The sequence below is a fragment of the Setaria viridis genome, chromosome 9 (assembly GCF_005286985.2).
Source record: "Setaria viridis chromosome 9, Setaria_viridis_v4.0, whole genome shotgun sequence".
NCBI classification, from domain to species: Eukaryota; Viridiplantae; Streptophyta; class Magnoliopsida; order Poales; family Poaceae; genus Setaria; species Setaria viridis.
Window position 1 is genome coordinate 43,024,753 of NC_048271.2, and position 70,061 is coordinate 43,094,813.

Consider the following 70,061-nt stretch of genomic DNA (forward strand, 5'->3'; position numbering starts at 1 on the left):
ATGACAACATTTTATAGTCACAATAATAATAAAATAAAAGACATTGCGCGCGCGAAAGGAAACTGCTGGAGCAATTTAGTACCGGGCAAGGGCTCTAACCGGTACTAAATGCCCCAGTTTTCTGCTCTCACCATTTTAGACCATTTAGCACCTGTTAGAAGCCTTACCCGGTACTAAATGAAGCAATTTAGTACCGGACAAAGGCTATAACCGGTACTAAATCTCCCACCTACAAATACTTCATCTTGTCCAAACACTTAGCAATTTCCAACAAGCCGCAATTATTCCTCCCTCCGTCCCCGGCTCCGTCGCCGTCACCCTCATTCCCGTCGCCGTCGCCCCATCCCCGACCGCCGCCACCCCATCCCCGGTCGCCATCCCCATCGCCGCACCTTTCCCTACCCCACCTCCCCCACAGGTCGCCGCCACGCCTCTCCCTCCCCTGCCTCCCCCGCACGCCGCCACGCCTCCCCCGCGCGCCCTCTCCGGTTAGTTTTTCTTTTTTTATAATTTTGATTTTGATGCATTAAAATAATTTTACTACGTGTATTGGATTAAAATGGCTATGATTTTGCTTCAATTGGATACCAATTTGTATTGGATGCTAAGTAATTATTTTTTTTGATACAATTATGGTATAAAGCTATATCTCTTAGAGGACATGTAGATATTCACGGGTAGCATTGTGATAGAATTGTGGATGGCTATGAAATGATGGTCTAGATTTATTTTAATGTATATGATGTGCGTATACGACAATGTATTGTTGGTGGCAAAGTTGACTAGTTAAGAAAAATGGTGGCAAATTATCTTATCACAATTTTATTTGGACAGTTTAGGCTAAGTATGGCAAGTGGAAGTTCTTCTCGCCATGGCGGTGGAGGCCATGGAGGTGGCCGCCGTGGACACTACATTTTTGAGGAGCCATCGTTGGCTCGTTCTCCAAGAATTCACTTCCCTAATCGCGGCATTGACTTGCCAAAAGGCGATCGAAGCACAGAAGCAATTCCCAGCATAATAATATTCTTTCCTTCTTGTATTTGGTTTTTTTTACTACACATTACTTACATACAATGTAGCTTATTGACAATATAGATGGCTGAAAGATGTTGTCGAAGTTCTAGGTGGTACTTCTCCTCTAGTGCTATCCGAGATAGTTGGTCCACGGAATTTTAAAAGAGTAAAAATCTCTTTTCAAGTACCTGTTCGAAAAACACAGGCCAACTGGATGAGAGTACCAGGACAGCCCATCCCAATTGTTTCAATTGCTGCATGGGGTCAATTAGCACCAAATAGGGTAACTTTTGAAATGACCGTCGTGGAGGCCTGCCTACAACAGCGTAAGTATCATGGGTACTTTGTGCCAGACTTCTCATATTTTCGAATAAAGGCGCTCGAGAAGGGAGAAAGCAATGTGACTAAGACTACTGAGAGGCTTTGTCAGCTGAATCAACATGACACAGTATGGAACATATCTAATCCTCCTTTTATCTTTAATTATGTTACATCTTTTAAATTTCATCACATTATTCTCTTCTTTTAGGATGTCTTTGGTCAAACCTTGGCAACAATGAGCTTTCATGCGATTCTGGCTCAAGTCTTGGATGTGTTGAATTATAGTTACACCGATGAAAACCCGATACGCACCAGAGATTTCAAGCTCCAGGCTCATCTCACTTTCTTCAGGTCATTTCAGTTGATGTCGTCTCCATTGTTTGAGATTTATGGTAGTGCATGTGACCGTCCTTGTGAAGCGCTAGAGAGTGCACTAATTCATGCTCTAGCTTATATTGATGAAGTTCTAGGCTTTGCAATTGGAGACTTAAGCTATGTGGCATATCTACGTAAGCGAAACGAATTATTAAATATGTAGCACGTATGGATGTACTCCTGTCGTACCCTTTTCTTAGGATTTAAACTTGTTCTCTCTAAGACCTTAAGTATTGATATACGAACTATTGAGTGTTAATGATTTGAATGGGTACTTGGATTTAAATGGGTTGATATATTAACGTAATATTATTAGTAAAAGCTCTGTCAGATACGAATACGAATTAAAATAAAAGGGTAAAACAAAGAATAAATTTTAATACAGGCTAGTAAAACTAATTGGACGTGTGTCGTAATTTAGACCGGTACTGAATGACATGGTATTTAGTACGGACGTCCGGTACTAAACGCATTACCGACCGGTAGTCGATCATGCAGTAGTGTACATGCGATCGCATCGACCGATGTGCATGTACTCGTATGTTAGTCGTGGTGGGCGGGCCCACGGGAAGACCAGCTCCACGATCGATCGGCCATCGACAACAAATCCATCGCCCTCTTTGACTAATTAACCCGCAGTTAATTATTAATTAGTGGTTAAATAAAGGATGCCCGGCCGTCTAGATTCTAGAACCCGGGGCGTGGCCATCCCCCTGGTCCTGATTAAAGTAAGCCTGTGATTAGTGGCCTAGTTTGTTGGCTACTCCATTGTTTAATTAGTCCTTGGCTTCTCCAGTGAGCTACTCCTGGTAGGAGTAGTAAATTTCTCCGAGTTGGTGTGGACAAACCGCAGGAGTGGTTGGGGAGGTTGCCATCGATCTTCTCCCCGGAGTCCACCAAAGTCCAGATTAGCATTAGGATATTGGTATAGTGCTAATTGTTGCAGTATAAAATTGCATCGCGATCGCATATGTGGTAGTTGAAACCATCTCGTTTTCATCGCGTACTAGTCAGTGACTTCATCCAAGTCACTTTTGGCCAAATGACAGAGCACTAGCTAGCACATACTGATCGAATAGAGGATTTTGATATACTAGCTTACGACAATTTGTTTTCGGCGTGTTGTGGTTTTGGCCTCGTAACCTAAAATGGAAGGGTAATGCTGCTAGCATAGGGCCGGTAGGAGGGAGTGGTATGGTTGCCATGCGCTAGCTTAAGTAGCTGGCTTTTGGAGCTACTGTCACGAGCAGTCCGGATTTGCATTGGCCTTGTAAAAAAAATACGCAACTAATTTAACATTTCAGTTTGGTTGCATACTATATACTGATCTGTCGTACCTATGAATATATATTTTGTTTACAGAGCAAATAATGGCGGAATTAATCCTAATTTTGTAGATGGTGCCAGTTAAAATAGGCACTCGCTGATTCCGCACGCACACACCAGTGTAGTGTGAGATGGAGCTCGATCGTCTCGCCTGCACATATGCATTAATTGTAGGCGGCGTGTGAAGTTTTCGCCACATATTCCCGTGGAGGAGGAGAACCGGCCGTTTTCACGTGAAATTCCTACGTTCCAACTGCACGTCCAAAATTTTATTTGCTTCCGAGGTACGGCCGGTGAGGAACAAGATTCCGTGCATTATTGACTTGTCGTCGGCTCGTCGCGCTACTCATACAGTCCAGACTCCGGACACCACAGGCTTTGTGCGTGGTCGGACTCGGACCCCACACCACACACGTACAGCAGCAACACAGCGCACAGGCTGGTGGAATTATGCAGCTCATCTGCCGATTCATATCGGTCGGTCGGGCGCGTCGGAGATTCCCGGCCCGGCAGGAAATCAACGTGCGTGTGCGCAATGATCTGTCTCGATCGATCGCCATGCATTCGCCCGGGAAGGGGGGTTAGCTTAGCTGCATCGATCGGAAGGATCGGAATCCGCAGCACATCCACGCCGCGCGGTCTTCTTCTTGCCTGCATGCATCTTTGCCTTGGTCGTCGTCTCGTACTGCTAGCTCCTCTGCCATATGATTAGTTATAGATTTTGGAGCATTATTGGGGGTCGAAAATCACGTGAGCGAACTGCAGATCGGTGCCCGTCCTCACATGCGCTTTGCATGCAGGCCCCATCGAGGGAGGAATAATCAGTAGCTACGGTGCTAGCTGCCCACCCGTCCCGCACCATTTTTACCGTCTCTAACTCTAAGCGTTCAACGTGTTTATGATGATGACCTATATATACTCCCGCATAGCCACATGCATATGAGGAGCTTTGCTTTAGTTTGCCTTTTTCTTTTGATCAATGAATATAATGAAGACACTAAAAGCTAGCTATGGAAGAAGCAAGAACCTGCTAATGTCATAGATGAGGCACCCACCACTGATACTGCTGCTTCGATCGGCTCACTTTTATTTCCTGTTCCTGATCGATTTGCCGTACGCGATGACGACCGATCATGAGTAGCAACGCAACGGCGGCGTTTTTTCGCTACTACCAGCTGCCGTATGGCCGGCCGGCCGGCCGGCCGCCATGATGCCAGCCGGTGGACGGCCAAGCTCGGTACCCAGCCTGACCAGCTCGCTAGCTACCTTGCCTTTTCTCCGGGCCGGGGGTATACCCAACCGGCCAACGCCCAAACCCCCAGCAGCTTCTTCTTTGCCGTGCGCTTTATTTGGCCTTTTCCTTTCTCATCGGGATGCTGTGAAAGACATCTCTGCACAATTGACCTGTCAGCGGAGCAGAGCATCTAGCATCGTCCATCGCTTGCGACTGCGACCCCGACATTGACCGCACCCTCAGCTTTCCTTCCTTCCTCCATCGCTCATCCCCCCGCTAGATCCTGCATGGAAAGCACCATCGACTCGGGCATCTCGGTCGCCACCGCCTCCGCCGGTAAAGCCACCGTTACCAGAGCAACGGCGACGATCGCATTGCGCTGCATGGAAAGCGTGTGCGTGGCAGGATGACACTACGAGGAGGGAATAGTTTTTTTCCCCAGAAAAACAACCTCAATGGGTGCCTGGTATTTAATGGGCTCCGCTCTCCACTCGCGCCCAACCATTTTGGGTCCACCAGGCGGGCGGGCGGGACACGTCTCGCTTCCCAGCATTCAACCCGGCCGGTCCCTGACTTGAGCCCAAGTCAGACACATCACCCTGTGCGCGCCATAAAAACATCAGGAAGGCCCAGCAGCCTGCCGCCCTCCTTTTCAATGCGCGGAATGTTCATGCCAGGAATGCGCGAATAGAAAAAGACCCGTCCACGTCTGCTGCCCGCTTTGTACGCGTGACACATCAGCAGCAGGCAGCAGCTGCCTCGTGCCATCCTGATCCCGGTGCAAGTGCAACCCGGGAGTAATGGTCGGCAGGGACAATTAGGTGGCAGGCACACCTGCACGCACGCATTTATAAAGCCAAATACGAGGTGAAGAATGACCCTCCCTCCGTCCCTCTAATATTCCTAAGCACTGCTGCCTTCTTTCAAATTAAATCATTCTTGAGAGTTAAAACATCTCAAGTTTGACCAAATTTATACAATAAAATACTAACATTCATGAGTAAATTTTATTGTAGATCCTTCAACTATTTTTCAGATCTCATCTAGGTCCATGTACTTTTAAAGTGGTCATCTAGATCCATGATCCAATAAAGAGTGATTGTAGAGGTGCATGAGCTTCCACAGAGGCACCTTTTGCTTACGTGGCAATGCCAGCGTGGCAACAAGTTGAAAAAAGACCCCTCCATCTTTTATTTCTCATTCTCTCTCGTCCTCATCCTCACATCCAATACGCCGGCCGCCGCCGCGCAAGGGTATGTGTCGTCGTGCGCCGGCCTCGCACCGCGCCTTGCCTTGGTGGGCGTGCTCCCGCCTCGCTCTGCACTGGGTCCGGGTTCCGTGCTGGGTCGGGGGCTCGGAGGTCGGGCTGCGGTGCAGATAGGCGTGGCGCAGGCCGTCGGTAAGGTCGTGCGCGCGCGCTGGCCCATGGCTCACCGCTCCACCTGTCGCCGGCGAGCATGGCCCCCCATCGGTGGCATCCGGCCGCACACCATCCTGGCGCTCGGGTAAGCAGAGGGTGAGGAGCAGTGCGGCCGCAGCCACCAAGAAACAAGCAACGACCAATCGATTAGCACGCAAATCAAACGATTCATCCAAATTTCCACTTATGCAGGACCACGATCCCTTTGTGGGCGCCGCGCTTGCGCTTGAGTGGCTCAGTGCTGGTGGGGGAGTGGGCTGCTGCTGCATTCGCCCTCGTGGACTTTCACGATCATTGTTTATTAGATCGTGAATCTAGATGGCTACTTTAAAAGTTCATGGATCTAGATGAGATCTTAGGAATAGTTTAAGGACCTACAGTAAAATTCACTCAACATTTATGATACCAAGTAAGTACCATTAGTTTTTTATTAAATATATTTTTATAGTATATCTATTCGGTGCTATAAACCTTTGTGATCCTCTCTATAATTTTGGTCAAATATAAAATGGTTTGACTCTCCGAGAAAGTCGGAATGACTTATAATTTGGAACGGAGGGAGTACATTTAAGTCTATTTGAACTATGCACAAGAGTTAAGATGAGGATACAATGATCTTGTTCTTGTATTACACTAGACTTAAGATTAGGTACAAGCTAATCGCGTTGAACATGGTACACTTGCAGAGTCCTAAAACTCGGGGGGTTCTCAAAGCTTTCTCATTCCCATGTCTTGAATATCAACTTTTATTACTGCCGGTAAACTCCGGTATTGCCAAGATAATTTTGACATTCATATTGGACAAAGGTCCAAATATCACGGATCAATGGATAGATAATGCTCTTCTTGGGACCATGCCTTTGTTTTCTTGCCAATTACTATGGCTTACCTGCCCGTTGACATCAGCTGTAGCCGCCCGCCGCGCTCGGATGTAACGCCATTGGTATTGTTTCATTTGATCCATCAACAGTGCCCAGGCAATATAATGCCACCACCAACGTCCCACCCCAACTATTGCAACTTATTGGGACGGTCATGGCTGGGGACTTGACTTGAGTAACGGGATGATCATACTGGAGCTACCCATTATTGTAGACAGCTATCAGCGAGTACGTACTAGCTATTTTTTTTAAATGACGGCAATAGAATTTACCACAACTTTTATCAGAGCATCTCCAGCCGTCACTCTTTCCCCAATCCAACTACCATATTGCGAGAGTTGATAAAAAAATAGTATACCAGCAGTCTCACTTTACCTTTCCCTTTTTCGCCTCAACTCTTCCTAAATAAAGGAGGAGTTGTGACTTTCCCAATACGGTAATTGGACTGGGATGAGATTACTGGGATACTGCAAAAGCAACTCTCCCAATAGTAATGAAACTGATATTAGGACATCCCAATTAACTTGCAAGATTGTTGGAGATGCTCTTAGACGATAGAAAAGAAAAAAAAGTACAAGCAACAACCGATTTTTTTTTCTAAAACCGGGTTTATATTACATTGCAGCTCCCAACGAGGACGACCGGGAGGATACGCAACAACCAGCTGCGCCATCAAAATTTCAGACGTTCGACCAGCAGCCCAATAGAAACTTAGCAGGAGTTTATGTTATCCAAAAATGTTATTCTAGATTAATGGGCCTGATCTGCCTGGTTATCAGCAGCCCAATAGGAGGAAAACATAATAGGAGTTCTATTGGGCTGGACCCTATTGGAGCCCCTTCGGTTGTCCAAAATATGTTGTTGTTGTGTGGTGGGTATCGTCTGCAGTTTTAGCCCATTTAATAGCAGAAGCAGCCCATCCAAGAGACCAGCAGAAGCATTCCACAATTTACAATAGCAGCAGAAGCAGCCCACTTAAGAGAGAACTATTCGTACCGGCCAGCACACTCAGGCCTGTTTGTCAGGGCTTATCTTGGCTTCAGCTTCACCTATTTGGCGTAAAACGAGCTACTGTAGCATGTAGCGTGAAGTCGTTTTGTAAGCCGAGGTTAAAATAAACTAGAAGCTGGATGAAACCACTATTTTTAGCTTCACTGACTTTGGTTTCACCGGTATTTTTAGCTTCACTAACTTTGACTTCACCGGTGAAGCTGTTTTGAGAGAAATCCTCCCAAACGGGGCCTCAGTCAGACCAACGGAAGCAGAAGCAGCTCTCTATTCTCCTTTCCTGCCATTTTGGCCCATTTTAGAACGAACTGTTTTAATGGGTTGGTTATCATAATAATCCCTCTAATCCCGAATACTCTATGTATACTTTAGTCCATCCTTCCATTTTTATCCCTAGTTAAATGCATATTGATCAATAAAATACACTTGCTACCCATCCTAGCACCAGCAATGATATAGAGGTAATATAGTCTTTATACTCCTCGCCTTAATTCTTGTGTGGGATCCAAATTAAATACCGTCCCCTAGCATTTTTCCCTTCCCATTCTCTGTCTTATGGGAGGGAAGGTATTGCCATGTGGCACATTCCACAATGTTTCCAACTTTAAGAATTTTGCCTCGCCTACTTATATCTATAAACTCTACATTCTTCCCTATTTTGTCATGATGAACCATGGTAGCTGTATAGTTTCTTGCCGTCTTGAGAGAATCAGAGTCTTCTACAAAGCCTCCCACAAGTACGCATTGCTTCTCTTTATCAAAAAAAAAAGTACGCATTGCTTCCGGTCATGGTCATGACAGATCCATGAGCTCATGTGTATATTGCATTATTTACACATCATGCACACACGCGTGGACTACTAGCTAGCTACTACTACCCACTACGTACCTACAAGCTAAGAATGGGCTATATACGCGTGTGCATGCATGCGATTACTGGCAAAAGACAAGTGTCACTGCTTTGGTATGATCGATGAGACAACTAACCTACACGTGTAGGCTGCGGACCAGGCTAAATCCTTGGTGCATCTCCGCCTCTCTGGCGCCAGAGATCATATCGACAGCCCTGGCCCTGTCCGGACGTGTGATGAATAGCATAATGCCGAATGCATATGTCGAGCACCCGGGCCAGCCCTTTTGATCGATGTGAGAGTGAGAAGGTCAATTGCACGTTTCCAACCCATGCCCCGTTCTCTGTTACCCTACTCGATGTCTCGGTCCGTACTCTGTGCTGTGATCAACTCTTTCGGTTTCCTCTCGTTTTCTCAGGGAAAAGTCAACTCTGTCATCCTCATCAATCATTTGCGTGATCGTCGATCGTAGCTCTATATGCAGATCAGAGAGCAGAGATGTGCATATATTCATTTCGTTTCGGTCCTGTACTGGTGTCTAGTCTAGCTGTTTCATTAATTTAGGCGCGAGATCGTCATTAGTTACGTTCTCTGTCAACAGGAGCCTAGCTACAGAATGGTCGATGGACGTCGGTTTCGTCGTGAACGGAACTAGTAGCCCCTCCAGTCATGAAAAAAAAAATGACGGAACCTCGTTGCGAAATGTCACAAGTTTTCTCTTGGATGGATGCGATGCATCTCACTGTTTAAACTTCAAACGTATTTTAATTTGTATCCTTTTCATAAGAGAAATTAAATCTGTACGTACGTCTTCGCTTTGCAACAAGTAGTGATGCTGCGAACGCAACAGATCATAGCGCTCGGCGGCAGGGACACTATACTACTACAGCGTACGACTAGCAAGCAAGCTTGGTCACGTTGATTCATTCGTAGGGCCGGGATCCACGCAGCGTGCGTGCATGGGGACGTCTAGAATACATACGACGCGGACGATTGGACGAACGTATACGAGCTGCAGCCGCACGCGTGACGATGGACAGACGACTACGCTGCTCCATTATTCCCATAAAGGCCGGCGGGTCCGGCCCGCGCGCATCAACTAATGGCGCCTGGTCGACGGAGCATGGGCCGCTCATCGCCTGCGCCACCGCTGGCCGGCCGACCCAGGCGGCCAGACCCCGGCCCGTCGACTTTCCTCTACACACACGCTTATGCTATGCATCATGCATGGCCATGGCCCTAGGCTTGCTAGTTTGCGAAAAGGACCCGTCAGTGATGATTGTGAATAGGATAGGTCGACCCGCACCATATCTATGCTGCCGTCCATCATCGATCGAATGAATGCTATTTGCCTATAGAAAAGTAGTTAAGCATGCGTCTACATACATCATACATATATGGAAACCAAATATCTTCCATGGAAGAAATGCAAACTATATATATAATATGCAACTGAAATCAACGAAGCTAACCTTTATTCTAGCCCTACTCCTAGTTAGCTTCATTCCCGGTAAGCTATGCACTCATGATGAGGCCGGGCACTCTATACGTGGGGCGTCGTCCGTCGCGCCCGTTGCGTGCGCAAGGTCGATCGGCTCCTGCGCATGCCCGCACGCCAAGTGCACTTGGTACATCCCGGCCGGCCGGCCGGCGGCGACCCCACGGCGGACGCGCCCGTCGCACCAGCCGCCGCCGCTAGCTGCATGCCATCCCTCCCCGGCCCAGTCCCTAGCTAGCTTCATTAGTGACCATCGATCCGTGCAGCAAGAGCATCAGGGCAGCTCGGAGTCGTGTACGTGTTTCCAGCTGTGTTTAGCTAGTTGATCGATCATATAGCTCCACCGGCAAGGAATTGGTGCCCGTAGTGTAGTCTAAGAGGGGGAAGGGTGAATTAAGCTAACTTAAAATCTTAACATATGGTTTCCACTACTTTTACATAAAACATAAACTAGATCATGCTATCAAGATGTGCAATTAAGGTTGATCTAGTGTGAAACCCTCGTCCAAAACAAGTTTTGCAACCTAGAACCAATCCTAGCAAAATACAAGTAAAACACACAAGTTGCAAGTATATAAAATGCGAAAACATAAGAGGTGAGGATGAGGGGAAGCAAACTCTTGACACGATGATTTATTCCGTGGTATCGGTAGGCACTAAGCCACCACTAGTCCACGTTATTGAAGCACTCACATAAAAGTATTGCTTCCCGATCATCAAGTCTCTTCCGGGACACCCCTTGACTTGCCACAAAGGCTCGGCCACTAAGGCTCACGCCAAGTTCCTCGGTCACCTTAATGCCGTCTCCACTAAGGAGCTTCTCCACGAAGGAAGGGGTCTTCACGTCCCCCGCACACGGTCGTCGACGCCACTCCACACCAAGTTGGAGGGTTGAAAACTTGCCAGCGAGCCACCAAAGCTCCAAGACACCGGCACACCTTGTACAGCTGTGGTTCACTCCTTGAACCGATCACAAGGTACGCACACCTTGCACTCTCTTTTCTCTAGGCCTATCTTAGCACTAAACACTCTTCTAAATTTGTGCTAAGCCTTTGAATAATCACTTAAGCACTTTTGGTGGTTTGGATGTCTTCTTGATGAGTCTTGATCTCCAATGGACTTCTGCATGCTTCAGCTTCATCCAGCAACTCCAAATGGGCGAGTGGAGGGGGTATAAATAGCCTAAGGCATCAAAAATCCGTTGCTCCAACGGCTAGTTAAAGTGTACCATCGGATGTTCCGATGGTATGCTTTTGGGTAGCATCGGAACATCCGGTGCTACTAGCCGTTGCCTCCCCACGCCCAGATTCCTCAAAGATTCCTCACGGACTCAATCCACCGATTGATCCGGTGCTTCATCTAGTGCCCATCGGATGAATCGGTGGGTGCTGTCCGTGCCCAAAACCTCTCTGGAAGTCTCTAAAATAAATATGCTTGCTCCAATGCTTCATCGACACAAATCATCGGAACATCCGGTGTTGCGCTTCATTTCTTCTTCATTATAGCCAGCGATTGGTCCAACGCTTGTAGAAACCAAGGCATCGGATCATCCGATGGTCAGCTTTGATTTGGCCTCCGCACAGTTGTACCAATTGCTCCGATGGAAGCTCCGATGCTTCCTCGCGAGCCATCGGATCATCCAATGGTGTCTTTTTTTTTTCTGTGCATCCCTAGCACCGACTGATTCGGTGGCTAGGTCTTTGGCTCACTGAATGAGTCGGTGACCAATACCTATTCACACTTTGCCAGGTCACCGATTGATGCGGTGGACCCTCCAATTGTGTCGGTGCAAATGCGTCGGTGACTGATTTCTTCATTTCTTCGCTTGTCTTTGATTGTGGTTGCTTCCTTAGGATCTAGAATACCTTCAAGATATGTTCTCAATACTTTGTAGTCCTAATGATCGTGTTGTCATATTAATCATCAAAATCACAAACTAATAGCCTACCGGGGCCACGTTCGCTACACCATTTCTAGAGAGAGCTATTAGCTGCTAGCTGCAAAAACCTACGACTTACACAGCAGGATCGGAGGCAGCAGCGTCCAGGACTTGGCCATGTGAGGGGTGGTTGCACTGTATCCCGGACGGCGACCGGGACAGCCCCACGGTTAGGGGTACTTCATTCGTCGATCGCTGACTATGGAAGAGATGACGACCTGGCTCTAGCTCCGGCTCTCCGGCCGGTCTGGTCCGCTCTACGGTGAGCTACTAATAACTTTCTTGTTCGTAGACCTGGCCAGTCGAAACTACGGGAACCTGTGCTATCCTGATGAGCCACATCACAGGTTTTATTTATTTTATTTCCATCAGCTGCTGTACATTGTACATATTGTGCATTAAAATTGTGTTATGGTACCTCCCCGGATCGGAGGAGTTATCTTAACGAAAGACAATCTAGTTACGTGTAATTGGAAGGGCAGTAACCAGTATTACTTTTGTTATAAGGATGAGATGGTTCAACGTCCATTCTTTGAGTGTCGGTTGGCTCGATATGGTCTGGGCAATTGTCACAGCCTCGCAGCGTGTGGCAAACGTGTGTTGGCATATGGCTGTTTCTTGGAGCAACAGCTGCACATGTTGGTCTTTGTGCTTGATATTTGAAAACAAACAAATTTCCTTTTTGGAGGCCATCTTGTCAATTACACATCGGTTCAGTATAGAAACCTATTTCTCAGGTTCTTGTTGTGGCAGCATCTCAGTATTAGCGATAGAGATATAATCTCTTATGTAAATTCTCAGGTTGTTCAGGACTCAGGTTCGGTTATAGATAAGACAATTTGTTTAGCTTTATCTCCAATATGTAATCTTACACAACCGAACCGGACTCCTAGCAACCGCCAATTGTAATCTGTCTGGAGTCTTTGAGATGCTCCTATATATTAACACGCAACCTATAGTATGCCAAGATAGGCAACTACAGTTCTACCAATTCTTTCATGGTAACCAGAGCAACCTCTTCCTAGATACATCTACTACTCACGCCTGAAACTCCACCGTGGCCGGCGCATCCTCTTCTCTCTCGGCTCAACTCGGGTCGACGATCTCGGAGAAATTCACGCGGGACAATTATGTCCTGTGGAAGGCGCAATTCCTCCCGGCTGTTCGTGGTGCTCAGCTCGTCGGGATCCTGGAAGGCATTGTGCCGGTGCCAAGCAAGATCTTGGAGATTGTGGTGGAAGGAAAGAAGCAAGAAGTCTCTAACCCCGAGTACGATTCGTGGGTAAGCAAAGACCAGCAACTCCTCAGCTACCTGCTAAATTCAATTACCATGGAAGTACTAGCAGGAGTGGCGACTGCGACGACCTCTGCTGAAGCGTGGAAAGCGCTGGAGATCATGTTCGCGGCGCAATCAAGAGCGCGGGTTACTAATCCGCGCATGCAACTGGCGACTCTGAAGAAGGGAAATTTGAGTACGTCAGCTTACTTCAACAAGATGCAAAATATCAAGGATGAGCTTGCAGCCGCTCGTAAGTCTATTGGAGATGATGAAGTTGTGGCGCATATTCTCAATGGTTTAGATTTCGATTATCATCCTTTTGTGTCCTCTATGCTTGGCCGTGGTGATGCTATTTCACATTCGGATCTGTACTCACAACTTATGGAGTATGACCTGCAGCTGGAGATGTTCCAAGAAGCGGGACAGTTTCAATCTTCAGCAAATTCAGCCTCTCGTGGTCGCGGTCTCAACCGTGGACGTGGAAACAGGGGTAGCAGTGGTGGCTGGTTTGGCCAAGGCCGTGGCGCGCTTGGTCAGGGACGTGGAGGACAACCACAAATCAGCAATAACAGTGGTGCCAATTCAGCCAAGAAAAAGGTGCAGTGTCAGATCTGCAAGAAAGTTGGACATGAAGCTCCAAGGTGCTGGTACCGCTATGATGATGATGATCAGCAATACAGCAAGACAGCAGGCGCTGCAGAAATAAGTTATGATTATGATACAAACTGGTATGCCGACAACGGTGCTAGATCATGTGACTAACGAATTGGAGAAGCTGACAGTACGTGACAAGTACACCGGGCGTGATCAAGTTCACACTGCCAGCGGATCAGGTATGAAAATTAGTAATATCGGGCATACAATTTTTTATACCCCTCATAAAAGGTTACATCTTAAGAATATTCTTCATGTTCCCAGCTCACATAAAAATCTCGTTTCCGTCCACAAATTAGCGTGAGATAACAATACTTTCCTTGAATTTCATACGAATTTCTTGAATTTCTTTCTTATCAAGGATAAGGACACGAAGAAAATCCTACATCAAGGTAGATGCAAAGGTGATCTCTACCCCCTAGCATTAGATTCATCTAAAGAAGGTCCAGGAAAACAATCTTATGAAGTTAACAAGTCGTCTACTTCTAGATGGCATAGTTGGCTAGGCCATCCAGCTATTCCTATTGTCGAAAGAGTGCTTAGTTCAAATAATTTGTCGTGTGCTAGTGATAAGAATTTGGAGTCTGTTTGTGATTCTTGTCAAAAGTCCAAGAGCCATCAACTTCCTTATTCTATTTCGAATAAAATTTCCAGTGCTCCGCTTGATCTGATTTATTCTGATGTTTTGGGACCAGCTCCTGTTTCAGTTGGCCACCATCTCTACTATGTCAGCTTTATCGACAACTACAGCAAATTTACCTGGATCTATATCTTGCGCCAAAAGTCTGATGTTTTTAGAGTCTTTCAAGACTTCCAAAATCTCGTCGAAAGAAAATTTAACAAGAAAATCCTTTGTCTACAATCTAACTGGGGAGGAGAGTATGAGAAATTAAATTCCTTTTTTCAGCGCATTGGCATTACCCATCGAGTATCCTGTCTGCATGCTCACCAGCAGAATGGTGCGGCAGAACGAAAGCACTGGCACATCATCAAGGTTGGTCTAGCTCTCCTTGCGCATGCTTCTATGCCATTAAAATTTTGGGATCAAGCTTTTCTCACTGCCACACATCTTATTAATCTGCTACCAAGCAAGGTCATAAATTATGAGACGCCTGCCGAGCGTCTTCTTCAAGAGAAGCCGAGTTATGAGAATCTGCGCATTTTTGGCTGCGCATGTTGGCCAAATCTTCGACCATATAACACCAAGAAGCTTTCTTTTCGATCTACCCGATGTGCTTTCCTTGGTTATAGTTCCATGCATAAGGGTTTCAAATGTCTCGACATCTCCACCGGCCGGATCTATATCTCACGCGATGTTGTCTTTGATGAAGCTGTTTTTTCGTTCGCAAAACTTCATCCTAATGCAGGTGCTCAAGTCCGCAAGGAAATTGTTCTTCTTCCTGATCATCTTCGTAATCCGGGGGATGAAAATTGTGTTGCTTCTGATATTACTAATGCTACTAATATTCCTAGCACAAGTGGTGATTTATAGGCAGATGGAGATTTGGTGGCAGAAGGGGTTCCTGGCGTTTCTCCCTTTGTTCTACTTCTGCCTGTAGAAGATCACGGCACGGCACTCCAGGAAGATTTGGCGGCAGAAGGTGCCGACGGCACAGCTTCTGCGCTTGCCGCGCTCGGCTCGCTCCTCGGCTCGCCTACAGCACGCGACGGCTCGCTCGGCGGCTCGCAGGTTGGCTCGCTCCTCGGCTCGCCCGGCTCGCACGGCGGCTCGCAGGTTGGCTCGCTTCTCGGCTCGCGCGGCGGCTCGCTCATCAGCCCGCCTGCAGCATGCACTAGTCCACTTGTCAGCTCGTCTGCAGCGTGCGCCAGCCCACGTGACAGCCTGCCGCATTGGGGGGCCCTCCGTTTCAGCTCCGTCTGGCGCGCCAGGGCCTCCCGTGCAAAATCCCTCCGCCGGATCCTTTGCGGCAGATGCGCCAGTGCTAGGATCTGGTTCTCTTGCTTCGTCTCCAGTACAACAACGACAAACCAGGTTGCAGAGTGGTATTGTCAAGCTGAAGAAAATGTATGATAGTATGATTCGTTATGGTTTCTTTTCCTCTACTGGTGAACCTGATTTTGTGCAAGAGGCTCTTGGAGATCCTAAATGGCGGCAAGCAATGCAAGAAGAATATGATGCATTAATACGCAATGGGACATGGCATCTTGTTCCTGATGACGCGGGCAGAAATTTAATTGATTGCAAATGGGTTTACAAAATCAAGAAAAGAGCTGATGGTAGCATACATAGATATAAGGCCAGATTAGTGGCCAAAGGTTTCAAATAACAGTATGGGATTGATTACGAGGACACTTTTAGTCCAGTTGTTAAAATTGCTACAGGTAGGCTAGTATTATCTATTGCAGTCTCTCGAGGATGGTGTCTTCGACAATTAGATGTACAGAACGCGTTCTTGCATGGTGTTCTGGAAGAGGAAGTTTATATGAAAGCAGCCACCAGGTTTTGAAGATCAGAGTAAACCAGACTTTGTTTGCAAGTTGGACAAAGCTATTTTTACTCGAGATTGAGCTCAAAGTTGATTAGTCTCGGTTTCATTGCCTCTAAGTCAGATACGTCGGTTGTTTATTTACAGAAAAGGGAATGTGATAATTTACATGCTCATCTATGTTGACGATATCATTGTTACAAGTTTATCATCAGAAGCTGTTGCGGCATTACTAGAAGACTTACGGAAAGACTTTGCATTAAAAGATCTTGGTGAGCTACATTATTTCCTGCGTATTAAGGTCAAGAAAGGAAAGGATTGCATACTTCTCTCTCAAAGCAAATATGCAAGTGACATCCTGGAGCGAGTTGGCATGACCAAGTGCAAGCTGTCTACTACTCCATTGTCGTCATCGGAAAAACTTTCGAGTCATGAAGGTGAACTGTTAGGTGCTGAAGATAGTACTCGGTATAGAAGTGTGGTTGGAGCTCTCCAATATTTAACATTGACACGGCCAGATTTGTCATATTCTGTGAATAAGGTTTGCCAATTCCTGCATTCGTCCACCACACTGCATTAGACTGCAGTTAAGCGCATATTGAGGTACATACAGTACACTATAAATTTGAGCTTGAAAATTCAGAACTGTTCGTCTACTCTTGTTAGTGGATTTTCAGATGCCGATTGGGCTGGAAGCGTTGATGACAGGAGGTCTACAAGAGGGTTTGCGATATTTTTCGGTTCCAATCTTGTGTCCTGGAGTGCCAGAAAGCAAGCTACAGTTTCTAGGTCAAGCACTAAAGCTGAATATAAATCCATGGCAAATGCAATAGCGGAGATAATTTGGCTGGAATCTCTGTTGGGCGAACTTGGAATAAGAATTAAAGACACTTCTGTGTTGTGGTGTGATAATTTGGAAGCAACATATCTGTCTGCTAATCTGGTGTTTCATGCTAGAGCAAAGCATATAGAGATTGACTTCCACTTTGTTCGAGAACGAGTTATGAATAAGCAGCTTCAGGTACGATTCATTCCTTCAGGTGATCAGCTAGCAGATGGATTTACTAAAGTTCTGTCTTTGCGCCAGATAATAATTTTGTGCACAATCTAAATCTTCAGTCAACAGAAGCTTCAGATTGAGAGTGGGTATTAGCGATAGAGATATAATCTCTGATGTAAATTCTCAGGTTGTTCAAGACTTAGGTTCGGTTATAGATAAGACAATTTGTTTAGCTTTATCTTCAATATGTAATCCTACACAACCGAACCGGACTCCTAGCAACCGTTAATTGTAATCTGTCTGGAGTCTTTGAGATGCTCCTATACATTAACACGTAACATGTAGTATGCCAAGATAGGCAACTACAGGTCTACCAATTCTTTCACTCAGTGCTTGGTGGTTGGTGCGGGTGGCTAGTAATTATAGTCATTAGTGTGCCTGTTTTCTCAGTTTTATGTATAAAGCCGTGCGCCACTCCGACAGAGGTTGGGAGACCTTCAAATTGTGCTATTTCTCATCTTGATGTAACTATTTGAATTTAATAAAGCTTCTCATTTCGAAAAAAAAAGTACATTATGCTGTTTATGCATGCATTGGCGAAGTAAGGGCCAAATATATGATGACCGATTGCACGCACCGGATCATATCAAACGGTTGCACGCAGGCAAATAAAGGAGCGGCCGCCAGGCACACGCAGCTTATTGCCCTGGCTGATCGACACTTGCCTGCATGCGAGAGGCGTCGTACACGACGGTGGCCGTGTCCCGTTAATCATGTGAAGGTTTGCATGCATGGCGTCGTCGTCGGTCGTCCGATCTCCGTTGGGTCCCGAGGGACCTTTCCGCCTATCTCCGATCCCTTTAGGACGTGTTAGGACATGTGACCAGGCCAGCTACTACACGTAAAGAAGTGAGCGTTGGGTGCGTGCGCTCATAAATGGACATGGTACTGCACGCCCAAAAAGTACGCGACAAAGTACAAGATGATTTCAGTACGTGCATGCCAACAACAACAAGCCGTGTACGTGTACGCGCAACTTGTACGTAGGAGTGTATACATTGTCGAGCAAAGAAAAAGAACACTTGATTATTGGCAAGTTTCCCCAAGCATGTATACATATGCGTGGCGCGATCCATGCATGGCAGCAGTGGTTGTGCTTTGAAGCCCGATCAATAATGTGGCGCGCAAATGCTGCGGCACCTAACGTGCATTTGTATGTGCACGTTGTTTCCTTGCTCGCTGCCAGCTCCGTTTTGGATGGTTAAGGGACCCTCCAACATTATCATCCCACAATAATGCAAGCTAGCCTAAGTAAATATCTATATCTCCACTAACTTAATTATTAAACGCAAGTTATCACCTGCTACTTCCTCCGTTTTTGAAAATATATATGATGTTAATTAGGGCAACCAATTAATTCATTTTTGAACTAAGAGGTAGTATAGTATGTGTACCAATTCAAATATATCACTTGATTTGAAAAAAAAAGCCCGTCAGTGTTTGAACTTTGAACGACACATGTGCTATATATTTCAGCTTCGATTTGCAGTGTCTGTAGTCTATACCAACCTACCTGTATTTTTCTTTTGCATGCTGGATAGTATTTCGTGGAGATAATTTTGCTAGGTTTTCTTGCATGTTTTGTTTTGACAGTTAGATCCTCAGGTTTGTTAAGTATCACATCATCCATCCAACAACGACATAACTTCGCGTTAGCATCACATGCTGAATAGGCGTTTTGGAGCTTTGCCGGTTTGCCCATCACCTGCTCTGATATATATCCTTGTCAACCGGCAGTCACATCAAAATGTTCAATGATTATATATATGTGCAAGCAGCCCGAGCTCCATTTCTAACTATATTTTTTTAAAAAGAAAGAAGGCTCTTTTCATTGTAAGTACTACTATGGATATTCAAGGAAATTCCCCTTGGAATGGTAGAATACATATTGAATATTGAAGCACAAAATAGCACCCCCTGGCACGCACGCCTTGATTATTTACGAAGGAAGCAGGACTCGAACACATGCGAATAACATGGTTGATCAAGTAGAGCCATATGTCATTGAGAACACCTGATTGCATTTGAAGCTATAAACACATAGTTGTTGAGTGCCATGTCATGGATTTTATAGCTTTTCTGTGTGTGTTTTCTTACCCCTACTTTGAAGTGCAATTGTATTTTTGCCTTCGTTTTTCAACTTTGTGTTTTTGCCTTTGCTATTTACAACTCAACATGATTTTGCCCTTGATTTTTGTACATTCCCCCCCACAAAAATGGTTTTATTTACAAGTCAAGATGAATCCCGGCCCCCTTTTCCCCCCAAAATACTTTTTTGTGCCAATGATTAACATTTAAAATCATGTTCTTTTTATACACACAAGGAGTTTTTGCATGTTCTATGCAATTCCTTTTCTCTTGCAAGGAGTGCGTATGCAATCCTAGACCAAATAATCAAATGCAGGTCTTAAACTCTTGATAACATATAACATATTATAGAACATTATCACAAAGCCTGATGCTATACTAAACTAGACTATACAATATCATATCTTGTCAATCAAATGCTTGCTGGCCCATGACTTTTGTCCAAGAAAAAAAATCAAAATGCTGAACTACTAATAACTGGATTGTACTGTAACGTACGCCTAATCAATTTTCGAGCACTGTAGCGAGCGAGATGCTTTATCGCTACATTGAGTTCTTCACGGGTTCCTGTTTACAACAGGAGTTGTGTAGGGAAGCTCATTAAATCATCAACCGTACGTCCACCTAATTCCCGTCAAAAGGAAAACAAAGACTGCCCGATGAATGATGCAGTTCAAAAAGAGTTCAAAATTAAATAGTAAATTGTTTATGGTTGACATACTGCTTGCATATTTACATATGTATATTGTCCAGAAAATAGACTAAACCTTTTCACATGCTAGTTGCTCAATCCAAGGCTTGTTCGAAAGCAAAAGCAAGTGCTACTTAAAATTTGCTTTTCTGAGATCAATAAACAAACGAACACTCTCTCTATAACTAATGTGAGACACCACCACCCTGTGGAATCGAAGGCGCCGTGCAGTGAAACTAAAGTGAAGAGCCATATCTAATAAGTTGTCCCTCAAAAACATAGTGCTAAACTGCTAATTCATCAGTAGAACAATCTTTTTTGTGATGGATAACAACACATCAGATAAGAAATTAACTAAACGCCACGTGCCATGTCGGCGTCGAGAACATCACACGTAACAAATAAAGATGATGGAGCACGTATACACAAAAAGGCAGAAATTAAAAATGGACCAGAACTTGGGAAATTAAGAGGAAATGATCGAGACGAGAGCATGACCGAACATATGTGTTCACTTTGCGTGTTAACGAGATTTCGTCGTACTTCTTAAGTAGGGTTAGCTAGGGTACGTATAAGCAGGAGCAGTGAAGTTAGACGTTTTGCATGGCGCGCAGGTATCGCGTACGTCACGATCGGCCTGAAAAGAAGCTTTGCTTGTGAGTGTAAGCAGCTACATAAGCATGCAACAGTTACGGCCGGGCATCTCCATCGGACAGGACGTAACGGGCCGGGTGCACGTACGCATGCCACTGTATATGCCATGTAGATGAATTAATCACTGGGACACGCACACGTAGTACATTACGTAGAATATATAATGACATGAATGCATGCTCCATACGATATTTACGTAAGTGCGTGATAACACTTGCTAGCACGCAACACACACGCACTTACACTCCATCCGTTTCCAATTATATATATAATTCGTTCACTTTAATTTTGTCTTAGTCAAATTTTTCTAATTTTAACTATATAAAGATAATTGATTATAATTTAAAATTTTAACTTAGAAAAACTAGAATTTGAAACTGAGGAAGGATTAATCGACGTGTCCAATCTAAATTTCACGTCATAGATGCAGCCAATTTCCTTTTCTGTTACGAGAGAGTATGTAAAAAACAAATCCTCGTTCTCTGTTTCACTCAAAGCTGTCAGAGTACACGCATAAGTACACATCAGGAATCACCCAATGCAAAAGAGCTAATTTTACCTTGACGCCTAGCAAGAAAAGTATGCAAGAACACTTTGCTTTTGGCTGCACTGTGGTGCAGTGGTTAGTTGCTTGCAAGCGGAGGTGTTCACACAGTGATCTGATCTCTAACAAGTAACAGCACATCATGCTCACAGTACGTAGCGCGTACACCCCGGCGCGGCCCTCCTCTTCCATCAAAGGAACTGTCCAACACCTTTTTCATGCCCTGTCACTGTGACCATTCATGAGATTCTCGCTGCTGCAACCTGTACGCCCGGCCCGGCCAGGCGATTGCCTAGTCGATGATCTTGGATATTTTTTTTTTCATGGGAAAAGCACAGCAAAGACTTGCGTGTCAGTACATACGCACAGACGGATACGAAGTCGTTTTCCTAGAGGGAAATAAGAAAAAGAGAGTGATGTTTACAGCAAAGTGAATGTCGGATGCAACCCACAGGGGCATGCAGGCCATGCAAGATGTGCCTTTTATGTACCTTTCTCCAGATGTGCATGGCAGGTAACTTGGATGAAAAGGATTGAAAATAGCTATTAATGTAGTGAGAAAAAATTAAGCAGTGTATTACTATACCTAGTTCTCTCTATGCCAAAAAACATAACTTAATCAAATGTTCCACAACTATCGTGTGTCATCTGATTGGATAAGGACGTTCGAGATGGAAGGATCGCCAAGAATAATCCCAAATATGTCCCGAAACAAAAGCACCACTCTCACATGCCCTGCTAGCAACTATGGCGTGTTCCACGATGTTTTATTAATTTATTTGTTGCACTAACCAACCAAATTGCCTACACAATTACGTAGCAAGGTCTGAAAAATACAAGATTGCGCTATACAACTCTATTGACCGGCTATAAGTGCAACTGTCACTACAAGGAATTCAGTTTTGCCAACATAAATTATATAAGGACAAACATCTATAAAACACAGTTCAGTTTTGCCTACAACTCAACAGCATGCTAGCTGATATGATCCACTAAAGTTGTTAGTTAAATAAAGTTTGACCCAGCATGCTAGCTGTATTCGTTCTAGAAACGACACACATCTATGTTTGAGAACGGAGGGAGGAGGAGTAATGATTAGGGATCGTCAATAGCTCACTCGGTGAAGTAGAGGCTTCCCTCACTCGAATTTCTTAGCCATTAGATCTAAAATCGGTGGCTCGGATCAACTCCCCCTCTCTACCTTATCTCCTCCCCCAACCTCCCCCACCAACCCTGCTGCCTCCTCCCTCACGCCGCCCGCTGCCTCCTCCCCGCTGCCTCGCCGGTGTCGTCCCTAGCGCCAGCGAGGCCCGCTCTCCCACCGCCGCCCCTCCCTTCTCGTCCGCCCCCGTCCCTCCCCTGCTGCCGTCAGCTCCATCGCCCCCCCTCCCCGCCCCAGCACCGCCTAACCGCCGTGCACCGCCGCCCCGTCGACGGCGCCCTCGCCGCCGCGCCTCACTGCCCCCACGCCCGCCACCTCTGCCAGGCCGGCCTACCGCCGCCAGCCCTCCCTCTAGGTTCGTTGGTGAGTTCCCAACCTCGAAACTCTAAACCCCGAACTCCCTAATCTTGTCGGAGCTCAAATCCCTGTGAGGAAAAATCGAGTGAGGAAAGGTCATATTTCACTTGGGTGAGATATAGCTTTTGCCAATGATTACGAGAAAAAGCAAGGTCAGTGAAGATATCATGCATGAGCAAGAAACAAGAAGAAAAGGTGGCGAGAAATTAAGAGCTAGCAGGAAGGGTGGGGGGTCAACTGCCCCACCACAGCTGTGCGGACAGTTACGAGAGAAAAGGAGAGCGAGCCCCCCTCCTGCAGCCTATGAACACGCACCGGCGAAGATTGCCTTATCATGACACGATTCATGACCAAACTTTTTATCTAATAATTTCCGGCCCGGCGGCCTTCTTCTAGCACGCTTGCAAACAGCTAGCAAGATTATAAAGCGAGGCCAGCAGGCCGCGCTGTGCAACCGTGCGACGCAGAGCCATGTGTGGGCGCGCGCCATCGCTCCACTTGTAATTTGTAAAGGCACTACCACCCCCAAGCGCGGAGGACGCCGCACTGTGGCGCCACCTACCTGAGAGCGACCTCCCTCTTCCCCTCGCTCGCTCCAAGCAGCTCACAGAGGCCCTCTCTCCTGCTGGCATCTTTTATATCCCTTCTCCTGCTGGCCTCTCTTCTTCCCCCCTGCCTGCCACCATCATATCTCGGCTTCCATATAACGATCGATCATCGTCAAGGTCGTCGGTTGGCGGCGCACGCAGAGGCCGACCAACCGGACATCGACCGACTGGCCGGCATGGCGAAGCAGTCGTGCTGCCACAAGAAGAAGCTGAGGAGAGGGCTGTGGTCGCCCGAGGAGGACGAGAAGCTCATGAACCACATTGCCAAGTACGGCCACGGCTGCTGGAGCTCCGTCCCTAAGCTCGCAGGTATTACTTGTACCTGCACAGAATTAGTCTAGTAAGGCACTCACAAGCACAGTTTGGTAGTGTAGCTACTCTCGGCTAAATCTGAAGTCGTGCATTGTGTTGTTGGTTGGCTAATTTGTTCAGGACTTGAGAGGTGTGGCAAGAGCTGCAGGCTGAGGTGGATAAACTACCTGAGGCCAGACCTCAAGAGGGGCACCTTCTCGCAGGAGGAGGAGGACCTCATCATACACCTCCATTCCTTGCTGGGAAACAAGTAAGCTGTCGTGTTTCTGTCTGGCAACTTGTCAAGAATGCTCTGCAACATGCATGGCGGCGGCCAACAGTGGAGAATCTAATGAACTTATTGTACGGTGGCATGGCCAGGTGGTCTCAGATTGCGGCGCAGCTGCCCGGCCGGACGGACAACGAGGTCAAGAACTTCTGGAACTCGTACATCAAGAAGAGGCTCAGGGAGCGCGGCATCGACCCCGCCACCCACCAGCCGCTAGCCGAGCCCGCCGCCGCCCCCTGCCGCGCGGTGTTCGGGGACGTCGTCGACCTCATCCCGCCAACGACGACGCCGCTTCAGGCGCCACTCGCGGCGGACTCAATGCCGCTGGACGGCGTGAAGCTCCCGCTGGACTGGCCCGTCGCCGGCACCGCCGCGCCGCCCCCGTCGTCGCTGTCGAGGTCGTCATGCTACCACCAGCTGCAAGGGGCCTGCTTCGACATGGACGCGCTGCAGCAGCACTGCGCCGCAGCCGCCGTCCCGGCGGCGCCGGTCGTCCCGTCGGCGTCCAGTTCCAGCACGCTCACCTCGATGGCAGAAGCCGAACACTGCAACGCTAGCGTCGCCGGCGCCGACGGGCTCCCGTGGCTGGAGCTCGGACCGAACGCCGTGGCCGACGCCGGCCACGTCGACAGCTACGCCGGCGCGCTGGACGAGCTCAGGTGGTCGGAGTACTTCGACGCCGCCTTCCAGGCCGCCGCGAGCCAGCAAGGCGCCCTGCAGGCTGGGCAGTGCGTCTACAGCGGCAAGGACGACGTCGCGGTGCACTTCGACGTCCATGGCCTGAGCAACTGGTGCTAATCCATTCACTCAAGAAGAAACGGTTCATCGCTGTGAATTATTACTGGCTGTTAAGCCTGATCAACGGAGCATTTCACCTGGTGTTACTTATTTTTCCTTCTTCTTAATTGTCCTGTTGCTGTTGATATGAGCAGCGAATTCGTTCGTGTGATGATGATTACAATTCAAGTGTTACCACACATGTAAAGTACATATACGATGTTAATCGGTAAATACCTGCAGAGAGAGGAGAAAGAGATGAACGGGCCAAGGTTAAATAAAATGGGAATTATTATTTGGATTAGCTCAGCATAATGTATAATGTATATTGTATGCGTGCATGTATTTGACTTCATCTTGGGGTCCCTGCTTGCCCTCGTTTTGTCGTTTCTGCTTTGTCCATTAATGATATTTTGGTCCCATTTCTCGGGTTGATCTGTGGATGCAACAATGTACGTACGTACTTCCATAATTTAATACCTATCCAGTATTCACGCGACTAGCAAGAATAACCGGTTTACGTTAGTTCGGATGGTAATCATGGAGTTTTGCTGAACTAAACGATCTTCCTATTGCTAATAAGATAATCTTTTTTAAGTCTTCCCATTAAGCCTCACGAGACATGTAGAAAAATAGAAATACTAAAAATCTCAAAAAAAAAATCGGGGTCGTAAACTTGACAGCAATGGCTATTATATTAAACTAGTACCCCCTAGCCAATAATTTCGGGAGACATTAGCATTCTAAATTCATGAAAAAATAGGATCCATAGCTAACAATAAAATATTTTTACCCCCCTCTCTCATTTGTTAACATATTCTAACACAATGCTCATAAAACATATACTTATTTTTATTTGCTTACGTTAGATTTGAGTTAGCAGTTACTCTATACAATACACATTTTCATCCACATCTATAGTTTTCACTTTTCATCACAAATCCATATTTGTTTGACATGTGTCTAATTGATCAACCCTTAGGTTAAGCTTTATATGTTTAACATGAAAATTGGTATTCTCATCCCTTCCTCCATACATGTACTGCCATGGTGTCGCCGGTGGCCATCGAGGTGGTGTTCATCGCCATTGATCTTGACTTGATCTCTAGTGAGGTAGACATAAAGTATGAGTATATTGGTATGATGCATTGGGGTGGGACTTTGATCCCCATTGTACCGTGATGGTGTTCCCGCATCCACGACGAGTTCGTTGCTGGTGGAGCTAGGGATTATGTTATTGGGTGGCTTCTTTCAGCTCTCGATTGCAGCTGCGCTAGTTCTGGATTTTCTCCGTCGAGTTTGAGCAGGAGGTTGTCTATGTGCTCCAGTAGACCCAGATGCGTCTTGGTGGTGGTGTCGGGGTGTTGGCTGTTGGCTCTTGCGGCGATCCAATACTTTGGGTATGTTTCATGATTGACTTCTTTGTAACTTTTAGTTATTCCAGTGACTTCTATGTAAAATAATGGCGGGGTTTTACCCTCCCCGAAAAAGTAGGAAAAGCCCTCGTCGGAAGAAAACAAATCATATTGCCTAGGGGAACGAAAACGGTCGTCGGTCATGTTAATCTTCATGCACAGCGCCGGCGATCGTCTCTCTTCGTCAGTTCAATGATTAGATTAGCACGAGGCGCAGAGCGCGGGAGTACGTAGGCCAGCGAGCAAGGGCGGGAATAGCACGAGTTGCAAAGCGAGCGTATATCCTGTGATCCTTCCAGGGAGATCACGCCTTTCTGGATGATGAATAAAGATGCATGGACACACAGGCAGCCGCGCTCTTTCGGCCGAAAGCAAGCGCGCGCAACGGGCAGGCAGCCGGCTCGCCGGCCGGTACGTTCCCGTTTGACTTGGAGGCGTACGTCGTCCAGGGCACGGGCGGCGCACGGCATCGCCATGGCTGGCGGACGTATCGTACGTGTCCGCGGGTTCACGGATAGGACAAGGATGCATGCGCGATGCACGGTGGTGGGGAAGAAACTGCTACTACTACTGTACGTTTGGAGCGTTTGTTATCTAGGCGTTTTGTTCCATGCGTGCATTTCTCACGGGCAAAAAAACATCAGCATTCATTAGCGAGGGAGGGAAAGTAGTAGCCGAGTGCGACAAATTGACATGTATATATGCACCATGTTGTGGTCCAGTTTTGGAGTGGAAAAAAATGCCAACTTAGAGCAAATACCGGTACCGCCACCACGTCATCATATTTTTTTTTAAAATACCCATTTTAACGGGTCCACGGTACAAATTGAGCCGGTTTTGACAGTTTGGGTGAAGCCCCGTTTGGATCAGCTAGACATGTAGATTATGATTACGATTTTCGAAAGCTCTAGCTGATCCTGATAAAATAGACTAGGTTTGACAATCTTTGCTCAAAGTGTTCCAATCTCATGAGTTGCCTCCCCAAAAGCTATACCAGCTAGGTGTGTGGAAAAAAGATCCAACTGCCCATTGGATTTTCTAGGAAATTACCCACCATTACTATTCACCAATCTCGCATCCTTTCCACTCCCGCTAAGGCCGGATTCTCATGGATTGAGAGGGATCATAGTGCGCAACCGAAAAAGTATGGTGGACATTATAGAATATTGATATTCAAAAGCAACAAAACTGCTCCTACAATTTGAGGACCCAAACCGGGGCCCCAACTTTTACAGTAGTCCAGCTTTGAATAACAAACCACAAGTTATAAGTCAGCTTTCCATAATCTCTTAACCAATCTCAACGGGACCTACATTGTCTTGAAGTTGAAGCTAGAAGAAGTTAAACAAATAACTTAGAGCTAAAAATGGACTTCCCCACGCAAGTCACGACCTGAATAAACATTATGCATGTCATCAACGCAACGGTGTCAATAAAATAAAAGATGCTCGTTCAAAGATTTCTTTCACAAAATAAAAAAAATAACAAATAAAATCTAACAGGAAACATGCAACATGGACGACATGGACTTCTCCAAATTAAAGAGTTGAAGGTGGCACAGGCCGGCCTTAACAACCACCCTTTGCACTGCGTCGTCGCCTTCCCTGAGGCCCTGGCGAATCAACCTGAGCCTCTCGCTTTCGCCTTTCCCTCGCTTTCCTTTCGCGCTGCTCACCACACAGTAGTGCTAGCTAGTGCAGTAGCTGAGTGAGGTGCCGCATGCGTATGGACACTGGTCCATGCACGCAGGCCGTTTGCGCGCGATACTAGACACATAAGCTAGCTAGCGACGGCACGCGTACTAACAGTCTAACACCTATCCAATTCTCTCCACGGATGTGGGTCTCGCCCTGTCCTTCACATGCACATGCGCCGGTCGATCCATCCGTGCCTGATTAATTGCTTGTTGGCATGCCGCACCTGCTGGTCCCCGGCGGCCGGAGCTCTCTCCTCCATCAGTCTCGCTGCTTCGTCCGTCCTGTGCTTTCATATGCAGTAACCGAAATGTACTTATGTTTACTATGAGATTATATGCCTTTTCTAGTCCCTACTGTTACTGTTAGCATGTACGACAGTACTACGTACGAAGACTTCTCTCTCCTGCTTTTTCCCCCCGGCCCCTCTCCAGTCAAGCAACTTGCATTGTAAGATTCCTGGGCCCTAGCAGTGACCAGGTGCTGACAAGTGCGCCATGTCAGCAAATCACGTCTACTACAGTGCCACATCAAACAAAACCTGCAGAGTGGTTTAGTTAGGAGCTGAGCAGGGGTTTATTATTTGCTCCGGTTTTGAGAAGTACTCATGCGTTATGCTATACTAACTGTGGTAAACTTAAATATTTTTGTTTTTATTTTTCTTACAAGGATATAATATGTATTTTGCCCCGGTAGTCTAAGTAGCAATTAATGCAACTAGCAAGCTGCTTCGAACGCTTGTTCAGTGTCGCGGGTACTCTTTTGTTCTTCTAGTTGAGTCAGTGTCTCTATTTGGTGAATTTGGCCATGTCAGTTGAGTCCGGGAATCGGGCGCTGGCCCATGTCGCAGTCGAGCTACCACATGAAAATAAGAAAGCACGGGGTCGATGCATGCAAGCGCACCGCATGAAAATTGACAACTCTCCTTTCGAAGACAAATTTCATCAAAATTTCTGGCACTTTCTGCAGGGTAGCTAGAAGCCATGGATGCATGTAATGTATATAGCTGCTTGTACAACGTGTTTCTGGAAGGAGAGGCGGAGGCGCGCGCGCGGAAACCTGCTCGATACAGCGTTCAATGCGTTCCGTTCAGGATAAGGGCGCTGCTCATCCTCCTGATCGAGTCCTCGTTTAGTAGCACCAGTCCATCAATCCATACTCCCGAGCTAATATTTTTAAAATTATTGTATTTAAAAATTAAACTCTTAGCTAATAATCAAAGTTGTTTACATAGTACTCTCTCATTCTTTTCAATACTTCAACATAATACTCATATAGATGTGTATTTATCTTTATCCGGTCATCATTTATTTTTAATTAATAATCACTCTATACACTTTTTCATCCACGTTCACACTTTTTTCATTTTGTATCACACCTCCATACATTGTGTTTAGCATAAAAATCAATATTTTTCATATTTCCACACATACATGTATAAATGGTCTACATGTTGTGATGAGAACATCCCACCGGTTACACAAGACCATGCATATACACAAGCACATGTGTATGAAGGACCAATTACAGCCAGCCGTGCTAAGAAACTCCAACACGAGGTGCATGCTTTCCTTTCTGAAATTAACTTCAACATACTTGAGAATTCTATACTACTTAAATCCTTTACATGGGTTGTTATTAAGTTTACACATGAAGAGGTGGGTACCGCACTACATGAAGATGAAACGCAACAATCAAAGCAAATCATGAGAAACGGACCAACAAGGAACGTTTGGATATGAGTGGATCAACCTAATGAAGCCAAACGTCCAGATTGTTCCTGTTTGAGCGGTTCGGACCTGCATAATAAATCAGTCATAATTCTTGATTCCCGATATCTATGGAGGTGAATGAGTAATTGATGGAATGGGCTTCAAGTCTACTTTCCAATGTAATAAACCGCATGTCCATTGGACTTCCCAATAAGGAGTTATGCCCGATTTAGTGAAAACTGCACAGAAGCTGAGAAGACGCACGGGATTCAAAGGTCACCTCGTGAATGCTTCACCACTTGACCTTCCACCTTCCAACGTGGAGAGTTCAGTTCATACCTATCTAGGAGGGTTGTTCCTAGTATAAATAACCCCTATGTATTACAAGAAAAATAAGTTAAATTTTGATGAATAGATAACCTCATATGGTTTTGCAGTTGAGCTGTTGAGTGCCTTGCACACCCTTATTCTTCCCTGTTCTTCGAGGACTTGTGAAGAGATCTCTCTGAGGTCCCTAATTTGTGCTCTACGACTTCCAGTTAGACTACACCGTTTTATGTAGATTAGCCCCAAATATTGGTTCTATGATCGTTCGGTGATTGAGTCGAAGTCTTCAAGGTTTCAGTGCCTCTCACCCTGGCGCTTGATCGCATCCACCCCGGATCGTGATTCTGTGCTCGTCAGAGATCGAGTCGGAGTTCTCTTTGATGCCTCTCTCTCCCCGTCACTTGGTCGCATCACCCGCTGCTTGCAGCAAGTGCAGCAAGTTATCCTTGTTATGAAACCTACTGCCGTGAAGATCAGGCCATCCCAAGGACCTTGCTTGTATGGTCTCTATCATGTTGACACTCATCATGCATATATACCTTAACTTAGAATTTCTATATTAACATTGACATAAATAGGTAATTTAGAATCATATATTAGTCTACTATTGAACATGTTTGTATGATGGATATGAAGATAATTAGATTAAGATTTAGGTGTTTACTGTATATTATTTTTAATAACGAAATACGTGGGTAACATGGATTCAAATTAAGAATGATATTTTAAGTTATACTTTATAATGATATGCGTGAGTAAATTGGATAAAAATTATAGGGTTACTTTAGATTATTTTTTATAATGGTAGAGCTCAATAATTTAGATATAGATTTAGGATTTATTTTAGAACATTTTCATAATGATAGTGGTGGGTAACTTTTTAGAAAATATAATATACTAACTATTAGAGTTTATAGAATTGATGTTTGATGTTTCTGATTTTTGGAATTTCTAGCATTTATTTTTCTTCTAGCGTGTCTCGTGAGAACTAATGCAAATGAGGTCGCATTGCTACAAAAACTATTACCTTGAGCTACATCTCATTTGTTAAATATTCGAACACAATACTTATATAGATATATACTTATTATCTTCATCCAATTGTGATAAATTTTAGTTAGTAATTACTCTATAATGTTTTCATCCACATTTATAATCTTTAACTTTTCACTTTAAATCACATGTATGCAATTGAATTTGTTTAATGGATCCTAAGTTTGAGCTATAATTTTAACATACAAATATATATTCTCATCACTTCCTCTATATCTTTATAAATGGTGATACACATCATGCGTATATACCTTAATTATTATATCATATACCAATAGTGTAAGAAATAGATGATTTAGAATCACACATTAGTGTATATATTTTTAATTAAGGTGATTTGTATTCAAATTTAGGGTTACCTCATGTTCTTTTTAATAATGGGCATATGATTTTCATTCATATCCCAGGAACATTTCCACACCCATAAAAATTAAGTTAAGTCCATCCAAAAAGGAAAATAAGGTCTGAATTGTAGGCTGAAGAAGCATTCATGTGACCTGGCAGGAAAGTGGTAGTCGTGTAATTCAGTCACTGGGTAATATAGATGAAAATTTAAGAGTTACTTTAAGTTATTTTTTAAGTATTAGTGGTGAGAATTAGTTGCAAATTTAGGGGGTTATTTTAAATTATTTTTATAATGGTATATGTGGGTAATTTTGATGAAAATTAGGGGGTTACTTTAGTTTATTTTATATAATAGCAGAGATGGGTAGTTTAGATATAGATTTTAGGGGGTTACTTTAGGTTATTTTCATAATGGCATAGGTGGGTAATTTTTTAGAAAATATATTAGATCCAATGGCTATGATGATTTGAATTTACCGATTGGTGGCTAGTTATTTTGAGTTTTTTAGAATTTCTAGAATTTTTCTTTTTTTCTAGAGTATCCACCTAGTATTCTAGGTGACTTGGAGGTTTCAAAAAGGAACTCCAATTAGTAATAATAAGATGGGCTGGGCTGGTTATTGGTGGGTTGTGGTAGCTAGCATGTGGAAAGCAAATGGGTCGGAACAGGAGAGTTCGGCCGGAAGGGTGCTAGAAGGGAAAGGGATGGGCCTAAGTGATGGATCGCACCCTACTTAGGAGATGAGTTTTCTTGAGGATGACACCAAAGAAGAGCCCACCTTCATGTGTTTTGATAAATCCAAAAAAGAATACAAGAAAGAAAGAAGAAGGAAAAAAAAAGGAAAAAAGCTGTCAACTACGGTTCTAACAACCTGACGAAACAATCTCTACCTGAACCTCTTTGCGCTGATCAACAGATCACTAGGCCAGCTGAGCTGCCGCATGCATGGTCCTGGCAGAGGCAGGGCGATCAATGTGGGTCTCTCCTTCACATGTGCACACCCATGCCCCCACCTCCTGTCTCGTTCTCCCTACCTTTTTTTTATGGAACTCGCTCTCCCTACCTGGAGGCCATGGACTTCATGCATCTGTAGCAGTATCAAATATCAATGATATCGTGCTCGCTGTCAGAGTCAGATTGTATATGCTTCCATGAGGTAATCGGTAACTGAACTGTACCTATGTTTACTCGTCTACCAAGCTGCTGGTCCCTTATCTCTGCTCTTAGTATCACTTGTCAACTCTCTCCTGCTTTTTTCTCCAGGCAAAGTTGAAGATTCCTCGGTGCTAATCATGAGTACAAGTACTGGATCAGTCGATATCCCACGGACCTGAAGATGAGCATAAACGTAACACCAATGCTGCACATGTGTAGCTCCTGGCTGATCACGGAGTTAGTTCTTCACTTGTGTTATCGTCTAGGCCTGTCTGTTTTTATTTTCAGTGTTTATCATTACTCGGCTGGGGCTCCAACAGTTCCCGTGAATCAGTCCAAGCATGTCGTAGTCGAGGCCACAACATGTGAGGAAGAAAGCAAACGCTACGACTTGTACACTTGTGTCTTGGTCTTGGATACATTCGTGGTAATTCATGGCAACTTTTTGGCATTTTCTACAGAGGGGTAGCCACAGCCCACAGCGGCAGCATGCACGTTTTGTAAACGAAATGATGGCTCCAGAATGATTGATTAGTTAATCAAACAAAAGGAACAAAAGCCGGAGACCAAGATCGTCCCACTGAAAATTTGGAGAATAATCAAGCAGTAACACTTACTGGTAGCTAGTTGAAATTGCCGCCTGCAAGGGTATGAACTGAATTGGAAGCTGGCATGTCATGGCAGCCTCCAGGTCTCCAGTTGAATAGGTGATGATGATTCTACAGCAGCGAGGGTCGATGGCAGGTGCCGTGCAGCAGAGGCTGCGTGCAGACTGCAGGCCTGCCACCTCCACCTGACCTGACTGCAGTGGAAATTGTTGCACCGGCCGGCCAAAGCCATCTATCTCTGCACACCGTCGATCATACCAGCGACTGAACCACGGCCCTGCAGGCCCAAATGCCAGTGCAGGCGTCAGCCATGCAGGAAGCAATATCGGGAGGAATATCGCCCGTACGGGACGGCACTTATCCGTTCGCGCGTTGCGTGTGCCTGTCGGACGACCTGCAGTGCAGTGCAGAGCTTGATCCATCTGCACTTCTGCAGAGCATGGAAACAAATCGTATAGCTTTTCAGATCTTTTGGTCTCCCCTCTGCAGCTGCAGGCTGTGAGCTACTGCTGGCCACTGATGATCATTGCCCTAGCAGTAGCAGGTCGAACGACAAGGCACGCAAGTTCAGAAAAAGCTACTGCAGGAGCACCAAAGGCTTAAAATTTAGGTGCACGTACACTGATGCTCCCAGTATGATTCCCAAGAACGATGCTAATCAAAATAAGAGACCATAAGAACGACCACAGGCTCTAAGGAAGCCATGAATTTCTGCAGGTAACCTGCGTGCGGGAAAAAGATTCAGAAAAAACAAAGGCAGTAGTCAACTTTGCAATGTAGGATAGATGTCCATCATGCAGGTGCGAGAGCACCGAGTAGAGTACGATGCTCCAGTTCAGTAAGACTTTTGAAAAGACGGTCGTATTCCTATCCTAACAACTTCTTTTGCAAGGGTGACATGATACCCAGCTGGAGTCTGAAGTCAGTCTGAACCCCAAACCTCCAGCTCGCTCGCTCTGGTTCAGTACAGCAGATCTTGCCGGACCAATGGATCATGCACACATATCACTGAAGTAGTGAAGTGGGGGTCTACTACTACTAGCTTGTTGTTCACATGCATTTCAACTGTGTGGACAAGAGGACCACCTGGATGTAGAAAGTGGTCAGCCTTTCAGGATAAGAACTGGGGAGCACCTGAATGTAGAAAGTTCCTGCTCTGTATATTGGAGGGGGATCATCATTTGCGTCCAGTCCTGCACTGCGCTGTCACGCAGGTTTCTGACCGATCAGTTCTCATGATGGGAATCAGTGGGCATACAGCAAGGCTATAATTCAGTGCCAAGCTGCATGCACGCAGCAAAAGGCACCAACGTTTTACTTTTGCGAGGAACGAACGAAGGCATCATCATCATGGGTTTTTGCTCAAACACAGGCCTCTGACACCTGAATATCTGATACTCCGATCCTTGTGCACTACACAAAACAATTATTAAGGGTAGGGTATTTTTGCCACGCCCCTCCTATATTCTGGCTACTGCCACAGCAGCCAGTTTATTTTGGGGGTCTGACTGGCTCACAGTTCCAACCGTGGCCTAAACTGGAAACAAAAGCTCCCTTACGTACAGCAGGCTCTAATCTAAGCTGGAGGCCTGCCACAATTTGTAGGAATCGGTACACACACTGAGAAAATGTCCCGTGCACATGTATCCTTGGTAGCTAGAGCAGACCAGTCAGTAACACAAAAACGTTTGTCGATACATATGATGGGGAATTTTCAGTGAACGAGAGGACGTCACCAACAATGACATCAGTAGGTCAATCAGCACAGAAAGTAGTTAAGGATAAACTTCATTTAGTTCGGAGATCACACACTAGAATGTGCACACAATGCAACTTGTTGACAGATACAAGCTCTCCCCTTACACAGATCCTAAGCTAGATGCTACTAGTACATGGCATCACCAGCAGATCATATTTCAGACGATTACCAGACCTAAACTGAGAAGTCAAGAACTACTACTAGACACTAGCAACTAGGTAGTAATGTACAATCTCGATCAACGATCAGGGTACAGACTCCGTACGTACATACGTTAGCGGGAAGAGGCTACGCCCGGCTCTAACACACAGCCGTGCTTAATTTATGCGTGCACCGGCGACAAGAGACGAGAGACTACTGGTGGTGGCTAGCTAGCTGCTCCGTACGTCCTGCAGACACGGCAGCAGGTCGGTCATCTAGAGGTTGTGCGCGGCGAAGAAGGCCTCGACGTCGGCGCCGTTGTAGTAGTCCCTGCGCTGCTGCTGCTGCGAGACCGCCCCCGCGGGGGCCCTCCTCTTCCTGGGCGCGGCGGGGCAGTCCCCGCCCGCCGCCCCGCCGCGCGCAGCCTGGCCGTTGCCGCCGGGCGTCCTGCACCCGGCCGACGACGACTCCGCCGCCTCCTTGCCGTCCGCCTCGCCGCCGCGCCACTGCTCGAGGGGGAGACCCATGCCTGCCTCTGATCGCCTCTCTGCCTGCCTGTCTCTCCCAGGAAGAAGGCTGATGGTGTGTGTGGAACTCAACAAACGCCGAGCGAGGAAGCTATGGATGTGAAACTGCGAATACAGGAGGAGTGATCGGCGAGTGGCCGCAGGGGTGTTTATAAAGAGCGAGGCGGGCGCGCGGGGAGGTAACGTACGTCGTGGTGGTGGTGGTGGTGGTGGGAGTGCAGGGGGTTATAGGAGAAGAGCGTGGGAGCGGGCGGCCGATATGTATGGGAGCACCGAGCACGCGCCACGCATATATGCCGATCGATCGGAGGATCAGACCGAATCGTTGCGTACGTGAGGCGGTGAGGGAGGGCACGGAGATAGGAGAGGTTCGTGCGGTGCATGCGAGCTGCATGACCCTCTGATCCCCCGCGGTTTCACGACTTGTGGCGGTTGCTTATTGCTGCTGTAGTGTAGGGTTTTGATTGCCTCCATTCCACCGGTACGACTGCTAGCTGCGTGTAACAACTGTTGTCATTCAAGGAGAGCAATGCGTTTCACTTCTCGGGCAGTAGTAACTGATGATGGAAAGGATTTGACACGGTGGTTTAATTTCTGGATGCAATAAAATCAAGCGCCTTAACTCGAGAATTTAATTTAGTCTCCCTAGTAAGGTTGGGCCTATAGCTGACCAGAATTTCCAGAAATTTTATGGTATTTTCTTCTTCTTTTTTCCTTTCTGTTTCAGTTGTTCCCCTGATTTTTTTTTCCCAGAGGAATGGACGAATTGATATTGGATCATCTTGAACGGGCCGGGAGAAGGAAGATGAGGAGACACTTTGAGCTCGAATGGACGAATCGATATCTCTGGCCCAAGGCCCAAAAGGAAGGCTGGTCAACCTTACATACTTTTGGTAGGCCTCGTAAATGGCTCAGATTTGTGGGCTCCAACTTGCCAGAGCCGAGAAAAGGGCAAAAAGGCTCAAAAACAAACGAAATTTCTAAACATCATCAGCCGGATAGAAATTTCGTTTCAAGATTCGTGCAAGTGTTTTTAATGTACAGGATGTTTGCATTAATGCTGTTCTGGTTATTTCTGTGTGTATATGGGCCGAATGTGTGCACCGTGCACAAACATAATTCCTCTTTCCACTTTCAGCCCATGCATACCATTTCTGTATTTTTTTTCATTTCGTTTTGTTTGTCTTTTTTTTCTGAGGGATATATTTTGGGCCGAATGTGTGCAGCTGTGCATGCGTTGTGATTTTGTGCTGGCGCATGACCTTGAAATAGCAAGAAAACAAATAGAATTCAGGATTCGGGAGGCACTTGCTAATTTCCAACTTCTATGCATCATGGGATGCATACAGCTTGGTTCTACCACACAATACCTTAGCTAACTGCTAGATGATGGACGAAAATGATTATGATTTTAAACTATTTTCAAAATATTATAGAAAAATAATGGTTACAGATTGATCTTGTACAGTCAAACTAGCTATATAGAAAATGAGAATGGAAGGAGTATAAATTTCATAAACATTTAAATGAAACCTATGCAAAGCACACACACCCGCTACGGAACTAACCTATCTAATAAAAAACTAATACTTTGGTATGTCGATGCAAATTTGTCCATAGTACACTACTAGCTAGAAACCTATAGGCAATCTTCTCTCACCCATCGAGGTTCCTTAAGATGAGCGGCATCCCACTCTTGGGAGTCAACGAGACGACATACTTTGGCTTGTGAACGTACGTGGGGGACAGGGAGAAGGAGAACTTCCTGAGGATCATCGCCATGACAACCTGCGCTTCTACGACGCCGAAGCTCTGGCCAGTGCAGGCCCTCGGTCCCAGAGAGAAAGACAGCAGCGCGTTGGGGTCCCTGGCGGCCCTCGAGACGCCATTCCTGAACCTCATGGGGTTGAACTCGTCGGCGTCGGAGCCCCACACCTCCTTGTCCCGCTGCAGCATGCCGATGGGGATCGATATCGCTGTGCCCCGGGGCACCTCGATGCCCCTGAGCACGACGTCCGAGGAGGTCGTCCGTTGTATGAACACGATCGGGGGGTACAGCCTCAGCGTCTCGAGCAGAACCATGTGAAGCTGCATGTGGTGGTTGCATTATATACTTATATGTATCTTGAGAGTCAGCTGCAAGCTACATACCAACTTCAATTTGGCGAGGACGTCGGAGTTGGGGACGACGACGCCGCCGTCGTCGGCGCCGGAGAATTCGCGGAGGACCTCCTCCCTGACCTTCTCCTGCCATTGCGGGTGCGTGCTGAGCAGGAACATGGTCCAGACGAGGAGGGTGGCAGTGGTTTCGTGCCCCGCGCCGAAGAAGGTCTTGCACTCGTCGATCACCTCTTCGGTTGTCAGCGTCGACGTCGCGTCGCTCCCTTGCCGCTCCGGCGACCACGCCTCCAGCATTAGCCCGAGCAGGTCGTCGCCGTAGCCACCGCCACCGCCATGGCCGCTGCTGTAATTGTCTTCGTCCTTGGCGGCCGCCACCCGTGCCTCCATCATCGCCATGATCTTGGTCCTCAGCAGCTTGTCCAGACGTCGCACCTTTAAGTTGCGCCGCGTCGGCATATGCCTAGAACATGAAACGGAATCAAAACCTGGCAATGCCATCATCGAGCTCGATGACTTGATCTATGCACGCTTTATATAATTAAATTACCAGAGTATCGGGGCATCCAGCATGGCCGCGGCGCCCATCTCCTGCATCTCGTGCATCAGGAGGAGGACCTCGCCGGCTTCGTGGTGGCTCGTGCCGAAAGCCACGCGGCCGATGATCTCCGCTGTCAGGTCGGAGATGGCGCGGTCGACATGTATTTCCGCTGCTTGGTGAGCGCCGCCTTGCAGTATCTGGTCACGCCATCGCCGCGTCATCTGCTCCGTAGCTTCTGCCGTCACCGCCGACATGCTCTGAACACGAGGCAAAATCATCATAACCAAAGTCAGCTGCGGCTAAATCTGTTCATACGTGCATGTGTATATATAGGTGCATGAGCGTGATCTTTGCGACCTTGATCCTCTCGTGGTTGAAAGCTGGGAGGACAACTTTCCGGTGCCGTCTCCAGTCGTCCCCGTTTGCCAATATGAGCCCGTTGCCCAAGAGGACTTTGAGAATGGGGACCATGAAATCCTTGGCAAACAGGCCCCTCCTGTCTGTAAGCACCTCCTTGATCAACTCTAGATCAACGGAGAAGATCGCAGGGATTGGCCCGATCCAGTACAGGAATGTTGTCCCTGAATGAACAACAAGAAATTAAACTAAGTGCGTGCTTCGATCACATTTCACACCTCCACGTACTACTCCACTGATATTGAATTTGATTTCCGTATGGTTTACCGTAATCAGCGACCCATCTGTGGAACGGCGGCAGCAGGAAGGGCATGATGTCGTGGGAGCCGACGTCCAGGGGCGGAGCCCGTCTCCGGGTGGCCACCGCCAGCCGCTTCGCCTCCGGCAAGGACCCCACCAGGAACCTGTAGGCCGGGCCCCGGATCCCCTGCCTCGCCAGCGACCGCGCTACGGCTCGCGGCCGCCGCACGAGGCGCCACCACAGCGCGATCACCACGATCAGCAGCAGCAGCAGCGCGGCCAGGAGCAGAGCCCCCATGCTGCCACCACCAGGGCCTTCCTATTCATTCATTTAGCTGGTATGATGCATGCATGTTTCTCGATCTCCTCCTCTCCCTAGTTGTTCGTCTGGTAGAGCTAGCTAGCTTTCCTTGCCGGCCTGGTCGATCTCCCCCACACGTTCGTCGTGACTCTTTCGTGATCATTCGTGGTTTCTCTGGCGTGTGGTGTGGAGATCGAGTTCGGTCTTATATATGTGCACGTATCGTGTGATGTCAACATATACCATGGGATGGGAGGTGAGCACCACAACATTCAAGCATGTTATATACCTAGCTACTGCTCTCTCCGTTCCAAATTACAAGTCATTCCAACTTTTTTGGAAAGTCAAACAATTTTATATTTAATCAAAATTATAAGAGGATCACAAAAATTTATGGCACCAAATAGATATACTATGAAAATATGGGGGTGTTTGGATACCCCTTGCTAAACTTTAGCAGCTAAAGTTTAGCAACTTTTAGCAAAAAATTGCCAAACACTCTTGCTAAAGTTTGTTAAACTATGGTTGCTAAACTTTAGCCCTTTAGCAAGTTTTTGTTGCTAAACCTTGCTAAAAGGTGGGGTGGACACCCTTTGCCCCTCATTATTGCTTGTCTGGTTAGCATTCATTAAGGGCAAACATGTCTTTATCCAACTCATTAAATGTTGTTTAGCAAAGGTATCCAAACAGCCTTGACTAAACTTTAGCAACTAAACTTTAGCAATTAAAGTTTAGCAATTTTTAGCTGCTAAAGTTTAGCAAAGATATCCAAACACCCCCTATATTTAATGAAGAAACTGATAGCATTTATTTGGTATCATGAATGTTAGTACTTTATTGTATAAATTTGATCAAACTTGAGATGCTTTGACTCTTCAAGAAAGTTGGAATAACTTATAATTTGAAACGAAGGGAGAAGTATATATGTGCTATGTTTTTACTGATTATTCGGAGACGGACGGTCTCAATCACAGGTCCGAGTATTGGTCACCAAGTCCAAAAAGCTCCCACATGTTGTCAGTAACACCTGATCATCATAGCCCGGCGTGCAAATTTTTGTGCACGTCGGAGCATCACTGCCCTAAAGTTTGAAAGCATACGGCAACGTACGAGAAAATCTACAAGCCGAATCTTCCAGCCGCCAGCGTGTAGAAATAAATCTGAAATTTGCAACGGAAATCTGAAATCTGACCTGACCAAACCACTGTGACATGGTGAGTCCTTCAAAGGATCTTAATAATTCACGAATGGTGCTGATGGTGCTGATGGGATCGGGGGCAAGCCTACTGAATGATGCTGATGGCAATCTCCTCCTAGGAGATGCAGCTGATGTTCATGAATGGTGGGACAGGGTTTTGGCGCCACTCAATGCCAACCAGCAAAGGTTAGTGGCTGCAATTGTGATGTACACAACATGAAACATTTGGAAGGAGAGGAATCGAAGGATATTTAACAACTCTACGCTTCGGCCTGACCAAGTGTTCGAGTTCATCAAGAATGACATTCTAACGCAACGAAGAGCCTGTGGGACTCCGCTGTTGGGAGAGGAGCTCCTTGAATCTTAGGTGATCATGTTTCCCTCTTAGTTCTAGTGTTCACCGTGATGGAACCTTTATTATGTAATAACCTGATCATTGTATTCATTGTAATCCTGAGCTGCTTTCTTACTTAAATGCAAGGCAGTGCTCCTGCCAATGTTTAAAAAAAATCATGAAAAGATCAGGACTTCACTAATTTTGGGAAACCCCATGCTCCTGAGAGAATCAAGAGAAATCGAAAGAAGCAACAACTGAACTCCAATGTCTATGAAACTTCAGCGGTGGTGATATATAAAGGGAAGATGGCGATATATTCTTAATACTCGGTACGATTGCGGGGGGGGCATCCTGCTAACTCATTATTGAATTTTATAAAAGGGTTGGATGAAGGGTCACACTACCAATATACTACTCTCTTCATTTCCAATTGTAGATTGTTTTAGTTTTTCTAAATGCATAGATTTTGCTGACATAATATATATCTATGTGCCTGACATAATATATATCTATGTGCCTAACAAAAATTATGTATCTAGAAAAGTTTGAACGACCTACAATTTGAAATGAAGTTAGTAGATTGGTGTTCATTTATTCATACAATACAACAATTACGTGCTCCTCGCATCCTTCCTTGCCTCACTCGTTTAGTTTCTTCACGATGAGAGGCATCCCAAGTTTGGGTGCCAACGAGATGAAATACCTGGGCTTGTGAACATACTTGGGGGCCAGTGAGAAGGAGAAGTTGCTGAGGAGCGAGGCCATGACAATCTGCGCTTCCATGACGCCGAAGCTCTGGCCGATGCAGGCTCTCGGGCCCAGGGAGAAAGACAGCAGCGCCTTGGGGTCCTTGGCGGCCTTCGTTGCGCCGTGCTCGAACCTCATGGGGTTGAACTCGTCGGCGTCGGGCCCCCAGACCTCCTTGTCCCGGTGCAGCATGGCGATGGGGATCGAGATCACCGTCCCCTGGGGCACCTTGATGCCTCCGAGGACGACGTCCATGGCGGCTCTCCGTTGTATGTATACGATCGGCGGGTAGAGGCGCGACGTCTCGAGCAGAACCATGTGGAGCTGCAAGCATGATGAGTGACGATGAGCTTACATGTAGGTGTGCGTGCTTGCTCGCAATGATGATTATCTCGATCTGGGAGATGAGATGCAGTGCTTACCAGCTTCAGGTTGCCGAGGACATCGGCGTTGGGGGCCTCGCCGTCGCCGCCGCGGAACTCCCGGAGGACCTCCTCCCTGACCCTGTCTTGCCACTGCGGGTGCACGGCGAGCAGGAACATGGCCCAGACGAGGAGGGTGGCCGTGGTCTCCTGCCCCGCGGCGAAGAAGGTCTTGCACTCGTCGATCACCTCGTCGGCCGTCAGCGTCTCGCCGCTCCCTCGCTGCTCCAGCAAAATCCCGACCAGATCGTCCCCGTACGCGCCGCCGTCTTTGGCAGCCGCTACCCGTTCCTGCACCATCGCCATGATCTCGGTCCTCAACACTCTGTCCAAACGCCGTACCCGTAAGTTGCCACGAGTCGGCAGATACCTAATTAAGTACAATTGAGCGAAGAAAACAAAAGTTAATGGAGCTTTGATTTGAATCCTAACGCTTTTCATGTGGATCCATAACAAAATAATGCAAGGAGTTAGACTGTTACCAGAGTATCGGAGGATCCCTGATGGCTACGGTTGCAATCTTTTGCATCTCGCGCATCGCGGCGAGGATGACCTCCCTGGATTTCCGGTGGCTCGTGCCAAACGCGAGACGACCGATGACCTCTTCAGTCACTTGAGAGAAGGCATTGGTCATGTCTATTTCAGCTGCTCGGTGGCCACTGCTTTGCTGTATTTGGGTGCGCCATGCCTGTATCATCTGTTCGGTGACTCGAGTCGTCACCTCTGACATGCTCTGGAAACACACAACCAAAGCCAGTCATATTGTGCTCACAGATGATCGAAAGCGTAGAGTTTGGATCTCGTTACCTTGAGCTTCTCATGGTTGAAAGCCGGAAGGACTAGTTTCCGATGTCGTTTCCATTCGTCTCCATTTGTTAGTATGACCCCGTTGCCGATGAGAAATTTTAGAACGGGGATCAAGTAATCCTTCTGGAACATGCCTGTCCTGTCTGTGAGCACTTCCTTAATCAGCTCAAGATCAGTAGAGCAGATTGCGGGGATTGGTCCGACCCAGAACAGGAATGTTCTCCCTGAGCAATCAACACCCAAAGGACGTTTGTATAGGAGTATGGTTTACATGACCATATTCACAAAGAGAGCGAGTGTTATACTTTGTATGTCTGCGTGAAAAAAAAATACAAAACAATTTACCATATTCAGCCGTCCAAGTATGGAGCCGCCGGAGCACAACGGGGACGATGTCGTGGTTGCCGGCGTCCATGGGCGCCGCCCCAGTCCGGCCGGCCAACAGCAGCCGCTTTGCCTTCAGCATGGACCCGACTAGGAACGTGTAGGGCGCCCCCCGGATACCCTGTCTCGCGAATGACCGTGCCACGGCGCGCGGGCGCCACACGAGGTGCCACCACAGCGCGAGCAGCAGCGGCAGGAGAGCGGCCACCTGCAGGGCCGCCCACACGCCGGCACCCATGAGCTTTGCTATCAGCTCGTCTGCTTCTCGTCTCCTCTTGCTCGATCGTGAGACTGCTGGTAGGTTTCTCTTGAAGAAACTAGTGGTGTTTATATATAGGCAGGTATCATATGGTCATATGATCTTGTAGGATGATTAGTGAGCATGTTTTTTTCTCTCGAAAAGATAGCAAGAGGATTGCCGCGATATATTATTGATAGAAAGGAAAGAAAAAGCAAGACAAATAAAAGAGAAGCCAAAACGCCGTGGAAAGGCTTAGAGAGCCGTGGAGAGCATGTGTAGCATACGGTTGGCAGTACTGCATGTAGCACCGGTGCATGTTTTTCTTGCACAAGATCGAATTGAGTTGGCCGCATTTATTATATATGGACCTAGAACTAGATGTGTGCTTGGTTTCACGATCCTACCTATGAAAATGCTTATATGTGGATTTGCAGACAAATCAAACGGGATCTCCATAGTCTAAACGTCTTCGATCGGCTTCAGTACTCGCACTCTGATACGTGTCAAGTCGTTACAGTGTGTGAGCTGTCAAGCACAACTAGCATATGACTAACTTCAATGGTAGCACGTTTATTATTCCATCGCTACTACGAAACATAGATAATGTAAACATTCTTATAACACATTCATCCTTGTGTTACAAAGAAGATTCATAACAACACAAAACTATGTATTACAATAAAAGGTACCACTTATCCTTTAAAATTGTGTTAAAAAATGATTATTGTAACACAAAAATAATGTTACACCCAAAATGTTATAAAGATGATAGTATGTTGTAACACATAACTGGAAGGTCACTACTACGTATCCTAGAGTAACACAAAATAATGTTACAACTTAAGTGTTATAAAAAAGACTTATATATGTCTTGTCATTGAAGGTTGATGCACCACTCATAAGAGTCCAAATATTGGATAACTTTTCTCTTAATAATTAGCACATAAGAAAATAAGGGAAAATAGGTATATGACTTAAATATATGATAGCCATGAGTCACTGTTTTAGAGTATCGCGAGGGTAAATACATTGGAGAACTTTTTTAATTAATAATGAACACATAAGCAATTATGGAAAAATATGGATATCCCTTAATTTTATGATACACATGACAATTAAAGATATCTCCGATATCTGTGCGGGAGCATGGGTTGATGGACTATGGGTTGATGGACTAGTAAAGATAATTAAGATGGTAGGTTAGCATGTGTAGCATGCGGTTGGCAGTACTGTATATAGCATCGGTGCGTGTTTTTAATTTTTTGCCCGTGTTTTTAATTTTTCCCCCTTGTACAGAGATCGAGTTTAGTTGCTGCACTTATGAACCTAAAATACATCACATGTGAACTTGTCAGTGAACTCACTATGGTTCATTTTTGGTTTGGTTTGACAGTAACCTACTCCATCCATCTCAAACTGTAGGTCATTTTAGTTTTTCTAAATGTATAATTTTTACTATGCACTTAAGATATAGTGTAAATCTAGATGCATAATAATATCTATGAACTAAAAAAGTCAAAACGACTTACAATTTGAAACGAAGAGAGTACCAATCTATGCAATTATAATGCTTATTTGTGGATTCGTAAACAAACCTAGCGGCATCTGTAAACGTCTTGGATCGGCTGTACCCGGCCCGCACTGTGTGATACGTGTCAAAGTCGTTATAGTTAGAAAGCTGTCAAGCACAACTAGCATGTGACTAGCTTCAACGGTAGCACGTTTATTCCATAAAAGATCGAGATGGTTTAGCCAGGACCTTTAAGAACTTGGAGGTGCACTTGCGTGGATTCCAAGAAAGTCCGTACAGTACTTGAGGCTTCACTCACATTCTGCTTTCAGCTACAAAATAGAGGACTCGCAAGTTGGAAAATTGACATATTATGAGTCTGTTTCGTAAAGCTTCGTCTCATTCTGATTCTCTATGGAGAGTTGATTCTCTGAGAGAAGTGATTCTATGACTGAAAGTGATTCTCTTTGATTCTCTAGCATAAACTATTAAAATCAAAATAAAGAATCACTTCACAGAATCAGAAAAAGCTAGTTTTGTTTAGCTCCTAGTCTCTTAGTTCATTTTAAAGAATCACTTTGCAAAAATCAGCAAAAAATCACTTCTCTTTGAAAAACTGTTTAACAGAGCTCCTACTGAATTCAGCAGAGAATTATCTCTGGAAGCTCTGTCAAACAGGATCTATATAGCGACATTCTGGCGCACCCTGCTCTGAGACTATACCGACCAGTACATGAGCAAGTTGTTCTTAGGAGACTAACTCCAAAAGTTCCATTAAATTACCCGTAATTAATTAGGAGAAAAAAATAGCCTCCAACAGCTCCATAAAACTCCACGAATATCCGACAGCTCCCTAAAACTTCGCGAATATACGAGGACTTGTATCCTAACTTTCTCGATCCGCATGTTGCCGCGAGTTTTCGCCTCCCCCAATCTCAACTGTCTGTCGGCTCCGTGCTCCAGCTCCCCGCCGTGTTATTTGCCTTCTCTTTTTTTTTTCTCGGTTTGTACCTCAACCTTATCTCTTCTTGCGTGAGCCCACGACCAGAGCCTCGCCTCGCGCATGCTGCTTCTCACACCGCCGGAGCTCGCGCTGCTACTCTGGCGCCACGTCGCTCTGCCCACCCTACTCATTCCCATTCGCTATGAGTACGAGGCCACGAACTTCCTTCGCTACAAGCGCGAGGCCGCGAGCTGTTGGCCTGCCCTTCGCGGCGAGCTCCGACAAGCACGGGGAGCTATCGCGAGCTCCGGCTGCTCGATTCGCGCCACAGCTGCCTTGATTCCCGCTGCCCTTGCCTGATTCGCGTGCGCTCCTGCCTGATTTCGCGCAGCCCTTGGCCGTCCTCACCTGTAGCCTACCGGCACAGCCCGCCGATGCTGCGTCCACTGCCGCTCGCCCATCGACGCACCGCGCGTTGATGGTGATCTCAGAGGAAGGTGAGCAGCTACCCGCTGTGCCTGCGGTCGGACCTTGTGAAGGGATTGCGCGCGCACGATGCCGGCGGTATCATCCTGTTCCGGACGTCCGTGTTTATTATCGGAAATCTGCTATGGGATGACATAATTTTGAGGAAATAAAATTTTAATAGAACCACCAATAAATAATTATAAGGAAGAATTTTTTAGAAACGCTCTAAAAATATCTTGAGTGTTTAATCAATCCCCAGGCTACTTTTCCCATAAGGATCAGATGAGACCTGTATGTCTTGCTTTGTACTTAGTGCTCGCAGTGGCTCTGGAATTTCAGCTAGACCTTGAGCTTTCCTTCTTTGAGCATGCTTTCCTTCTTCGCTTTTCACATAAAAGACGGGGTCTTACCAGCCGTTGGACACGTACTCCTGCTACCAAAGCTAGATAGGAAAGTGAAGATATGATCCAACTACTCGATAAAATGGATTTTCTAGAACAAAGCTCAGGGGGATAGTTACTAGTACAATCTGCAGATCAAAAGTACCTATAACAATGCTATACTAGGTACAGCCCTAAAGAGACCAAGTATATTTCCTACCATGCTACTTGTATCAAAGTCAAGCCTTTGAATAAAGAATTTCAAGTTCTACATTTCCCTTTGTTCAAAGTCTGTCCAGATAGATAGAAGTTGGCATGAAAATAAGCACAGCAGCGCCCTTCGTCGCTAGTTCTCACTTCTCGAATCGTTTTCCAACCAGCTTCCTGCCTGATCGGTGCTGAGTGACTGTTCTTGCTTGGCTTTTGTTTTTTTTCATTTTCTCTGAGCAGTGAATAAGAATATCCTTGGCAAAAAAAGAAACCCGATCACAACTCCTATCACTTTCCTATTAGTCAATCACATCACCCACTCGTACTCTTCTTTTCTTTGAACCCATGAAAGGTCTGTTTCAAAACTTAGATTTAGATATGCAAGCACGAGATAGCTGATATGCGTTTTTCACAAAAGAAGGTTCCTAATAACCTCTCCCCTCCTCTAAATCCCCAACCATCGTTATGATTTTGGGTGTTCTTCATGAGTCCCCAATAAAAACCCTCGATCCTAATAAAGTGTTACAGGTGATCAACAATAAATCACCCTTAACTCTCGTATACCTCCCTTTCTTTTGAACAAAATGCAACCGCATGTCAGCCTATACCCAAGATACGCCCGAGCTGCTCTGCCACCAGCCGTCCAACCCGCCCATCATCCTTGGCCACCATGAGCCCCGCATAAGCTCGGACGGAGTTTGCACTGTTTGCCACACCCCCAAGCTGCTTTGCTACTGTTGCTGCCCTAAGCCCCTCTTTGGCTACAACGCGAGCTGCTCTGTCGCCACCTGAGCCCTACCGGTCTATGACGTGAGCAATCGTGCCCCAAGCATACCTCCTCTTCCGAGCTAACGGCAAGCTAGCAGCGGCGTGATGATCGACCTCCTCTCCTAGCTGCAGCCCGGCATCCATTGTCGTCCTCAAGGTGCGCGATAAAATTATTGGTTTTTTTAATGAACTTCATTGGAATTGTTCATTAGATTTGTGCAGATGAGCTCTCTTGTATATATGGCTGTTTATATATAGTGAAGGAAAAGAGTATGTGTTATTGGGGATGATATATTGCGAGACTGCAAAAACATCTTTCACAATAATCCTGAAAGTGAGATTAATTAGGGTGCAGTCACAGTACCCCCTATTGGCGGGATGTTGGGGAACACCTGGAGTTGCTATAAAGTAGCTAGTTATAGCTATACTGTAATTTTTATTTACCATAGACGTGATAGGGAGACAAAAGTATTTTATTAGCTTCTGCAGTAATATTTATATTTTTATTTCTAGTACTAACAGATTTTTATGTTGGTAATTTTTCTAGTAAAAAGTTGGTGAAAATACACTCTTATTAGCATAAACGTGCAGCCACGATTTACATGTACACAATTGTGCCAAACATGTTGAATTTCCTCTATTAAAAATTTATGAGTAACATACTTTTTTTTTAAAAAATGGAGCTCTTATGACGAAACTACCAATGCATATATGGTATAATGTTTCTGTAAACAAATGCATAAACATGTCTAAAGTAGCAACTAACTTAACTAATTTATCATCACCGTGCATTATTAGTTTCATTGCTATGTGGTTGGTGAAGGAAACATTTTTAATCATTGCTAAACTACGAAGATACTTATTGCCCATGGATGCATGTATATTTTGGTCTGTCCGGTGGCACCCAGCATATATATTTACATTGAGTTAGTTTCTAGTATATATAGTGGTAAAAATAAGTACTTTGAGTTAGTTTCTAGTATATATATTTGCTTTGAGTAAGTATAATTTATGGTATTTTATTCATAACAAAGTATATGAGTAATTTAGTTGTAGATTTAGGGGGTTAATTTAGTTTATATTAATAATAACAAGAGTGTGTAATTTAGAAGATTATTATGTTTTGTAATGGCAAATTTGGGTAACTTAGATACAAATTTACGTGGTTTACTATGGATTATTAACTTTCATAAAGGCAGAGTGGGCAATTTAGATGCATTTAGGCAGGGTAACTTTAGGTTGTTTTCATAGTGGTCGTTTACTGTGAGGATTTCTAAAGTTTGTTTCTTTTTTTCTGAGAATTAACGTTCAATTAGCACTAGTTAGATGACCATCCTGGTGCGTCGGCATATAGTTACTTCTTTTTAAAAAAATAATTGAAACGCCACCATTCATCACACAATGTAACCATATATTTATTCTCACACCCTACAAGGAGGTTTTACAACCATTGTCACCCATCTATATTCTTCACGATGAGAGGCATCCCAAGCTTGGGGGTCAAGGACAGGAGATATTTCGGCTTATGAACATACTTCGAGGAGAGGGAGAAGGAGAACTTCCTGAGGATCATCGCCATGGCAACCTGCACCTCTACGATGCCGAAGTTCTGGCCGGTGCATACTCTCGGCCCCAGGGAGAAAGACAGCAGCGCCTTGGGGTCTTTGGCCGCCTTGGTGGCGCCGTGCTCGAACCTCATGGGGTTGAACTCGTCGGCGTCGGGGCCCCAGACCTCCTTATCCCGGTGCAGCATGGCGATGGGGATCGATATCACCGTCCCTTGGGGCACCTTGATTCCTGCTAGCTCGACGTCCATGGCGGCCCTCCGTTGGATGTACACGATCGGCGGGTAGAGGCGTGACGTCTCGAGAAGAACCATGTGGAGCTGCAAGCATGATGCGTGACGATGAGCTTACATGTGTGGTAGGTGCGCGTGCATGCTCGCATTGATCATCTCGATCTGGGAGTTGAGATGCAGTGCTTACCAGCTTCAGTTGGCCGAGGACATCGGCGCTGGGGGCCTCGCCGTCGCCGCCGCGGAATTCGCGGAGGACCTCCTCCCTGACCCTGTCCTGCCACTGCGGGTGCACGGCGAGCAGGAACATGGCCCAGACGAGGAGGGTGGCCGTGGTCTCCTGCCCCGCGGCGAAGAAGGTCTTGCACTCGTCGATCACCTCGTCGGCCGTCAGCGTCTCGGCGCTCCCTCGCCGCTGCGGCGTCCACGCCTCCAGCAACAGCCCGAGCAGGTCGTCCCCGCAGCCGGCGTCATCGCCGGCGCCGGACTTGGCTCCCTTGGCGGCCAGTCGCGCCTGCATGATCGACATGATCTTGCTCCTCAGCTGCTTGTTCAGACGTCGAACGTGCAGGTTACGCCGAGTCGGCAGATACCTGAATGAACGAGAAGAAATTACTTCTGTTGATGCCATGAGCTTGGATTCAGAGCAGTTGCATATACAAGTGAATACTGAACACTACTACTACTTTACCAGAGGATTGGAGCATCGAGCGTGGCCGCAGTGGCGTGCTTCTGCATCTCCCGCATCAAGACGATGACCTCCTCGACGTCCTCGTGGCTCGTGCCGAAGGCGACGCGGCCGTTGATCTTTGCCGTCAGGTCGTTGAAGGCGAGGATCATGTCTATCTCCGCTTCTTCCTTGCCGCCGCTCTGGCCTACCTGCTCGCGCCATTGCTGCATCATCTGCTTGGTGACCTCCGCTGTCACCGCCGACATGCTCTGAACACGGGGCAAATTAAATCTCATCAGCCCGCTGCTACATGCTGCTAATGTTCATATCTCGGCCGGTGCATGCAGGGGAGGCGTGGTGTCGACCATGACCTTAATCTTCTCGTGGTTGAAAGCCGGAAGAACCACTTTCCGGTGCCGTTTCCAGTCGTCTCCGTTTATCAGTATGACCCCGTTGCCGAAGAGAAATTTCAGGACGGGGATCATGAAGTCCTTCTGGTACAGGCCCGTCCTGTCCGTGAGCACTTGCTTAATCAGCTGTAGATCAGTAGAGAACAGAGCGGGAATTGGACCGATCCAGAACAGAAATGTTCTCCCTGAACAAACAAGTAGAAATCAGTGAACGTATACTGAAAGTTAAGTAGAGTACGTCTTAAAGATAAGGCGCCGGAACTAAGTGGCTCACGACCAACCAATTCATATCACTAAATCATTTCTGCATTCAATTTTGTATGGGAATTCCTTTCCTCAGGAGTTTGTAGTACATGCTTATCATTAATAAAGTATCTTGGGTGAAAAGAAGGGGATCAAGAAAAAAGAAACAGGTGTCAGATTACCATAGTCGGCGACCCATCTGTGGAACTGCGGCAGCAGGATCGGCATGATGTCATGACAGCCAGCGTCGAGGGGCGCCACCCCGATCCGGCCGGCCAGCAGCAGCCGCTTCGCCTCCGGCAGGGACCCGGCCAGGAACCTGTAGGCCGGGCCCCGGACCCCCTGCCGCGCGAACGACCGCGCCACGGCGCGCGGCCGCCACGCGAGGCGCCACAGCGCGAGCAGAAGCGCCAGGAGCAGAGCGCCCAGCTGCACGGCCACCATGCCGGCCGGCGAGACGACTGCTAACTCCTCTACAGGTTCTCGTCGCCCTTCTCACTGAAACCCGTACGCGCGGTGGAGCGCTTGGTGTTGATATGCGGCGGATGTCCTATGGCGTATAGCATGGGCCTCGTTAGCAGCACGACTATCAGTGCCATGTTCTTATCGATAATAGGTCGAGCTGAGTTGGTCAGCAGGCTTAATCCTAGGCGAAACGCCTTGTTGGGTACAGTACTTGTTTTTTGTGCGTAAGTGTCGAGTTATTAACAATTTAACATTGCTCAATGAAAATTGAGGATCCAGAGACAAGTTGGAGATTGGTGGTGGTGTGTCCACTCGTCTTCTCTAGTGTGAGGCCATGACTCCTAACACTGTTATGTTGGTGGCCACTAACACAGTGTCATATCTAACCATGTTTTTCCGGCTCCATTATTATTGCTTATAGACATATGAATGTATATGGTGCTTTAGCTCTATGTCTCGTGTGCTTGTGTCTGATTTTTCTTGTAAGTTTGTGTGCGCTGGTCATTTTGTCTTCTTTTCTAAAGGGCTATTGGACCAGTTTTTGCCTTTTTCTTAAAGGGATGGTGACGGGCAAATCATGATGCCTCAATGAAATTATTTGTCTACGATGAGAGTGCAGAGGTACATTATTTGTACAGAAAAGCCTTCAATTTAAACTGCATTACTTAAAATTGGTCAAACTTGTGTGTCATAAGTTACTTTTTTTTAAGAAAGAAAGAATTGGAACCCTACAATTTATCATATAAATAAAAGCACATAACGTGCAAAGAGCAGCTCGGCATTGTAAATCTTTGCTTCTCAGTTTATTAAAAATAAAGAAAGCTTTATTCAAGGTGATACAATCGACCTAAAATCACTCTTTAGCTTCTGCATAGCTAAGCATTAAATAAGAAAAAGTTATGCCATCATATATCATGCCAAAATTGGCTATGTTTCTTGTGGTGAAACCTATCCAGTCGGGTTGAAGTCTTTGACCCAGTATGGATGCGTGCAATTTTCTAGATTTTTTTTGAAAAAATTAACAGCACTATTTCTTCATTGGAATAATGAAGGTGACGTGCTCCTTAATAGCAATCAGCAATCAGTGATTTCGTCGGTCTCGAGATCTGCAGGTCCAATGGTCCAAAGATGCTCATATGGGGGTGTTGAGTACATGTATTTTAATGATAAGTATACGTGTATGTATATAAATTTCGTGTGTGTTTAAAAATATATCATACCATAGCGAATTATAAGAAACGACATAACCTTGAGTCCTAATAAGATAAAATATATCGTACAGCAGCGAATTATAAGAAACGACGTGATCTTCAGTTCTGGTAAGATCGAGTAGTAACGTACTCATCCATCCTAAATTGTAAGTCATTCCAAAATTCTTGGAGAGTTAAAGTATCTCAAGTTTGACCAAATTTATATGACAATATAATTACATTTATGATGTCATGTAAGTATCATTAGATTCTTTATCAATTATATCTTCATAGTATACCTATTTGATGTCAAAAATCTTTATAATTTTCTCTATAATTTTGGTCAAACTTGAGATGCTCTGACTCTCCAAAATTCTTAGAATGACTTACAATTTGAGATGGAGGGAATACGTGCCAGAGAAATTGGCAAGCCATGCCCTTGTGGGAGATCAGAACAAATCGCGGCTCTCTTCACAGACACATCACTGTGCAGATCTTGACCTGGTGATCCCTGAAAGAAATAACCCGGTAGCCACAGTTCCACAGCTTCTGTGACACTCATAGCTGTTAAGCTGTGCAATCACGGCACTATAAGTACCACTGAGCTCACTAAATCTGTACGCCCCCCTGCTACAAAAGCCTTGACGCTAAGAAAGGCTTACAGAGGCATGACAATTCGCCCAAGTTTCTCGCCCGCATTCGCCAGGGCTCAAGGCTGTTGTGGATAGATATGATGGTCCTAATGATCAGAATAGCTTGCCAGACGAGATAATTCGTTGCTTAAATCAAAAGCGAAGAAGAAAAGAAACAAAAATATCCACGTTAGGGATCATTCACAGCCACTCAACTTGTAGTGCTGGTGATTGCTAGATCAACATCAAGTCCTACACTGGAGGTAGCAACAAAGACGCTGGCTAGGTACAGCAATCATGCATGCGAGGTTCACCGTTCACGAGTATTTACACATCTGAAACTTTTTACAAATTTGCAACATGCTATGTTCGACTGCAAACTTTTTCTTTTTGTAACAGGGCCGGCGCTTTCGTTTGTGTGCATGCAGAGTTAGAAGGATTCCCCCACGCACGACAAGGAGGAGGAGCACACGTCTGCGTCCTTCTTTGGGAGCACTCTCTCCAGTTCGGTAGAGGCAGCGACAATCTGACAGCCACAGGGCGACGGCTTGTGACCTTGTGTGACAGCTACAGCTGCTCTGCTCTCCCCGTCGTTTGCAAGTGCGATCGAGCAAGAAGAAACCTAGCTAATGGTCCAACCCTGTCGAATAGAATGGCTATCGTTTGAAGCAATTCAAGCAACAGAGTACTGCTGATGCTAAGAGGTTGAAAGGAACAGTGCAAGTGATTTCTTCAGAGAATGACGTGCGCAAGTGCGATTACATATCTGCTTCTTAATTACTACTAGCTCTGTGAGATGCGTGCTACTTCGTACAAGTAGCATTCATCGAGACACAACCGATCCAATGTTGGACCATGTACATGAGATTAGTTACAGACCTCAACATTCAAAAGATTGAATGCCTACAGCCACTGGAAACAAAAGTGCAGTCTTAAGACCACCATTGCCATGCAGCATTACAGAAATGTTCAGAACTAAAAGACAGAGGAACAAGCAACTAGGTAGCAATTCTGTTCATGGTATTCCATCCAAATCTGCTGAAGATCTCCATAACAGTGATCTCCAGGCTTCGGCAGCTCGCCATTAGGGTGATCTTCTCTTCCTCTTTAGACAATACTCCCTCCGTTTTTATTTACAAGGCGTACACGTCTATCAAGATTCAAACTTTGCAATCTTTAATTAATAATTTGACTACTAATTTTTATTTTTATAATATAAACTTTATATGGTTGTTGTAGGTTAAGATAAATGAATGGTAAAAGTGTTATTTGGAAGATCGTACTAATCATACTATACCTTATAAAAATAGATGAGGGAGCAGCGACCAAATTCCTCCTGAAAATTACCTGCAAAAGAGAGTTAGGCTTGATCTTTTTGACTTGAAGAAAATCATCCAGTAATTAACTCGAAGAAATCTGTAGAGCAAGCATAAGAAGCAACGGAGAGGAAGAACCTAGCCCTACAAGTTCTGTTTTTTCCTCTTGTTCATGCGGGCCCGTTGCAGGGCCGTGAGATAAATTCTCGGCCCGATGGCCTGCTCACGCGGGGCAAGCCGGCCCATTACTTACTCCTACAAAACGCCGCGCGTTTGGCTTAGATGGATTTTGGCCCCGGAAAGGCGGCTCAGCTCGTCTTGCTGCCTAATTCGCCGAGCAACCGACGCCGCCAGCGCCGCCCCCGGGCATCAATTGGACGCCAGCGGTGGTGGCGACCGCGCCGCCGGTCTATACCCGACACGGCGGGTGCAACCGGAGTGAGCAGGCTCTGAGGTTCTTAATCCAAGCCGTGGGACATAGGAGGGAAGGTCAGTTGCCGGTTCTTCTCCCAACCAGCACCGATTCATCTTTTTTATTAAAGGAAAGCACCATTGGATAGGCTCATCAACAAATCGGATTATTATTTTTATTTATCTCGAAGTAGATATTGTGTGAAAAGAGCGGGGTAGATTAGCCATCCACAAAAGTAATGTTTCTGCTTTTCAAATCAATCAAAATGACCCTAATGTTTGTTTTTTCTTGAAACATTGACACTAATATTTGTAAATAATGACTTTGGAACAAGGATAGGAGCTCAGTATTCTCCATTTTTTCCAATCCATTTATACATTCACTACATACACCGCGTACCATTAAACGCAACTCCCAGATTCATAGGTTCTTGGAATATACTGTGTGCCACTGTTACAAGTCAGGTACTAGTATCACACATCCAGCGGCCTCAAGATTACAGGAAGACCAAACTTAGGTTTCAATGTAAACAGATCCACAGGCGCATGCACATAATCTGGCGAAAGAGTGAATGAGAACTTCTGGAGCATCAGGGCCAGCGTCGATTTCGCTTCCAACATCGAAAAGTTCTGACCGATGCATGATCTTGGCCCCATCGAGAAAGCTAGCAGGCCATGTGGAACCTTTGCTGCTCCCGAGATCCCATTCTCAAATCTCAGTGGATTGAATTCATCCGCATCTTCTCCCCAAACCACCTTCTCTCGGTGCATAATTGGGATAGGTATGACAATTGCTATGCCTTTGGGCAGTTTCATTGATCCCACTGTCATATCGGTCATGGTCTTCCTTTGCATGAAAAGAGCAGGCGAGTAGAGCCTCAAGGTCTCGAAGAGCACCATTGTCATCTGCGATATATAGCTTGTTATAGTTAGCTATAGGTTGAAGTCCCAAATGAATCAGATACACACTCATCAAATTCATAGAGAAAAACAAACATTGCAGTAAGAATGCACAGTTATCTGTTTCTTGCCTGTCTTAATTTGCTAAGCGCATTGGGATTAGGAGATTCCCTCCCAAATTCCCTCAAAACCTCCTTCCGGAGCCTTTCTTGCCATTCTGGGAATATACTAAGCAAATACACTGACCATGTAAGGAGAAGGGATGTGTTTTCATGACCAGCGAAGAAGAACAGCTTGCACTCATGTATGATCTCCTCCATGCTCAAGCTGAGATCTATTTCCTTCCCTCCTTGCTTGGTTTCAATGCAAGAGTCAAGCATCACACCGAGCAGATCATTTCCATATTCACCACTTGCTAATCGTGGTTGTATGATCTGTGTGAGTAAGCTCCTAAGTTTCTTTTCAAGCATCCATTTGTGCCGATTCATTTCAGTAGGAAGATATCTGTATTGAAAAACAATATGTGTACATTGACACTGCATAAGGACAACTGTGTATGGAAAATGTTTTAATAAATGAAGTATGTATACAGAAATTTTGAAATTGCTCTTCTCTAAACTATATGGATCAATGAAAGAAAACATTCTTACTTGAATACTGGTATCGGCACATCAAGGAAAGTTGCCATGGTGATCTCCAGCAAATCAGTTTGTGCCTGAAAGACTTCTTTTCCTAATTTGTAACTGCTTCCGAAGATGGCATAGGATATATTATCGACTGTTAGCTCACTGAAATGTTTGTTGATATCCACTTTTGTTTCTCCACTATCATCTTGGGATGCTTGATCTTCTAAATCCTTGACCATGCTTTCAGCAAAATTCAGCATCGTTTTTGTCATCATCTGTATTTATAACATGAAAGCAACATGAAGCTAATTTCGCAAAAATACCTAGCCTGTATGGCTGGGCCCTCTATTCTGCAGTCCTATCTCTTAGAGCTTTTAAGACTTTAACCTTATTTCGATTATGTGATTCTTTCTTCTGAATAAAGGTAAAGCAGCATGAAGAAATCATATAGATTAACCCTTGTGTATTATGGTACCATAATTTAGGTTGCATCAAGTGGCAGCTGCAGTTTTTTAGCATGATAGCAAGCTAAGAGAGTCAGGCATTACCTTTAGCTTATCAATGGTGAAAGCAGGATTGATTATCCTGCGATGACGCACCCAATCTGTGCCTTCCATAAAGCCGAGCCCCTTACCGACCAAAGCCAACAGAGTTGGGTGTGCATCGTTCTTCACGAAATGTCCAGACTTGCTTGAAAGAATTTGCCTGGCCAGCTCATAGTCAAAGATGCAAATTCGGGCTTGTGGACCATACCAGTACAGAAATGGTTCTCCTGTAAAGCAATGAAATATTGTAAGAGAAATATTTTTTGAAGCGGGTATGGTCCCATTTCCATTACAGAATAACGGGAATACCTGGTAGCATTACAGAAACAGGAGGTGGAAACAGAAAGAGGTTTGGGGGAAAAATCGTTCAAACACTCCTGAAAGCACCTAAACATGTATCAGGCAAGGCTACCTAGCTTCCAGTATCCCACAAAGAATGCAGAAAAAGACCACACCCCTGAAACCAAGCTATATGTCAAAACTGCGAAAGAAGTAACCATTTGGTAAACCCCTGGATTTCTCAAAAAACTTTATCAATAACTCTGTATATATAATTCATAGTTTCTTGTGTTTGCTTGAAAAATAAAGCAACTCCATTGTTTCTGTTTATTACGTTGCTCTTTAACTAGGGTAAAGTTTTGTGGTGCCATGTAAGAACTCTTGGGAAAGCTATGTACTCCCTCCATCCCTTATATTGCCGTTGGTAAGTTCAATTTTGAACTAATCAACATCAAACATTAGAGAATGGAGGTAGTATTAGGTATGCCAATAAAGGGTCCGAGCATCATGATCATGTTATACATTTTTAGATAATGAACATCGTGTTAGATATACAATTGTACACTTGGGTTTGGGGAAAAAAAATCAATTGTACACTTAGTTTTTGCAGATTTAATATTCCAGTGTTCTGCTTGAGTTGTGTAGGATGTATGTTTCTATGGCCTATGACAAACTCTTGCCAAAAAAAAAAAATACAACAACACAAATGAGGTCATAACTTTCCTGGTAGGCTGGTACATCTTCGCAAAAAAAAAGAACAACTTGCCTGGTACCAGGGGCTGATCCAGTACCTTAAGACAATCATTGGTTGAATGAATAATACAATCAGGTAACAAATTATGTGTTCTAAATATACTGATTCCTTCTACTCTACATCTCCAAACAAAGAGCCAAATCAAACAAACATGGTGACCTATTACCTCTTAGGAGGTAAAAGGTCACCTTCTTTGGGCCTTTAGATAAAATGAAACGGATGAATAACACTAATTTAGGAGTAACAACTTAAAAACCCCAAACGCAAAAGAAAAAGCACAAAACGTACCGTACTGAGCCCTCCATTTGAGGTAATGTGGCGCGATCCGTGGAAGATACTTGTGGTCGTGAACATCCAGCACCAAACTGTCAGTCTCATCCTTCATGCTCTTGATGTCCTCGTTGCAGCCTTTCAAGAACCTGTAGGAGGGTCCATGGATCCCTTGCTGTCTGAACTTCTTGGCTATGGTGTAGGGCCTCCATATGAGGCGCACGATAGCGTAATCCCACAGCCCTGTGATCCCTACCACTAGCAGAGCAACAAGAGCCAAGAGCACAAGGAAGGCCATGAAGCAGAGGATGCTGGTAGGGGAGGATGGGAGAAGACAGGAGGAAGGGCCGCCCCAGGGAGCTCCTCCCCCGGCCGCCCCAGGGAGCTTCGCCGCCGGCCGGCCGAGGGTTCCGCCCAGGGGAGCTCCGCTCTCTAGCTGGGGCTGGGAGACGGGCGACGGCAGCCGGAGCGACGGGGAGAGGGTGGGTGAGTGGTGGGCGGCACGGCGCAGGGGGAGAGGCTGGCCGGGGCTGAGCGACGGGCGAGCGGCGAGGAGATGCTTGGGCGTAGGGGAGGCTTCGGATGCTTGACTGCCCGGCCGGAGGAAGAAGGTGCTCGCAAATTTAAAAGAGACGGAACCAACCCAACCCAATTGGTTTCAAAACCAAACCCATGGTTAGTGCATCATTGACGTTGAGGTATGGAACGATCTCCTATGGTCCACATCCTTCAAGCTACTTTTTTTTGGGCTTCTGATCAATAGCATCATTGAGTAGTTTATCGACTATGGACAGCCTCACACAGCACGATTCAATCAAGGTTCCTTAAAGAAGGCAAAATAAAATGCACAAGTTGTTATAGGTGGAGGGATTGGATGTCTCTTGTAATTAACTCCTTGGTTTTGATTGTTATTATAGGTCGAGGGGTTGAGTAGTTTATCGTCGCATGATTCTGAAGATCTTGACTTCGAATGTATAGCTATTAAAGTTCCGTGATGCTTGCCGAAACACTATTAAACACCCAATGAACAAAACTACATATATAGACTAATGTACAACGACTTGGTGCACCAAGGATCCAAGGCTAAAGAGACAGAATTATAAGTATTTAATTGAGATAAGATAAACAGAAAGGCTAATGAGCTAAGCAAGCAAGCGCAACAAGCAAACGAAGTACTCCCCTCCAACTGCTCCTGCCACTGCCGGCTCTTTTTCTTTTTTTAAAAAAAAAGAGTTAAATGTGTTACTAGAACTTAAATTTAGCGAGGGAGCACCGAAGGACATCATCTTTTAAATTGGGAACAACAACTTAGCATATGGGTGTAGGTTACGGGAACGACATATGGGGAAAAAATGGCACATAGGCAACCTACATGTACATTTGGCGTTTACTTGTACATAACGTGGTGTAGCATTGGCTCTTAATTTATTTGCTCATTTTTAATGACTTGCGTTTACGATGAGGCTGAGGAAGGTTTGACCTTAGTACTACCGTGACGGTGAAAGACAGACGTCCCGAGGCACGGCGTACGATGGGATCAAGACAGAGGGAATGGGCTTTTAGGACTAGATGGTCAAGAAATGTCATATGAGTTTTTGTTGCTTTGTCATCTAGCACATATTCACTGAAATTTGTGACTCTTGTATGAATTAATCTAGGCAAAATATATCATGAGTTCAAAAAATTAAGATAAATTGTTGATGTGCCCGGTCCCAGTTTTTTAAAAACTTCAAAGTACACTTTGGATGAATTTCACCATTTTCAGAAAAGTAGCCCATTTCCACCTGATATGTACTCTAATCCCCCCGATAAACTGACGCAGCCGATGCCGAACTGGATGCCAGCGATGGTGCCGGCCGTAGGTTGCCCCGGCATGGCAGGTTTGATCGGGTTTGGTGATCCGCTGGCAAGTCCCACAAGGCTTCATTAGTCACCATTTTCTCGTGCTCCCCTTCCCGATCAATTAATTTCTTCAGGTGCTTCACCCTTCATTTTCTTTATTATTTTGAGATCACGGGGAGAGAATCCCCACCTACATTCGTTGGTGGAGCTTCTTGCAAACTCAGCAATTTTACAAAACCCAACGCAACACACTCTTAGAACAGAGATAGAGCAACATAATAGAGCACACAGACCCCACAGTACAAGTCTAGAAAAAAAGATTAAGATCAAACAACCAACACATGCAACTAAATGAGGGCAAGACGCCTTTTCACTGGCCTGTGTTATCATCAAACTAAACTATAATCTGCCGATCCCCCATTCCGCAACTGTGAAGCATTGAGTCAAAGCCGAAGCTGACAGACGACAGTCTTGATTGCAGTGACTTGGAGGACCATCCGGGATCCAATCGACGCCCTTCTACGCCCTTTATGGGGAGGAAACCACAAAGAAGGAAGGGTCGTTGAGGGGAGAACGGGGAGATCCAATAGAGGGGATCATGGTCTGAAAGGATTTAGGATGTTGACTAGAGGGGGTGAATAGTCAAACTTGAAAATTTTTACAATTTTGAACAAGTTTATCAGCGACTTCTGGATATTTCCGGAGATTGTTCCGGAAATTCCGAAAGTTTCGGAATTTTCGGAGAAATTTTCGGATTTTTTCGGAGATTGAAAGATTTGAACTACAACCTCAAGAAAAACTTGCTGAAAAGTAAATCGACGAATATAGGTTATTCACCAGGTTATTCTAAGCCTTTGGCACAAGATAGTACAGCTGGAAACTAGCTAGAATGTAGATCGAGCTCAAACCCTATAAATATGTTATATGCTTGTCTATGAACGAATTTAAGAACAACAAGCACAAGAGATACAAGGATTTGTTTCCCGAAGTTCAACTTCACACCTTGAAGCCTACGTCTCCGTTAAGGACCCACGAAGGGTGGGCTTTTTACTCCTAAGCCACTTTCCTCCCTCTAGCGACTACAAAGATCAAGATAGAGTTACTTACTCAATCGTAGGGGTAATACAAACTTCCCAAGGCAGCCACAATCCTTGGTTGCTCGACGGGCAACACCTAGCCGGTTAGGAGCTTGAACCTCCAAGAGTAACAAACGCGGAACCACCAGCTTGACGAAGAACAAGGTGCTCAAGAGATGGAAATTCAGCTCACTAGCACTCTCCCTTGCTCTCTCTTGAATCCCTCCTCAAATTCCCACCAAATCTCACAAAGAATACCAAAGGGGAGCAAAGAGGGGAGTTAGAAGGTTTTCTGAAGTTCAGCACGGTGAGAAGTCAAGAGTGCTTCTGTGGGAGGGGGTGAGGGGGTATTTATACCCCTTCACCCCGAAACTAGTTGTTGGGGTTAAGTTTCGAAATTTTCCGAAACTTTCTCCGGAAACTTCCGGAATCTTCGGATTCTTCCGGAAAACTTTTCGGAAAAATCTGGACCTCCGGAACTTCTCCAGAAACTCTATAACTTCCGGAATATTTCGGAAGATTTTCCGGAAAATTTTGAAACTCTCAAGTTAGCACCATTCTAAGTAACCCCATGTGATATGCAGGTGCAAAGGTGACTCTCATAGGTTTGTTAGGTCATCTTGAGCACCTTTTTCAACTTTAAGATAAGAGATTTCGTATTCCTCTTAATAGTGCGGCATTCTTATACTCAAATTTAAACCGAAAATAAATTTAGTAAGGTATGTTGTTTATTTATTCATTTTCTTTTGAGGTGTCCATCACAAGTGCTTCATGACCAATAATCCTTTTAAACATGCTTATACACTTGAAACTTTATTAGATTTAAGCTTGCGTCATTAAATCACCAAAACCCACTTAAGGAGGCCAAGATACTCTTCATGGTCCTGTTAACTCGGCATAAGATGAGACAGTACAATCAAGGAAGGAGGATGATGATAGAGTAGAGATGCTGACAATAATTACATTCCTGCTCATGGTGAAAGCGAACAAAATGGTGCAGGGAGGCAGGACCTTAACAGTACCAACATCTTGGCAGGAGAGGAAGTGACACCGGTTTCATCGGGAAGCAAGCAGCAACAGTAGCAAGTGGGTAGGGGCATCTCGACAAAGCCTCCATGGAGGAGAGCAGCACCCGAAGGCGTCGCCATTGTCGGCACCGGTGCAATACCGGGCTTGGATTTCTCCCTGAAGTTTTCCACCCACCTCTTGGCCGCACCAGCAACTAGATGGAAGCAAATTTGAGGATTTCTACTTGCAAATTCCACCCAAACTGGTCACCAAAACTGCAGCTGCAGCACCGTGCGCCGTTGGCCACGCAACCCAACTCGAGGGGGGGAGGTGAGCTTGGGAGCGACCGAGCTGCTGCTACTGGCCGGATCTAGCCGGCTCCACAGCAGATCCAGCAACTGAGCCCCATGTTGGGCCAAATCCGGGCATCCCTGGCTAGGCCACGCCAGAGCTCCGACCAGCAGCTGGCCACAAGCCTGCAACCAGGGGGAGGGGTCCCGGGTGGGAGCACGAGATCCGGCCCAGGAGAGGACGGATCTGAGCGTCGCCGAGCGCTAGAGCCTGTTGCAGCTTCCTTCAGGACGGATCCTGAATGGCGTTGTGTGTGAGGTCGTGGAGGACGAGGGGGAGGATGAGGACTGAGGAGGCCTCGCTACCGCCATCCTAGCACCTGCACGGACTTCCAGTGTGGTGCTTCGGCGGTAGCGAGAGGCTGGGAGGTGACGGAGGGGGCTGAGGGTGCTGGTGGCGGCAGTGGTGGCGGTTCCGCCCGAGTCGCAGTTGGGGGCGACGCGGGGGACGAGCAGGCTCCCGGCTGGCGGCGGATCCCCCTCATCCCCTTCATTTTCTTTACAACAGGACGTGCACATAGTCAGGGAAAGAGTGAACGAGAACTTCTGAAGGAGCACGGCCATTACTGACTTGGCTTCCATCATCGCAAAGTTCTGACCGATGCATGACCTTGGTCCTATTGAGAATGCTAGCAGAGCGTGATGAGGAACCTTTGCTGCTTTTGTGACTCCATTCTGAATGACTTTACACAAAGTGCTTCTAGTGAGTATATTCCATTATTTTCTTTATGTTGGATTTGTACGTTCTCTACATACACCACATACCATCTAAGGTAACTCACCAGGTTCGCAAATTCTAAGAAAGTATGACATTTTACATGTCAAATATTGTAAGCTCATGCATCCAGCCGCCTCACGATGACGGGAAGGCCAAACTTGGGTTTCAGCGAAAACACGTCTGCAGGGGCATGCACATAGTCAGGGGAAAGAGTGAACGAGAACTGGAGAAGCAGGGCCAGCGTCGACTTGGCTTCCAACATTGCAAAGTTCTGGCCGATGCATGACCTCGGTCCCATTGAGAACGCTATCATGGCGTGCGGAACCTTTCCTGCTCTTGTCACCCCATTCTCAAATCTCAGTGGATTGAATTCACCCGCATCGTCACCCCAGACCTCCTTCTCTCGGTGCATAATAGGAATGGGTATGACAACCGTTACGCCCTTGGGCAGTTTTGTTGCTCCCACTGTGATATCAGTGACGGGCTTTCTTTGCACGAAAAGAGCAGGGCCATAGAGCCTCAATGTCTCGAGGAGAACCATCGTCGTCTGCAAGATATGGCTAGTCAGCTAAAGCCTGAAATCTCAAATCGAATCAGATACACTACAAGGAGAAAACACAAACATTCAAGTAAAAAGGTAAATTTTTCTCTTGTTTCTTGCCTCTTTCAGTTTGCTAAGGGCATCGGCACTGGGCTGTTCCCTTCCAATTTCCCTGAAAACCTCCTTCCGGAGCCTTTCTTGCCATTCGGGGTATGCGCTGAGCAAGAAGATTGCCCATGTTAGAAGAAGCGATGTGGTGTCATGACCAGCAAAGAAGAACATCTTGCACTCATGTATTATCTCATCGATGCTCATGCTGAGATCGCCTTTCTTTCCTCCTTGCTCTGTTGCAATGCAAGACTCAAGCATCAAACCGAGCAGATCATTTCCGTAGTCACGGCAGGTAGACGCTAATCGTGGTTGTATGATTTGCAGAAGCGAGGTCCTAAGCTTCTTTTCAAGCATCCATTTGCGCCGATTCCTCTCAGTAGGAAGGTACCTGAAATGAAAAGGATACATAACAGTGCATATGGGAAAAGTTGTACGAAAGTTGTCAAATGCTCATACTACAAAGTTCTAGATTAAATGAAGTAGAGATTTTACTTTAATCCTGGTATCTGAACATCAAGGAGACTTTCCAAGTAGATTGCCATCAGGCATGTTGTGTCTGGAATACTTGTTTCCCTAACTTGTAACTGCTTCCAAAGGCGGCATGGGATATAACATCAGCTGTGAGCTCTCTCAACTGTATGTCGAAATCCACTTCTATTTCTCCATTCTTGCTTTGGCATGCTTTATTTTCCAACTCCTTGATCATGCTTTGAGCACAAGCCAACATCGTTGTTGTCATCACCTGTACTTCACGATGTGAGAAGGTAGCATGAAGATATTTTTTTTTGTAGCACGGTAACATGTTAGGATATTCAGGGCGGCATTACCTTTAGCTTATCCATGGCGAAAGCAGGCTTGATTACCCTATGATGGCGCACTCAATCTATGCCGTCCAACAAGGCTAGTCCCTTGCCCACCACATCCAGCAGGGTAGAGGGTGGATCAGTCTTCAAGAAATGCCCAGACTTGCTTGAAAGAATTTGCCTAGCCAGCTCGTAGTCGAAGATGCAAATTCGGGGCTTCGTCCCAAACCAGTATAGAAACGGTTCTCCTGCAATCCATGCAAACATCCTAATTTGTAATTCATACACAAGTGGAAGGCTCTGGTTTTCTATAGACGTATATATGTTTGCCAGAACCCCTGATAATTTGCAAATTCGAGTACCTTTCGTGTTCCTACATATCCCACTCATCTTGTCATTCGGAATTTTTGTTTGTATTCAGACTTTATTTTTACCAGTTGATGCAAAGCTCTTGTTCCAACATTCTTAAACAAAAAGAGAATTGGATGGTGCACTTTCATAAAAGAAATTAAGAAGTGACATGGTGATTTGGTGAAGAGCATAGCAGTTACCATACTGAGCCCTCCACCTGAGGTAGTGCGGCGCGATCCTTGGGAGGTGGTTGTGGTCGTGAACATCCAGTACCAAGCCCTCCGCCTCCTCCTTCATGGCCTTGATGTCGTCGTTGCTGCCTCTGACGAACTTGTAGGGAGGCCCATGGATCCCTTGGCCCCTGAACTCCTTGCCTATGGCGTAGGGCCTCCACACGAGGCGCACGACGGCGTAATCCCACAGCCATGCAATGGCGGCGGCCGCTAGCAGCGCGACGAGAGCCGCCAGGGGTACGAGGAAGGCCATGGCTGCCACGGGTAGAGCAGGGGAAGGAGGGGATGTGTGTGTGTGTGATATGGCTCACTGTTGTGGACAGCAATCGGCCGTCGTGGCACTCATGTACACAGCTCCAGGCAGCAGCCTTGTTGGACGCCCCAGAGAAAGGCAAATGCTGGGAGATATACTTCCAAGGAAAAATCTGATAGGCATAACGCATCCACAACAAATCTGATAGGCACCTATGGTGGTAGAAGCGGCAGTTCCGTCCATTATCACGAAAATAATTCTTTTCGTGACAGTCCACAGAATAACATCATGAAAATAACTTTTTTGGGAGTCTTTCAACCACCTTCACAAAAATAAAAATTTTCATTGTGATTGTTTGCTCCTCTCACGAAATTAAATGTCTTTTATGAATTTTTCGTTTTGTAACAATGGTGGAAGAATTTTGGTGCAGGCGTCGCCCTCCCTCCTCCAACCACGTCAACCTGAAGCATTGTCCGCGTCTTGCACACTCAACGGCAGCTAGACCAAGCACCCGAACTTTGAGCTCATCCAGGGAATGCCATCCATGATCCATGGGCTGTTGATGGATTGGAGCTCATCGATAAACTGACCCTTTTGACTTTTGAGCAACATCAGTTGGGGACGGGGCATATAAACGATCTTGATTGTAACTTGTAAGTGAAATATAATGGGTTGTGCTACAGTACCCCATAGGAGCCTACTCCACGTTACATAATATATATTTATTGGTTTGTGTATATTTTTTTGAGGGGTATAATTTAGGATGAAGGGAGTATCTAAATGGATGGTTCCAGGAACCGAATTAACAGCTGAAATTAAGTGATATTTATCGGTAACCGTATCGATATTTTTTAATTAAGATAAAAATATCCAGTCTTGAACATGTGAATGTCTAGTCATATCTGTGTGCAGTGACGAAGAAATCTATGTGTATTTCTGGCGTCGTTTGTTGGCAACGGTGGGCAGCACGCAAAGTGGTGGTGCCGTGCGTTTACATCTGCCGTGACCCGTGCGAGTTTTCACACTATACGCACTCTGATACGGAACACCGTGCGGTCCAAAATAAGGATTTGAAATATCTTGTGCCATCGTCCTGTGAGAGCGAGAGCTAGCCGTCCTGTGAGAGCGAGAGCTAGCTGCTGAGCTGTGTGGCTGCAGCTGCACGAAAGCATTCAAGGCATTGTTTAGTTACCTAAAATCCCAACTTTGACACTATGAAAAAAAGAAGATTTCCCATCACATCAAATTTACGGTACATGCATGGAGTACTAAATGTAGATGAAATCAAAAATTAATTGCACAGTTTTGTTGTACTTTGCGAGACGAATCTTTTGAGCCTAATTAGTCAATATTTGGACAATAATTCACATATACAAATGAAACGTTACAGTATGCTATAGTGCTGATACAGTAATTTTGATTGTCCAAAATCGAGCAACTAAACAGCCCCAAGCACCATTAGCATCTGCAAGCTCTCCATCGTGACTGTTCGGTACGTGCTCGCGCCGCCTTCCCTGCGCTTCAGCTTATTCAGTCGGCTTATCAGCCACCAAACAGTGTTTTCCTCTCACAATAAATCAGCCGTTTCAACTTTTCAGCCGGCTTATAAGCTGAAGCGAACAGGCCCGCTGCTGCTGCTCTTGGTGATTGCAGCGACACGAGTACCAGTGGACTACTGGGCTTTGCGTGCACGTTACTACAGGGGCTTGGTTCACACAAGCTTCTCGCCCACATTATCTGTGTAATATACTAAAGTTCCTGACTTTGGAGCCCTCTCGTGAATCTGGCCCACGTGGGATTCATATATTGTTCATATGGGATCCATGTGGAAGCTGTACAAATAGGACCCACACACTATTAGGGTGGGACCCACATACTATTCAGGTAGGACCCATGCACATTGGTTGGTGGGACCCGCAGTTCCATTAAATGGGTCCCATGATCTAAAAAATTATGTTTTTTCCATTCTTTGAAGACTCATGTAATGTTCATGTGGATCCATGTGGGACTTGTTCAAGTGGGACCCACACACTATTTGGGTGGGACCAACGCGCATTCAGTGGGATGCACGTGGGACCCACATACTATTCAGGTGGGACCCATGTAGTGGATCCATGGTTCCATTAAGTGGGTCCCATAATCTTAAAAGATTGTGTTTTTCCATTCTTTGAAAGAATAAAATATGTTTAATTATTTCCTATATATGAAAATAATAACTAAACTTTGTACACTACGTACATGTATTTTTTGCGCTGCTTTTACTTCATAAATTCGCAAAATATGATTGAATTATTTATTCATTTATAATTTTATCTTTTGCCTCTACCAAATCAATAACTAATGGAGCCAATCCATGAGTTATATCTACTAACACCCAAAAGTTAATGAATTTCTAGGAAAAAAATTATCTGTACCTCTATACTATAATACCTGGGATTGGTACGCTCTCAGATTCTGAGCTACTATGCCAATTTACTGTAACTTTTGAAATTGGTTCAATACATCGATACGACGTTGTTTTGAGCATAGTAGATTTTAGGTTAATCTTTTTGGTTCAGGCGCCAATCTGGCTAGTATTCTTCATTCACCAGACCAATGTGAAGATGTGGACGACTGGACCTCTGCTGAGCCGTGACCTCTCTAGCTACCGGCCGAAACGACGATCGGCCTGTTCGCTTCAGCTTATTCAGCTGGCTTATCAGCCAACAAACAGTATTTCCTCTCACAACAAATCAGCCGTTTCAGCTTTTCAGCCGGCTTATAAGCTGAAGCGAACAGGCCCGATCTGATAGTGCCAGAGGCTCACCGAAAGCTGAACCGTACAAAAAGAAATGGCATCTTATCGATCGTTCTGTCATTTCCAGCGTCCGGTCACACTCTTGCGTTTTGACTTATTTATTGGCCTGTATATTTTTCTTTTAGATTAAGATTGGCCTGTTGTGATGAGCTACAGTTTTTTCCAAAAAAAAAAAAGAATGATTGGGTGCCTTCACTTTTGGTGTTTTGTTGAGTTCAACAGACTTGTAAGAATCGAAGCAGTAGCGATCTCACATTGTAGTTTTCTAGAAACATATGTAGTTTTTCTAGCTGCCTTTTGTTTTTTACCTGAGAGATTTCGTATTTGGTTTAAGGTCTTTGGGCATTGCAGTCTCTTTCTATTGCCGGATTCCGGATTGGGGCACTGCAGTTTTTGGGTCGCTGGTGGTAGCTCATGCGGCCCGTTGCCACTGTGAGCCCAAACCTCTCTGCCGGCCTGGTCAGGTGGGACTTGCCAGCCCATCTATTCAATATTATAGGCGCAACCGGGGATTTCGGCCCATACAACAAGAGCGGCGTCGTCACTACGAATCCGGCCGACCAAGACCGGCTAGGCGCGACACGACGGATGGAACGCCGGCGCTGGTGCCGGCCGTCAGGCTGTCCCGGCACGGCAAGGGTTGGCCGGATTTGGTGATCAGGCGGCAGTCCCACGAGGCTTCAATCGCCCAATGCCGGTTCTCGTGCTCCTGCTCCTGCTCCCCCTCCCCAATTAATTTCTCAAGTGCTTCGTGTTCATTCTCTTTAATTTTTTTCAATGCAAAAGATTAATTATGAATGTTCATAGTATCGCCTATCAGGAGTAGGGCAAGAGTATTTATTCAGTAGTGGTACACTCCAGTATTTTCTTATTTTATACATCCACTTCGCATATCACCAGAAGCTGACAATTATCTGAAGCCTGGCAGTGTAACATGGAGTAGCATCATCTAAGCCAGCAGCTTCAGGACAACAGGAAGACCAAACTTAGGCTGAAGAGTCAGCAGATCAACTGGGGCGTGCACATAGTCAGGGGAAAGAGTGAACGAGAACTTCTGAAGGAGCACGGCCATTACTGACTTGGCTTCCATCATCACAAAGTTCTGACCGATGCATGACCTTGGACCTATTGAGAATGCCAGCAGGGCGTGAGGAACCTTTGCTGCTTTCGTGACTCCATTCTGAAACCTTAATGACTTAAATTCATCTGCGTCTTCACCCCAAAACTTCTTGTCTCGGTGCATGATTGCGGAAGGTATGATAATTCCAAACCCTTGGGGTATTTTTGTTTCTCCAACTGCCATATCTGTCATAGTTTTCCTTTGCGTGAAAACAGCAGGGCCGTAGAGCCTCAGTGTCTCAAGGAGAACCCTTGTCATCTGCAACATAAGTCATGTTGTAGTTCGCTGAGGATGTCTTAAAATACCTTTGAAAATATACACAGTGGTTGAAATGCTACAATAATAATCAAACATTGTAATGGACACAACTGTTCCATATATATTGAACTACTCAATAATCTTTCTTTTAAACAAGGGAAATGAAAAAAAAATCCAAGAATCAACATGTGGATTAGTTTTCCTGCCTCTTTCAATTTGCTAAGGTTGTCACCACTGGGTTTTTCTTTTCCACATTCCCTCAAAAGCTCCTTCCGAAGCCTCTCCTGCCATTCTGGATACACACTGAGCAAGAACACTGTCCATGTAAGCAGAAGTGATGTGGTTTCATAACCAGCAAAGAAGAAAGTTTTGCACTCGTGTATGATCTCATCCATGCTCAAACTGAGCTGTTTCTGCTTGCCTCCTTGCTCGGTTGGAATGCAAGCCTCTAGCATCAAGCCAAGCAGATCATTTCCATATAGACTCCCTTCTGGCCCTGATCGGGATTGAATGATCTGAACTAGTGTATCCCTAAGCTTCCTTTCAAGCTTCCACTT

At 45.8% G+C, this 70,061-nt stretch overlaps 6 protein-coding genes, 1 non-coding gene and 2 pseudogenes across 7 annotated transcripts; 2 read left to right on the forward strand and 7 right to left on the reverse strand.

Moving 5' to 3' along the window:
• The first annotated feature begins 13,401 nt into the window (after positions 1-13,401).
• LOC117841161 (small nucleolar RNA Z247) lies at positions 13,402-13,540 on the forward strand. The gene has a single exon (XR_004637189.1). It is a non-coding gene; the product is annotated as a small nucleolar RNA Z247 (small nucleolar RNA).
• A 9,690-nt stretch (positions 13,541-23,230) lies between these two features.
• LOC117836695 (myb transcription factor 42) lies at positions 23,231-25,072 on the forward strand. Its single transcript, XM_034716169.2, has 3 exons — positions 23,231-23,720; positions 23,844-23,973; positions 24,084-25,072. The coding sequence occupies exons 1-3, from the start codon at positions 23,588-23,590 to the stop codon at positions 24,787-24,789; spliced, it is 969 nt and encodes a 322-aa protein (XP_034572060.1). The 5' UTR covers positions 23,231-23,587; the 3' UTR covers positions 24,790-25,072.
• Positions 25,073-34,850: 9,778 nt separating this feature from the next.
• LOC117840490 (uncharacterized) lies at positions 34,851-36,045 on the reverse strand. The gene has a single exon (XM_034720997.2). It carries the CDS (start codon positions 35,503-35,505, stop codon positions 35,254-35,256), a length of 252 nt encoding a protein of 83 aa, XP_034576888.1. The 5' UTR covers positions 35,506-36,045; the 3' UTR covers positions 34,851-35,253.
• Positions 36,046-36,905: 860 nt separating this feature from the next.
• LOC117840253 (cytochrome P450 709B2) lies at positions 36,906-40,830 on the reverse strand. Its single transcript, XM_034720733.2, has 5 exons — positions 38,849-40,830; positions 38,522-38,745; positions 38,174-38,421; positions 37,657-38,086; positions 36,906-37,593 (listed from the first exon to the last, which is right to left on the reverse strand). The coding sequence occupies exons 1-5, from the start codon at positions 39,117-39,119 to the stop codon at positions 37,162-37,164; spliced, it is 1,605 nt and encodes a 534-aa protein (XP_034576624.1). The 5' UTR covers positions 39,120-40,830; the 3' UTR covers positions 36,906-37,161.
• Positions 40,831-40,942: 112 nt separating this feature from the next.
• LOC117835438 (cytochrome P450 709B2) lies at positions 40,943-43,547 on the reverse strand. Its single transcript, XM_034714785.2, has 5 exons — positions 42,979-43,547; positions 42,634-42,857; positions 42,309-42,559; positions 41,827-42,196; positions 40,943-41,728 (listed from the first exon to the last, which is right to left on the reverse strand). The coding sequence occupies exons 1-5, from the start codon at positions 43,253-43,255 to the stop codon at positions 41,297-41,299; spliced, it is 1,554 nt and encodes a 517-aa protein (XP_034570676.1). The 5' UTR covers positions 43,256-43,547; the 3' UTR covers positions 40,943-41,296.
• Positions 43,548-48,927: 5,380 nt separating this feature from the next.
• On the reverse strand, positions 48,928-51,268 carry LOC117835437 (cytochrome P450 709B2). Its single transcript, XM_034714784.2, has 5 exons — positions 50,838-51,268; positions 50,374-50,597; positions 50,024-50,271; positions 49,523-49,925; positions 48,928-49,422 (listed from the first exon to the last, which is right to left on the reverse strand). The coding sequence occupies exons 1-5, from the start codon at positions 51,097-51,099 to the stop codon at positions 48,991-48,993; spliced, it is 1,569 nt and encodes a 522-aa protein (XP_034570675.1). The 5' UTR covers positions 51,100-51,268; the 3' UTR covers positions 48,928-48,990.
• Positions 51,269-54,993: 3,725 nt separating this feature from the next.
• LOC117839047 (cytochrome P450 709B2) lies at positions 54,994-58,647 on the reverse strand. Its single transcript, XM_034719284.2, has 5 exons — positions 58,062-58,647; positions 56,744-56,967; positions 56,220-56,470; positions 55,701-56,073; positions 54,994-55,575 (listed from the first exon to the last, which is right to left on the reverse strand). The coding sequence occupies exons 1-5, from the start codon at positions 58,339-58,341 to the stop codon at positions 55,144-55,146; spliced, it is 1,560 nt and encodes a 519-aa protein (XP_034575175.1). The 5' UTR covers positions 58,342-58,647; the 3' UTR covers positions 54,994-55,143.
• Positions 58,648-62,999: 4,352 nt separating this feature from the next.
• On the reverse strand, positions 63,000-65,474 carry LOC117839046 (cytochrome P450 709B2-like; annotated as a pseudogene).
• A 3,601-nt stretch (positions 65,475-69,075) lies between these two features.
• Positions 69,076-70,061, reverse strand: part of LOC117835701 (cytochrome P450 709B1-like) — a 3,439-nt pseudogene continuing 2,453 nt past the window's right edge.

Bases quoted from the DNA above. Each gene is read 5' to 3' on its own strand.
- LOC117836695 (XM_034716169.2), top strand. From the start codon at position 23,588: ATGGCGAAGCAGTCGTGCTGCCACAAGAAGAAGCTGAGGAGAGGGCTG. The intron at 23,721-23,843 runs GTATTACTTGTA...TAATTTGTTCAG, and splicing joins CTCCGTCCCTAAGCTCGCAG to GACTTGAGAGGTGTGGCAAG. The intron at 23,974-24,083 runs GTAAGCTGTCGT...TGGCATGGCCAG, and splicing joins CATTCCTTGCTGGGAAACAA to GTGGTCTCAGATTGCGGCGC.
- LOC117840490 (XM_034720997.2), bottom strand. From the start codon at position 35,505: ATGGGTCTCCCCCTCGAGCAGTGGCGCGGCGGCGAGGCGGACGGCAAG.
- LOC117840253 (XM_034720733.2), bottom strand. From the start codon at position 39,119: ATGGGGGCTCTGCTCCTGGCCGCGCTGCTGCTGCTGCTGATCGTGGTG. The intron at 38,746-38,848 runs GTAAACCATACG...TTGTTCATTCAG, and splicing joins CAGATGGGTCGCTGATTACG to GGACAACATTCCTGTACTGG. The intron at 38,087-38,173 runs GTAATTTAATTA...TTCATGTTCTAG, and splicing joins CTGGATGCCCCGATACTCTG to GCATATGCCGACGCGGCGCA.
- LOC117835438 (XM_034714785.2), bottom strand. From the start codon at position 43,255: ATGGGTGCCGGCGTGTGGGCGGCCCTGCAGGTGGCCGCTCTCCTGCCG. The intron at 42,858-42,978 runs GTAAATTGTTTT...TTGATTGCTCAG, and splicing joins TACTTGGACGGCTGAATATG to GGAGAACATTCCTGTTCTGG. The intron at 41,729-41,826 runs GTAAGCACTGCA...TCATGCTTGCAG, and splicing joins TCCTCGGCAACCTGAAGCTG to CTCCACATGGTTCTGCTCGA.
- LOC117835437 (XM_034714784.2), bottom strand. From the start codon at position 51,099: ATGGTGGCCGTGCAGCTGGGCGCTCTGCTCCTGGCGCTTCTGCTCGCG. The intron at 49,926-50,023 runs GTAAAGTAGTAG...TCGTTCATTCAG, and splicing joins CTCGATGCTCCAATCCTCTG to GTATCTGCCGACTCGGCGTA. The intron at 49,423-49,522 runs GTAAGCACTGCA...TCATGCTTGCAG, and splicing joins TCCTCGGCCAACTGAAGCTG to CTCCACATGGTTCTTCTCGA.
- LOC117839047 (XM_034719284.2), bottom strand. From the start codon at position 58,341: ATGGCCTTCCTTGTGCTCTTGGCTCTTGTTGCTCTGCTAGTGGTAGGG. The intron at 56,968-58,061 runs GTACGTTTTGTG...ATTGCTTTACAG, and splicing joins CAAATGGAGGGCTCAGTACG to GAGAACCATTTCTGTACTGG. The intron at 56,471-56,743 runs GTAATGCCTGAC...TTATAAATACAG, and splicing joins TCACCATTGATAAGCTAAAG to ATGATGACAAAAACGATGCT.